Consider the following 72089-nt stretch of genomic DNA (forward strand, 5'->3'; position numbering starts at 1 on the left):
AAGGCTCACCCCCAGGGGCAGCCTGTCAGATTATGTGACCCTGAATTAACCTGCTCTGCCTTAAGTGAGCTCTGCGCCCCACAGCAGTTAGATACTAGGACAAACTGACTACCTGCAAGGGAAGCTAAGCACCAAAGCGGGTTTCTTCCTGCCGATGTGAAATCCCCATTGCTGCTGGGTTCTCAGACCCAGATGCCCAAACACCTGTCAGGCAGGGCCACTCCTGCCTTAGTGCAGGGGGTGGGACTGCAGCACCTCTGAAGGCCCCTTTCAGCCCCACGTTTCTGGGAGTAGATGCCTCTCCAGGAAACGCTTTGGGTGCACAAGCTGGAAACACACCGGGCTGTTATGCGGTGCCTTTCATCCTACAGAGCCTAGTAAAGCTCAGCTGCAAAGCTATCTATAGATTCTGGAGTCATTACACTTGCTGCAGAAACTCAGGCACCTTTGCTATGAAAGGCAGTGGCTGTTTAACAGCTCCTAACAACTTTACAAATCTATCAGGGACACAAAGGGAAGAGGAGTACTTTGCCCTGTGGTAATTTCAAGGGGAATTTAGAGGCACAGGAGGATGTATTAGGGGCGAAGTTACAATATATCTGAGACTCTGAAATTAAATAATAGGATCTAGAGATGTGAATGACCATGCCCTGCCATAGCAGATCTCTCTGTTACTGCAAAAAAGGCCATGACACCTTTAATAAGACAAGCAGGCAGGTATACTTGGAAAACGATGTTTGTGTGGGCAACCTGCCCATGGATTCAACTCTGATATGGCTGGAAAAGTGCCATGAGTAGAATCACCTAGGCTACATCTACACTGGCAAGATTTTGCACAAATACACTTTAATGCAAGCGGTTTTGCTTTAGAGTATTTGCGCAAGAGAGCATCTACACTGGCATGTGCTTTTGTGCAAAAGCATCCGTGCCAGTGGAGATGCTCTCTTGCGCAAGAAAGCTCTGATGGCCATTTTAACCATCAGGCTTTCTTGTGCAAGAAATTCATGTTGCCTGTCTATACTGGCCTCTTGCGCAAGATCACTTGTGCAAGAGGGCTTATTCCTGAGCGGAAGCATCATTGTTCTTGCGCAAAAAGCCCTGATTTCTTACATTAGAACGTCAGGGTTCTTGCGCAAGAACTCGTGGCCAGTGTAGACAGGCAGCAAGTTTTTGCGCAAAAGTGGCTGCTTTTGCGCAAAATCTTGCCACTGTAGACACAGCCCTATAATACTGAATGGGGCATCTAGATAAACAGATCATGCTTGTCAAACCTCTAGGGAAAGAGATTCCACCCCCTCCCTAGGGAACCCATCCCAGTGCTTCACCACTCTCCTAGGGAAATAGTTTCATATTGTGAAGTCCTGCCAGGGTGGGCAGGAATGGGGTCCCTAGCTTCTGTTTGGGAATGGGCAACACAGGGTGGATCACTGATTCTCTGCTCTGTTCTGCTCATTCCCTCTGGGACACCTGGCATTGGCCACTGTCAGCAGACAGGACACTGGGCTAGATGGACCTTCGGTCTGACCCAGTCTGGCCGATTTTATGTTCTTATGTGCAGCTGCCATCTACCTTAACGTCAGTATACCCAGGTTATCCTCATTAGTCAGATTAAGGGAAGGCTCTTCCGGCAAGAGGGGAACATTCACCGCATGAAGAAGATCGTGCCCAGGTTTATAAGCCCCCCAAACAGGTCTAACAAGGGACTAACGCGACGCATAGCTCTTGTGCTGAGAAAACTATGGTGAGGTCTAAAATTCCCCTTGTCAAAGACATGCCAAGCATTTCTCCTCCGCTCAGCACGCGCACAAAGGGAAAAGGCAAGAACTCTCATAATGTGACTGTTGTTTTATCAGCTGGGAATAATTAGAAATGTTCAGAATTTGGCAAGGGATAAAAGTTTCTCAAAATAAATGTTTACATATACAAAAAGGGCTCGTGTCACTTATGTACTGCCTTATGTTTGCTCCAGTTTGGTGTTCTACTGGCTCTACCCTGTTCAATGCCTATAAAGCAATATTTTTAAGAACACAGAAGCAACGATTAATTATGTGATTTGTTTGTTCCTTTCTCTGCAGGTTCCTGGGCTTAATTTAGGAAGAGTTTTTTCATCTTAAATATCTGAACCAAATGCCAAAAGTCTGGGTGAAACATTCTTTTCGCGCAGTTCTGAACATAACTGGGATTAGAAAGAAACCCATTGGTTTTATTATGCCAGACAGCAAGATTAAAAGTGACTGAACAGGTTTAAAAGCCATGACTGTCTAATAAAAAAGAAAACCCTCCGCCATCTCTTCTGTGTTTGCTGTTGCATTTATTTTTAGCAATTCTCTAATTCAAATACTGTAAAAATGTGTATCCAAATCAGAGGCTGGTTACATTATGTCAGAATGCCCTCTTGCAGTTAGAAGCCAAAGATCTGGGGATGTGTCTCTTGGGGCTCCACTGCGGTACGTTTAGCATACAACCGAGGAACAGAATAGCACATTTGTAAAGTTATTATAACTGCCACTTTTTTTTTATTGTGGTAACTCTGAGCTATGACCAATATCCAACATTCATTTTGCTTAAAAGTTGAAGTCAGTCAGCACAAGGGATTCACTGAAGTAAAATCCCCCCCAAATGACTTTTTCAGATCTGCATAGTTGATGCACATCCGTGATTGATTGACCTCCAAACTCTGTGGCAGGAAATCTATCCCCTTGTCAATCAGCACAGCCCAATTTCTGGTTTAAAAGGACTAAAACAGATGGATCCAATGAATGGCAGAACAGTGAAATGAAGTTAGGAACGTAACTTCAATTTTTCATTGTAATCTATACCAAAATGTCACGGTGCCCATTTTCAGCATTTACATACAATGCCACATGGTTAAAGTGGAAGTAATGGTTAATTATAAACCTTTCAGGAGCTGGCTAAGGAATTTTAATGTTATTTACCCTACATTTCATTAGATTAGCTTGCACTGGATCCCAACTAGAACTGAACAGAACTATCTGATTAAGAAACATGAGAAAGTTCAACATCTACCTGTGCTGTGTGTTCTGAACAGAATCTGCTCAGCCAGAACTGCATGGAATCTGGTTTTCTACAGACCATTTCTTGCTTCAGTTCTGTCAGCCAATGTTGCTAATTACTGAGTGGAGCTAGGCAATGATGCAAAACTCTTCACCAATTAGTTATCCATGTCTTTGAACCTCTCAATATGTCCACGTTTGTTGATTGTGTCTAATTTAGGTGCACAGAAGCAGGTTGGTGTTTGTGGATTTTTGAAAAACTGCCAGTGGAGAATGATGGTGCATACCCACCAGCCACCTGTTCTAGAGGATAAAGCACAGATCTGAGCAACACTGCTTCTTGTGGTCCATTCTCTGACACTGCCTGGCTGTCACATTTTGCATAATAAATATTGGGCCAATTGCAACTCTGATGGGTATTGAAATAAGCTGCGGTTCTCCCATGATAATTACAGAAAATTACTGTCCATAGGTTAGCCTAAGCCTGCACGAGCGAGGCCATGCATCAGTGAAAAGCAGTATCATTTTAATGAAATGTATTTAAAAGCCAGCTATATGATGGACAGAGGGCTGAGTCTTACATCTTTTGAGCGTTCCCCATTACTACATTGTTGTTTACAAATTTCTACCCCATTACTTTGTGTAGATGAAATTTCACCTCTTTGTCAGTACAAGACCTACCCATCACCTAAGTTCTATTCTGAGTGCTTCGTTGGTAGCTGGGAATTGTGCTAGCTCTCTGCACCAGACCGTTTTTTCCTTAAGGTAAGACAAGGAACAACTCACTAGCGAGAGATTTCACTTGACTTCACCTAACTTCCTGTAAAAAAACATTGATCTGCAACACCGGGGAGAAAAGAATATTAAAACATGCTTTTCTTGTTATTTCAAAACAAAGTTTTGCTAATACAGAGGGTGTGCTCACCTGGCCACTGTGCAAAAATCTATGTATTTTGGAGGAGCAGAGAGAAGCAGCACAGAAGACAATCGTCTGTTTACAGAATGTTATTCCAACCCCCAACAATAACCCCCAAATGACCAAAAAAAAAAAATCAATAAAATAAAGAGAAGGGACTTTCTAGGTGTTGCTCTTATGCTGTTTTTGGTTGCTTTTCACTGCCTCACTCTTTATAGTCCATTAAAGCAAATATTGCACACTGACAACAAACGGTTACAGTTCTGTAAATGAAGCTTGTTTACCAAAAGGGTTTGCAACATTTCAAAGGGCAAGATAATGTGAAACCTTTCCTCAAAGGACCCTAACTCACAGAATCACATTCTGCTCTCTGCTAGGCTGTGTCCAGACTCCATGCCTCCGTCGACGGAGGCATGTAGATTAGCCAGATCGGAAGAGGGAAATGAAGCTGCGATTAAAATAATCGCGGCTTCATTTAAATTTAAATGGCTGCCCCGATCTGCCGATCAGCTGTTTGTCGGCAGATCGGGAGAGTCTGGACGCGATGCCCCGACAAAGAAGCCTTTCTTCATCGACACAGGTAAGCCTGGTTTCACGAGGCTTACCTGTGTCGATGAAGAAAGGCTTCTTTGTCGGGGCATCGCGTCCAGACTCTCCCGATCTGCCGACAAACAGCTGATCGGCAGATCGGGGCAGCCATTTAAATTTAAATGAAGCCGCGATTATTTTAATCGCGGCTTCATTTCCCTCTTCCGATCTGGCTAATCTACATGCCTCCGTCGACGGAGGCATGGAGTCTGGACACAGCCCTACTGAGCCCAAAATGGAGGGAAGGCTGGATTTAAAAGCAATATTTTGTATTGGGTAGGAAAAAACCCATTATGTCTGTAATTCCTTCTTTCTCATGAGGAAAGAGGTAAAAGCTCAAATGAAAATGTGAAGCATTAATTTTCCTTGATTTAGTGGAATTCCAACTCTGTTTGTTTATACTGACTCAATGTTTCCTAATTTAAACTCGGGGCATTTGCAATTTCAGGTTTATTTGCAACTGTTAAGTCCCTAATATGTTGGCTTGGACATTTTTGCAGAAATATGCTGACCATTATTTTCATTATAATTAGTGCTGCAAAACAATTTTTGTGCCTGTCAGCTTCACTTTTAATATTTGATAATCAATTGCTCTATAAATCTCCCATTATAACAATGCAGCAGAGGAACACTGTGCCAGTGAAGAATGTGTGTGTGTAATGATTCTGAAATGCAAGTGGTAGAGTTAACATTTTCTTGTAATTTTTGTATGCCAGAAAATAACTTGGACTGATGACAATTCTGTATATAATGTTTAGAAAATATTAACTAAAATCTCCTGGTGACATCATAGTGTGGGGCCCTGCCACAAGTGATCCATGCCCATTTGCAAATTCAATACAATCAACTAGGACTGAATAAGGATTTTAACTGCACTACAAAGACAATTTCCTCTCTTTTGATATTCACATCTACACCCCAAATGCTGTGTGTTAGCCACTTCTACCCTAACTTGATTCGCCTCATTAACACAATGTATATACCTCGCCTCTATAACTTCTGCTCCAATTCATCTGATGAAGTGGGGTTTACCCGCAAAAGTTCATGCCCTAATAAATCTGATAGTCTCTCAGGTGCCACAGAACTTCTGTCAGCCCCATAGGAACAATGGTTTGACTGGTTTTGATGAAAAGATTAATAATATTAATTGTATCTGGCACTTTTCCTGCAGGTTATCCCCAGGCTCTCTAGAAACATTCATTCACATTCACAATCTTTCCTGCAGATAGGTCAGTGTTAGCCTGATTGGCCAGAGAGGGCAATTGTAGCCCAGAAGTGTCTTGCCAAAGGGTGCACAGTGAGTCAGTGGCAGAGTTGAGACTGGAACCCTGTGAGGGCTGATTCCCGCTTCCCTCTCGTAACTGCCAGCTATACAATGAGACTGAAACCAATGTCTTGATAGGCAAAAAGGCATCACTTGTTCCCTTTGATGGGAGGGTCTAGAATACAATGGAGAAGCTCATGGCCAGCTAAAATGCCACCAAGCCTGTTTTCTACCAGAGCAACTCATTGGCTTATATCCCATCCTTCCTCTGTGTCCTGTATGGACAAACTGCAGCACTTGCATTGTCACCAATGTCCATGCAGCCAGACACCGAACAATTCTGCTGCTTCGCAGTCATCATGGGAGGAGAGGGGGCCCCTCTTTCAGAGAAACGAGTTTCCCGGAGGTTCCCCCCCCCACAGCGCTGATCTCTACAACGTATGGATAAAAAGTCCCTGTCACGCGGCACGTGAAAGTTTCATCCTCTCTCTAATCAACGGGACAAGCAGAATAATACCACTCTCTGATCCACCACTAATCAAAGAAACCCACAGGCTCCATTCCCCGTGAGCAGTGTGAAATCACTCTCTGCACTTCTAGGAACTTTCCTTCTACTCACCGTCACGTATCGGATCTGGCTGGAACTGTGACCACGGCGGGAGGGGGCAGAAAGCACCTTTCAACAATGGTTCCGCGCTCCGACAGGCCTGCAGCGTGGCTCAGCAACATACGATCATGCCATTGAAGAGTCCCTCTCCGGGCATACTCACCGCTCTTGGCACTCCCTCCCGCCCGCTTGGGGATTAGCTCCTACAGGGGCAGCCCCCTGTTCTGGTGGTCTCGCCACTCAGCTCTGCAACTCCAGGGGCTCCTGCCTTGGCCCTTGGCCCTGCGGCCAGGTCACTCTGCACGTCTCCCATTCCAGGGGCAAACTGTCCCAGGCAATCTGCTCTCCAATGCCAGGTCTGCGCCCCTTCTCCAGGGGCGGGGGTCCTGGACCCGCCCTCTGCTCTAGGTTCCAGCTCAGCAGATGAGACGTCCGCGGTCCTGCCTTGCTGCTTTGCCCCCCTCCCGGTTCATCAGCCCCCTGTCAGGGAGTGATTGGCAGCCCCTTCTTAGCCAGCTTCCTGACTTGATGGGCCCTGCCTGTTCTTTCCCAGCTGGTGCAGCCTGGGCAGTTAATTGGGCCCCTTATTCCCCTCCAGGCCCTGTGCAATGTGAGCTCCTCATTATAAGCAGACAGGGAGGGATTTAGGGGCAAGCGACCACCTGGGGTGCCACGCTTGGGGGGTGTTGGGTGTGGGCTGCTGTTCTTGTGAGTGACAAACGGGAAAATGAACGTTTCGGGTATTGTGTACGTGGCTTCACTGGACACTAACCTGCTGGAATGTTCTGGAATTTCATGGAACCTTCTCGCCTTTCTGAGAACTATGTTTTCGATTGTTCTCAGCCATGCCCTCTGCGTTTCAGTCCATCTGAAAAGGAAAAAGTTTCCATAGGCTTAGAGGAAACATTCTATATTGCTTGTATATGGCATGAATAAATACAGATTCACAGATCCTGGTGTGCAAATTTATCATCTTGTCTGGCCGGGGGCAACTCACGCTTGCAAATCGTGTATTGAAGACACTGGAAAGTTTAACAAATGGTGGAGGGGGTGCCATTTGGTCTGCACGCTCCTATGAGGGAGCTGAATTATGTTTGGCGTGAGAACCATAATCTGGAATCCCCCAGTTGTTGTGAATCTGAATTTTCCTCACAGAAGGCTGCACTAATTTATTTTGTATCTGGTACTGAAAAGGATAAAATTTTAGTCTTAAAAACAAGGCACAGGTTCAGCATAGTCAAATAAGAAAAAACAACCTCTCCGAAACCCGACTGTGGAGTTCACATGATCGTCATGACACAACTATGTATGTGGGTCAGGGAACGGGTAGGAGAGGCACTATCTATGGCTGACAGAGGCCCACACAACTTAAATCAACAGAAGAAAGAATTTAGTGGAGCAAAAGTGATGCACAGGTTGTACTGGGCTTTTGCACGGTTGGGGCACTGGGGAGGAGCTGTGGAAAATTTAGCATGGAGTAGAGGGTGTCATTGGGGGCAGTATGTAAGCTAGTCAGCAGAACCCTGCAAATCCACGGATATCCACTTTCTATGCATGCGTATCAGCATCCGCGGATTTGGATGTGACTATCCGCAGCTCATTTTGGTAGCTACAGCTGCGGATGTGGATACAGATTTTGTATCCGTGCTGGGCTCTACTAGTCAGGCGTCTGTATACTGAGCAAAACGCAATGCATTCACAACGTCAGTCTTGGGACACAGCAATTTAAGGAAAGCACACAAAGGGATAAGGCCAATGCAACTGTAATCAATACAAACATTCTGTGAATGAGACAAGAGAGAAGAGAATCCAGCAGTGACAAGCCAGGAGTGAGCCCGGGAAGGAATAATTGCAAAAATGCTGCAATTACTGCCTGCAACACGGCAAGCAACAGACAAGATAATCAATGCTATGGAACTGTCACAAAACTACACACCCTTTTGCAGCAAACAGAAGAGGGAGTCTAAACAAACACAGGCCTTCCACACAATATGTTAAGGAAACAGGGCTTAGGGCAAATGCTCCAGAGCTCTTTGGGCGAGATTAAATACCAGGCCAATGACCCTGCTGGCTGGGGGCAGCCGGGAGAAGAACATTTGAATCTGGGAAGTTTTGCAGGGCTCTTGCTAAATAGGCTATTTCATGCTCTTTCCATGGCCTTGACTTACAACCCGGTGCTCTTAGCTGTCGTAGAAGCAGAGCAGCAATTTCTTTCAAAGGCGAACCTTCATTTGCAGAACATGGGCTTCTGGTTAGCGAGAAAAAAATATTTTTTTTTTTAATTCATTCCGGAAACAATGTTTTAAAAACAAAAAGGGGGGAAAATCCTGGAGATGTGGAAGGTTTGTGAAAGTCAGCAGAGAGCGGAATGAAATCCCAACCCCAATCCTAAAGCTTGTTCTGTGCCTGCTCAGAGCTGCCCTGACGTGGATGAGACACAGATAGGCCGGGCAGGGGCTAGGGACACCATCGTCTGCCACTCCGCTTGCTGCAGCATGCCCTGCATTCGAGCTGCTGGCGGGGCATTCTTCTTGATGCTGGAGCTCAACCCTCGCCCCCTTATCTGCTGGAGGCCAGATTTTCAGGGGTGCTGGAACAATTTGTGCAGTGGGAGTGCTGACCGCCAAGTTGTTCAGGGGCGGGGAATCTTTTTCGGGTTGGGGGCTGCTGACCCACAGTCGGGGGCTGCACACAAATGAGAAACAAAAAAAATCCACCCCCCCCCCAACGTGCACTGATATGCTCCCAACTGAGAAGGAGGAAAAAGACACTCCACACAGTCCCCTCGCTCCCCAGTCTAGTGGGGCCCAGGGGAGTATATTTTGTGTGCTCCATCCCTGCGGGGAGGTGACGGAGAGGGGGCTGGAGCACCAGCATGGCCTCCTCAGTGCTGGGAGGGTGGAGCCCAGAGCCTCGGGGGCCGGCTCCTGGCAAGCTGGGGGCTGCATCTAGCCCTAGGACCTTAGGTTCTCCTTCCCTGCTGCAAACCCTGTAGTCCCAGCATCTATGCCAGCTTTCTGGGCACCCTGGAGACTCACTGTCGCTTTCTCAGGAGGTTGGGGAACACGCGGGCAGCCCTGTAGGGTTTTGTACACTCACAGGGGACTGGCGCGCTGGAAACTGGAATTAAATACGTGTGGGGAAGCCCGCCTTATAAAGGCACTGACTGCCCAAGCTACAGTGTTCTTCCTGCTCCATCCGTTGCTCACTCCCCAGGATCAGAGTTGCATCCTGGAGCTCCGTGCTGGGGATTTACTATGCTGCTTGTGCTTCTGGCAGGCGGAGTGATGTGCAGAGCGATGTACAGGAGGCAGGGTAGTTCTGCCCCACTTCATGCCTCCGAATATTTGCAAAGGTCAAAATAGGATGTAAGCAGGCCCCCCCCCGCATCTGCAATGTCACCGTCCAAGGTGATGCATGGGCTTCAGGGTCCGGCACTACTTCTCCACAGTTAAATCCCTGTAGATTATGCTCAGGTTTTTATTCCCGAGCAGTTAACACTGTAGAGGCTCTTTCCTCCATGGAGATAAAAGCCGATTATCAAGAGGTCCCAGTGCTTCTGTGAGCAACGTTCTTGGTGGCAGATAACGAGGCAAATAGGAAATAAAGTGCAACAAGAGCTTTCAATGGGTATTGAAGTCAGTGGAGTTAGGACAATTGACGCTAGTTTGTATAAAAACGATGACTTGGTAACCACAAGTATAATTAAAACAGGAATCTTTCAGCAAAGCAACTGTCGCTATTGCTGAACACAAGGGAAGTCCCCTCTGACAGGTGTAAAATAGCTTCCGCCGGGTAAAAGCCATAAATACTTTCCTGCCGAAGTATCCCCCACCCGTCCCAGTTTCTCTTAACCTCTTGATGGCTTAAACGGGGACAGGCACGACTGTAAAATGATCTGTGGCGATACATTCATTCGTGTTTGCCCAGGGGTTTTATCCTCGGATGGTGGGTGCCCATCTAGTTAAAGCTCTACCTTTGTGAATTACAGAAATGAGCATTCATTGCACACAACTCAGACTATGTGTGCAAAGTCCTGATTTGTGTGCACACACTGAGGACTGTCTGTGAACATAAGAACATAAGAACGGACAGTCTGGGTCAGACCAAAGGTCCATCTAGCCCAGATGCCTCAGAGGAAGGGACACAACAGGTCACATTATCCCTCTCCCATCACCCATTTCCAAAAAAAAGGGTGCATGAATATTTTCATCCAGACTTTTTTAAAGTGCGGGATAGTTTTTACTATTGCCTTTGTAAGCAAAACTCAGGCAAGGCTTTACTAAAAGCCCTTTTCAGGAGCTCTCAGACCCAGTGTTCAGCATGTGAAAAAAATCACATGAACAAACAATTATAGCCAGAGAGAAGATCCCTGAAAGAATAAAGTCTCATTCCAATGACCAAATAATCTTAGCACTCTGTGGACAGGGAATTCAAAGCTTTTCCTATGAAACTCTGATGAGATGAAGGAAAAGAACCAAAGTCTTTTAAATGTACTGTAAATCTGGATGCATTCCAGCTCTTAGCACACTATCTTAAAATGCACGCATTTAAATGATCTTTGAGGCTTGAGTAGGTGGAATATTTACTATAGACCGTGTGGCTCTGCTGTTCCAGTCGGAGTTTACAATAGGCTGTTTAAAATTCAAAGCTCATACTTCTGTTTCAAAGTTGATCTTCCCAGGGAAGTGTCTGTTTGAGCACAAGTTCCTAAGCAAAATAAACTTCTTATGTAGGATCTGTGCCTTTGCCTCAAACTAAACCTCCTTTGAAGACTCACATGACCTGACAAAGATTGATAGCAATTTGTATGCAGATGTGTTTATTCAAACTGAAGTTATTTTAGTCCTGGGAGAATTGTGCAATTGTTGCATTTAGAGCCATAACAAAATTGCAGAATTCCCCCAGGACTGTTATTCATGCAACTGCATTGTAATAAGATGAAAAACTCAAGGTAACTTTCCCAGTTGGCAGCCTTTCCATCAGCAACAAATCCTGACCAGACGTTGCAGGCAAGGATTAGTCCTGCTTTTCTGAAGGTCTGTGCACATCACCTAAAAACAGAACTGGCTTTGCACCCCTAAACAGAGCAGAAAGTCTTACTGGGGATTCTGGTCTTTGCTTAATGATCCGCAGGGCCGACAACCTTGCTGGGGGCGGGAGGCTGGTTCTGTGCTCTGGAAGAGGTGGGCTTGAAGGCAGAAGGGGAGGGGCCCAGACTGTGGGGCCCTCCCCCCCAGCCTTTACAGCTGTGTGGAACAGTGCTATGGCATGTTCGTGGCAATTCAGAGGGGTCCAGGGCCAGTAGCAGTGGCCGGGAGCTCTGGGCTCTTTTGAATCTCTGGGTCACAGGGCAACTACTTTTTGCCCCTCGTTGGTGGGTCTGTTAATGAGAATCCCTGTGCACCAGGCTGGTGGGAAGAGGGGCTGCCAGATACATGTTCTGGCACAATGTGATTGCCGCGGTTTGGTTTTTAAGCTGGTGCCCACCCGGGGAGGAGGAGATATGTTTGGATCCCATGACAGATGACGCCCACACTAAAGCATTCTCAGTGGAGCATGGTTAAATGATGAAAATTTGGGCTGCGTTGCAAGATCTGAATGACAGATCTATAGAGAAATGAAGGCCTGGTCCCACCTTACTCCGGCTGACATTTTCTCCTTTGCTATTCTAACCACTTCCATATCTATCTCCTTCCTCTCTAATTAAGTGCAAAGTACCAATCAGCATGGGAGATGCCGCATTCATTCCCTGCATGGCGTTGTGCTGCGTTGAACATGGAAAGGTCAAGGTGCTATTCACAGAACTCCAATCACCGCAGATAAAGTGAGGGCTTCCCAGGAAATTAACAGCTCGGCCCCTTTGGAGGTAGGTACGGGTTTAAAGCGGTTCAGACAGCCGCAAAAGAGCAGGGAAGGGTGGTCAGAGAATTATCAGATTGGAAAGGCACTCGTTTCTGATCACATGACAACACACACCTGCGTCGCTCCCAAATGAAGTAGCAACCCCTGTCTGTAGCCGACAGCCACGGGGGAGTGGAGCTTGTTAACAAAATTCAGTGGCTAGGCAATAAAGACCACGAACGCTCCGCTCCCATAAGAATCAGACGTGAAACTGTATTCCTGTATTTCCCCTAGAGCCGGCCCATCTCAGAGAAGATCCATCTCAGAGGCTAACCTCCTCTCTCTCTCTCCGCCTCATGGTCTTCCTTTCTACCTCTCCAAAGCAGGAACCACATGGACACTGGAGTGCCTAGCCTGGAGGGACCCTGTTCTCAGCCGGGACTGCCGTTAAGATTGGCAGTGGGTGCCGATCAGGGCGGTGCTTTGCGACGACGTCCTCCCCCTGAGAATTAGCCTGACATGGCAGTTGGTCGAAAAGGTCTCCGTGGGAACAACTGAAAGGGAGGACGGGGGGAAACAAAGGGGAAAGGAAACCAAAACGACGAGACTCATTGCTTTCAAGGCCAGAGGGGCCCACTGTGGTCCTCCAGTCAGACCTCCTGCGTCCCTTAACGGCTGTTGGAGCTACTGCATCTCTTTTAGCAGGCCGGCCGGCATTTCTTTCATTTTGAATCACTATAGAAAAATCCACTAAAAAGTCCAAACAGTGAAATTATTCCACTTCATTCAAAACTTCCCCCAGAAAACAATGCCTGCTTTTGACGGTGGTGGGGTGGTTGTGCCGCACTGGCAAGGCAATGGTGTAAACAGCCATAGGAGAGGGCTGGGATTGGGAGCCAATTAGAACAGGGCTAGAGACAGCCAATCAGGGACCAGCTAGGCCCTATAAGAAGGGCTCCTGGACAAAAGGCGCTCACTCTCACTCTGCTTCAGAGTGAGATGGACCTAGTTGCCTGCTAGCAGGGGTACCCTGACTAGAGCTATGGAAAGGCAAGGCAGCCAGGCCTGAATAAACTCTGGGCTGAGGCCCAGCGACAGGGATCCAGAGTGGTATTAGGGCTGCCAAACCCCTTCCTCGGGCACATGTCAGGTGGACAGGACAGGGCCCTCCCTTGCTTACCGTATGAGCCACCAGCAGCAGGGGTTCGGCCACTAGAGGCAAGTGGAGAACTCTGATAACAGGGTGGAGATACCATTATGGAAAGAAGAGGAGATCACACCACAGTGGGGAGAGAACTCACATCTGGTGTGTCTAGACTACAGGGTTTTGTCAACAAAAGTGGACTTTTGTCGACAAAACTACACCTGCATCTACACTACCGCTGAGTTCTGTCGACACAATGTCGGCAGAACTCGTCAGTTTCGTCAACGGCGGTAAACCTCATTCTACGAGGAATAACGCCTTTTGTCGACAGAGTTCTGTTGACAGAAGGCGTTATTGTGTCGACACTGTCCTTTGCATCTACACTCTCATGTCGACAAAGCAAGCCTCTGTCGACAAAAGCCTGTAGTCTAGACGTACCCCCTAGAGAGGAAACATCAAAGCACTGTGACTGGTCCTGGAGAAAGCCGAATGTAGGGATGGGTGGGTGAAGAAGAAGTTATTCAGGGTCGTGGCAGTGAAAGGGCACAGAGCTATTCAAATTCATCACACTGCAATGGCAGCATGCCTGAAATTTGATTGTGCTTGAGGTACGGCATTTGTAGGGAGCCTGAAGGCTCTGGAAAATGACCTGAGCCTGTTGCCTTCTCCTGCCACGGCCGCCAATAACAATGCACACTCACTAATCATTTCCAGAGCAGCTTGCTCAGGAGAAGTGGATAATGTTAAGTAGCCACTTGGATACACACGCCGTATCTCAAGTGCACAGCAGCAGATGCCCATGACCTGAAAAGTCACCAGGAACTATTGCAGAGAAAGAAGTTTGTCAATCATATTTTAATCAGGCAGCCCTGAGAAATCGTTGGATAAAACAAAAGGGAACCTATGAAAAAAATAAATGAAAAATGGATGAGATGTAATGGAAGAAAAGCTGAGATAAAGTGCTGTCTGGAGAGAAGGGTGAGAAAAAATGCTCCACAAAATAAATTGAGAAACATGAGAAGACGAGGAAATCTCATTTATCTCTCCTGTGTTTCTCTTTCAGTGACTGAGCAATAACAGAGGAATCAAAGGACTGTTCTGAAATCCCCTCTCTTGTTCGGGATTCACAAGCAGAGCATCCGTTGTGGAGGAAAGCTTGCCTGAAACAATGGGATATGGCAGCCTCAAATCATGTGTCAGCTCAGATACCTCCTCAGCCTGAGTTTGGGCAGCAGAATGAAGCTGGGGGGGGGGGAGGACTGCTCTGAATTTGGGCGGAGGAAGCATTTCAGATAATATCACTAACGGGAGAGGTGTCTGACTCCTTGGTCAGAGGAATGACAAGCTTCTGGGAAACAAACGTTGCCAACCGAGTTCCAGACCCAGCAACAATTCGATACAGGCTAGCTTACAACATTTGCCACAACTCAGTGTCACGTTCAGTACTGTGGCAGTAATTGTTCGTACTATTGCCGTACTGCCTTGGGCCCCCACTGCACACACACGTAGGAAATAGAACCCTAGAATGCTAGAACTGGAAGGGACCTCGAGAGGACACCAGGTCCAGTCCCCTGCCCTCGCAGCAGGACCAAGCCCCGTCTATCATCCCTGCTATATGGAGATGCCTATCCAATCTGCTCCTAAAGATCTCCAGTGGTGGAGATTCCACAACCTCCCTAACCTGCCCCAAACTTTGCATTCTAAAAAATATTAGAGCACTCAATAGCCAGGTCTCTGCTTCCTGCCTAGATCTGAACTCTTCTGGCATAAACAAAGCCACCCGCCGGGTTTTTTCAAGAGCTGTAACTTGCTTGCGGTATTACTGATGGCCCCCCAAAAATTAGTGCTTTCCACAAGCCTCTGAATCTGGTTGCAATAACTAAGTATCTGATCCTCCACTCTCCTAGAAGCACTGCTGTCTGGCCCCTTCATCGTGACTCCTGGTCCGGCCAGCCAGGGGAGTAACTCTCGGAAGGCTCAGAGGGTGTTTGCATTAATGTTGGTTTGGAAATCAATAGAGCATGGGTTCCCGAACTGGGGGGAGTGAAGAAATTCCAGGGGGGGGGGTGCCGAGGCGACCCAGCTCCCCTGTCTTCAATCCCCCCACCAAGTTTTGCTGCTATTTTTGTTTTTTGGCCCCGGTCAGTCCCCCCCCCCCTTTTTTTTGCTCAACAAGATTTGCTGCTATTTAAGGGGAGGGGGGCGTGAGGGTTTCTCAACAATCAAAAAGGGGGCGTGATGCTAAAAAGTTTGGGAACCCCTGCAATAGAGGGAAGCATTAAACCAAATGTTAACAGCTTGGGCCTACCAGGAAGGGCTCTCTCGTTATGTATCTGTAATATTGATGCTAACATAATGGACTCCAGTGAAGCACCAGAAGATGCCATGTGATTAGCCATGTTAGCAAAGGGAATAGCCAGCACCCCAAAAGATGTCCTCTCTGACATGATGGAATCTCTTCAGGCCATGGCTAGCAGGTGGGGGAGGTGTCACTAGCGTCCAGGGCCTTCTCTAGCTATAATGGTGCAGGGGAACGCTTCACAGCTTCGGTCTTACAGCTCAGTGTCAGAGGTGATGCCCGTTCAATTTATCAAACTGTTTCCTCGGCTGCCCTGAAAAACCAACGACCCCGATGAGTGTGATTTCTCCTAGAAGTGACAGGCCTTGTAATGTATTCTGAAGGGATCAATATTTATTGATCCAGCAGGACTGACTACTCCGACGGTGGCTTGCCTGACACAGACATGTTGTTAGGGGATTTGCTAGCATGGACTTAAGATTTATCTTCCTGTTGAAAAGTCAGCCCATGGAGGGAACCAGTCTCTAATCTGTCTCTCACTTATGGCTATTCTTGGTCCATGCTCACTGATGTCTGCACCCTGCACAGAACTAACTTAAATCTGCAAAACAGTGGTCCTTCGCAGAGATGCTCCACATTTTTCAAGCAAAATGCATTCCCTTCCAAAAATGCAGCTGCTCAAAGTGAACATGTTTTGCAAAAGTTGCTCCATTTGACATTTTCCATTTTTTCCCCCAGTGAAAACAAGAATTTGAATTAATTTTTTATTTCGCTTCTAATTCAACTTTTGGTGATGGTTTGGTTTTCAACGATCAAAATAACCTGACAGTCAGTTCTTTTAGTTTTGAAAGTTGTCATAGGAAAGAAAATCAAAGTTTTCCACAAAACCTGTTGAATACAATCTTTTTGGTCAACATTTTTTCACAAAAATAACACTGGTTATTTTGCACTCTGCACAGAGGTCATCTTCAACCGGAGAGACTGCAAGGACTGGGATTCTATCCCAAATGCCTTGCCCGGCTCGCATGTCTCTTTGTCCCTATGTGCATAGCTACAGCTAGGGGTCTTTTCTCAAGAATTGACTAATGGGACTATTATTTCTGAGTCTCCCATTAGTAACATACAACAGCAGTCATTTCATCAGTAAGCCCCGTTGTCTGCAATGAAACAAACACAAAATTACCCTTGACAAAACCATTGCTGTTTAGACGTTGCTATAACTAATTTTTTTCCTTTTTTTTGTGCAAAATGAACCGTTTCCAACCAAAACATTCCTTCTGGTTTTACTTCAAGTGTGACATAAGAACAATCCATCTTTTGCTTTCTCATGGGTACTTGGAAACATGATCTTCTACTATTTGCCAACCTGTGAACAGGGTGGTCCAGCCACACCCCGCCCCACAGAAACCATAGAGAGGTCCTCCAGGCCAGCAAGAGTGGCAGTGGAGGACCCGGCCAAAAAGGGATCAGGAAGGCTACAAAGGGAGCTGCATAACAGTGCACCAGTCAGTACTGGGCAAGAATTCAAGGAGAGCAGACTGTGAGGCTGGCTGAGGAAGATGTCTCCAGGAAAGGAAACCCTGGAGACACCCCTCTCCAAGTGGAGAAAGAAACTGAGGGGAAACCAGCTGCATGAGTGAGCTTGAGGCTGATGGACATTATGAGACTATGTGTAAAGCCCTGAGATAAGGGTGAGGAATCTGTCTATCTCCGGGAGCAGAAGCCCTGGAGGCACCACTTGCTCCTGAGTGGGGAAACAAACTGAGAGCCAAGAGGGTGCCGCAATGGGCCCCTGTCAGATAGTCATCCCGGAAGGGGTTTGAATTGCACACAGGAGTATGACTCAGCTGGACGGCTGAGAAATGAAAAAGGCTGGAAAACAGAGAGAGAGCAGGCAAACACACTTGGCCAGATGGGGGCACTTGTGGGAGGCGCGTGCCGTCCCGTTACACATCCCCAGACTTAAGCTCATAATACGAAAATCACACCTGCCACAGGGTGAAGAATTTTCAGTTGCCAATTCCGGTTGGGCGATCTGCAACATCGAAGATGTGCCGCTGAGGCACTGGGGCTGCAGACGGTCTGAGCCGGTAGCTAGAGTGAGAGTCCGGGGCCAGGTCTGGATGCGAGGACACCAGGAGCTGAGGTAGGCCAAAGGCCGACTCAGGCCAGCCAACGGAGGGGCGGGGTCTCAGGCAGAAGGGGCAGGGCTGAGGCCCTGAGTACTGCTCAGGCACACATCCCCTCTCAGTGCTGTCCAGAGCGTGCCCCCGGAGTCTGCAGCATACCACGTTGGGCTTTGGTGGCCTTTTAAAGGGCCCGGTGGCCAGGAGTCCCAGGTCCCTTTAAATCACCCCACCTGTTGCCCCCTTTGCCCCCACCTGTCAGCAGGCCTGGACTGCCTAGGAATCAGGGTGAAGAGATGCGCAGGTAACCAGGCGATCAGAGTCAGGGGGCGGGGTTGCAGCGAAGACAGTTCTAATCAGGGAAAAGCCCCGTGACAACAGACGACTTCCTGGTCCCCTGCTTGGTTTAAATAGCAAGCAGCAGCCTGGGAGTTCTGCCAGCCAGAGCTCAGGGCTGGAGTTTTCTGCCAACGCTGAGCTTCAGGTTCTGAGGACTGTTAACAGGTGTCCCAGGGCTGTGTGGCCCAAGCAATGAACATGCTTTTACATGACTGACGGTTAGAGATCCCCTCTCCATTGGCTCTGAGGCAGGTGCACGAAAAAGAAAAAAACTTGGTGATGTTTAGCACCTATATTGTAATTATAATTATTCATCCTCTGCAGTGCCCCCAGCGCTGTCTAGATCAGGAGCTCGTTTTGCTGGGTGCTGTACAAACTCTTGATAAAGGTAGTCCCTGCTCCAGGAGTTTGTACGTAAGAGTTGTTAGAAGTAGCTCTGAGATCTGTGAAGCTACTGGGAGTGAAGCAACCTCTTTATTCCCAACAGACCTAGTGCTGCCCCAATGGAAGGCCATGGGGGTTTGGCCACCGGCTGCAATGGAAATAGGAGAATGGCCATCGTCACTTCTGTCACTTTGGTTCAAAATCACTGTTGCTTTACCTGCAGCATGGAGCCCTCTTCCCCATGGAGCCCTTTCTAATCTAGGAACCGCCGCAGAGCACCAGGAAGGCTCTGCCCTGAACAATTCCAGGGACATGTCCAGCTTTTCTAACGTTGTCAGAGAGTCTCACCTGACATGAGCAGATCCGAGGTATAAAATGCCAGAGGAACATTGTTCTTCCACTTCATCAGCTCTTTAAGCAAATTAAACCTTTCAGAAGAAGTTAAGGGAGGCAAAGCTCTGAGGAAAGTTCAGGGCAGCATAATAAACTTAAATGAGGCCAGGAAGCAAATCACCCATTGCACAGACAGAAGCTAGCAGGCATTTCATGCACCATAGGAGCATGGCTCCATCCAGGGGACTGGGGGGCTTCTCCAAATGCCTCACGTGAAGTGCAAGCTCTTGGGATGGATTTAGAGCTCTGCAAAGCAAAAATCAGCCAACATTTTCTCCTAGAATTCAGAATTCATAGGTCTGGCAGGAAAATCCCATGGGGGAAAGAACTAATAAGAAATTAGTGTTATCCGAAGCTTGTTCTATTGCTGGATTTCTAACCTGCTTCTGGTTTGCCATTTTATTGCAGCTGATATTCTGGGAATCTTACATTTTTCCCGTTAGTAGGAGGTTGGCTATTGTGAAAGATAGCAATTGATTCTGGGGCATGTGTGATAGAATACGAAGGGGTAAAGCACTTGCTCATGGTTCCTTTCAATTTGAACAGGTTTTGCCAGGCTTCTGGGTGTTTAAAAAGCAATTTGAAGAGAGTCCCCCAAACTGCTTAATGATATACGCGATGCAGGTTGTAAAACTTTACGGGCTCAGAGGAAAGTGCGGAAGATTTACACACCCGCTGATTAACTCCTGCAGCACACATGGCAGCAAGACATCACTAGGGCACTACAGCTCCCTGGAAAATTCAGACCTCCAGTCATTTCCAGTTTGCTTCCATTTATTTTACTCATTAAGTGGAACAAAAATTACTGTGTCTGTAATCTAATGTGGTTGCTCCCAGTAGCTAATGCTTTCTGACTGCTTATTTATTATTACAATTTCTCAACCTTCTTCTAAGGACAAAATAAGTGGCTGATTTGGGGACTGAATTCTCCAAGGCTGCCTGTACAAAGTCTGTGGATGCAGCTTACCTTGGAAATACAATTATTACATGTGGAACGGAATATATTCAGAGCTTATAAAAACAGATGAGCTCTTTCGGGCCACCAAATGGGTCCACTTCCCTCTGCAAAGGCTAACGTAGCTCAAGATTGTCAGACAAAAGCCGCACTTCGTTTTCCCTTCTACTCACAGACACTCTGGAAAAGGGCCAGAAGGGGCCAGACTAGCATTCCTGTGCTAATAGAATGTGAAAATTTGATCCGAGTAGAAATTTTCCATCACGTCGTATTAGTCTTTGCTCCCCTTGATGTGGTCTGAAAAGTGCTCATCACGATTACACTTCAGACATGTTCAAGGAAGCCAGAGCTGATACGACAGTAATGCAGCGTAATCAACAGAGCAAAACTGCTAATGGCACAGGAGTTTGCTAATGGGGTATGCCTGCTTGAGGAAAGGCATGGAGAGGTTTTATGGACTCTTCTGTGCCTGCTACCTCAGCTAATGGCGCTGGCATAACAAGGTTTTTGTCCATTTCACAGGTACAGTGAAGCTGTTAGGGCAGTAAAACTGCCTCCTGTGCTAGCTTCTCGGTTGTTCCTGGGCTGGTGAAGGATTCTCTTTCGCAGTCTATTTCCCAGTGACTAGTCCAGTCCGGGTTGAATTGTGGGTGTTTTGATTGGTGTATAGTGTAAAATACAGACAAGGACTTTGAAACCCGGGCTTGTGCTACCGAGTGGGTCCTAATGCTGGCCTCAGACGGGTCCTGGCTGCACTTCAAGCACACACAACGTGGCACTGAAGTCAAGAGGCCAACTCCACAAGTAAGTGCATCACAGCACAGACAAAGGGTTCCCTAGCTGGTCTCACATTTGTACTGTGTTTTGTTTTCCCTTCCCAAAATACACCTTTACCTCCATCCCACCTGGAGTCTGCTCTGGCTCTGCCCAGGAAAGATTTGATGGCCAACTGCTAAACTCTGGTACGGAGAAACTGGGCCATCACATGAGCCATTATAGTCATAACTACTGTTAAAGGAGTTACAGGGGATGACAAATGCAAATGTTTCTGTGTCATCCATTACAGGAACAGCCTTGGAAATGATTATTCCTGTGTTCATTCAGGAAGTAAAAAATGCCTTGAATCTGTACGTGTAAAAGGGATTATTGTGTTAGGGCTCTGAACGCACTAATCCCCACATTGCTATCTAGCCTGCTGTTCTTTGGTAGAGAATAATCAGCATTAATTCTTTAAAGTCGTCTCCCCTCTCCCTTCTCTTACTCCAATAAATGTCACAAAATCATTTATTAGTCAGAGGCGACAGGCTGTAGACTCTAATTTGATTTCCCTATGTGCACGCTGCTGATGTCTCTGGGTGGACGGCGTAATTTTTGCCACTTATTTTTAGAAAATGACATTGCTCTAAATGCCAACAAAGGGGGGTTAAAATCCCCTTCCGACTGTCTCTGACAATAACAGCAAGAGAAGATGTTACGCCTGAGCTTCCGCCTGATCCTTTTTAGCAGTTAATAGCGCTGCGGTGGACTGGGAGCGCCTGTCTGCCGGGTGAGCACATTGCAAGACACATTAGCTCTCCATCCTTCACGCCTTGCAATGATCCCAGGGCTGGATGGATCAGCTGTTTTTATTTCCAATCTCTCTGGAGACTTGCCGTCCTGACTGAGGCTCCGGCGCAATGTTCAAAGGGCCGAGGAAGAGAGCTGTGTGGGAGGCGGTAACGGATTAGAGGTGGACGAATCTTAAGATGTTCAAAGCTCTAGCTGCCCGTAAGCCCTGACAGGCCTGGATACTGAGCCAAACGTGATAGCCAGACACATCAGAGTTGTCTTTCCATCCCAGTCAGGTTCCTCCAGACCAGGCCCGCTGACGGGAGGAGCGGCGTACCTAAGGGGGAGACAAAGGAGGCAGTTGCCCCAGGGCCCAGCAATTGAGAAGGACCCCAGGGCTCCTGGCTGCTCCTCCGGCTACTACAGGAGTGGCAGCGACCGAGCGTGGGGCCCTTTAAATGGCGGCCGGATCACCGTGCGACTCTCAGGACTGGCGGGGGGGCCAGTGCGGTGTCCTCCGGGTGGCGCTAAGAGCTGGCTGCCTCAGCCCCGACCTTTTCTGGAGCGCGGAGCTGCTACCCCCTCACCCCACCTTGCCCAGGGGCTTGGCAGGTCTGTCACCCCCCCCCCCCCCGACCGTCCAGAGCAGAACCACTGGGGAAGGAGGCTCCTGGCCTAACAAGTCGCCACGGTAACACTCTGCAATGGGGCGGGCAGCTAATCTCACACGGGGTCAAGCAACGCTTCCATGCCTTTATATCGGGGGGGACGGGACCTAATGCACAGAGGCCAGATGTGGCCCCCGGCATGTCTGGACCTGGCCCTTAAGGCTCAGGGTCCCCCTCCCCAGCATTAGGGAGCTAGCACTGTCATTCCTGCCCCATCCCCCACTGTCCCACCATGGGGCTGGAGCACATAAAACCTACTAGGCTGGACCCTCCTAGTGAGCGAGAGGAATGGGGGGAGCGTCTTTCTCCTTCCCAGTCGGGGGCCACGTCAGTGAGCGTTTGGTTGGCTGGTTTTCTGCTTCTCACTTGTGTGCGTCCCCCGACTGATTTTTCTGAAATTGGTCCAGGAAAAGATATTAGTATTACCTCCCCCACCTTGGCTCTTCCAGCTTTCCAGCTTGCTGGTAACTTTGGGTTATCAAAACCAGAAATGAGGGCTGCCATGCAGGAGAAGGGAGTTACCAATGATACACGGACATCAAACTGAGTCCATCACCATCTCCATGACATTCCCCTGAAATCCAGGGTACATTGCTTCCTAGTATTTAGGTTATTTTCATAATATTTATATAAATACTATAAATACTCTTATGTTTCCTAAGATGAGAGCTCTCAGTTGTCCCTTCTAGGATTCCGAATCGGGCTGTTTTATATTTTCCTCTGTGCAATAGGGAATTGTTACCGATGATATTTGCCTTTAACTAAGAGTCATGCATGGCACAATGTCCAATATGGCAGGAATTTAATTTAAAACCTTGTATCAACAAACCACATAGGAACCTACATCTCTGTGCATTTCTTTTCATCCTCCAAGCTCCAGTAGTTTTATTTAAATTAATATTTTTAGCTCGTCCCAATATACTGCCAACTAGGGGAAAAAATAGGGATTTTGTAGCCTTGTTTAACTCTACTTTAATAGCAGTAGTCTGATTCAGCATGAAAGAGCTAGTAAACTCCAGCACAGTTTAAATTGACTTAACAAGGTTCTAAGGTGCTTTTAACCTTTTGGAGATGGATACACTAGGATAGAGTGATATAAACTCTTTGGAGTCTCGTAGTTTTTTCTCTCTCAGGATTCAGTAGGTTTCATGATGACACTGCAAATCCTTTAGTTTTAGTATCTTCTACCTGAACATTTTGTGTTAACACTATAAGTCCTGTGTTCTCAGTCCCAGAAATCTTCACTGTGCATTTGCAGTGCAGAAATCCTCTGCTGTCAACAACAACAAAGGTTTACTTGGAAATTGATCTCGGTGGTATAAAGCCTTCAGTTGGAGGTGGAAGGGGGGAATCAATTTTGAAACTTGCCTCCAAAATATGCTGCTAAATTGCTTTCCATCTCCTCTTCCTGAGTGACATGCTCCTTTGGCTTTTGTTCAGAAGTTTATATTGCAAACTAGAAATAATATAGTCCTGAACGAGAATGGATCTAAAGGCCCACAACTGAACACATTTTACACACGGGACCTAGAACAAGACAACTCTTATTTCAATGGAAAACTAAATAGTACCAACCCCAACCCCACCAAAAATAAGACAAATAATTCCCAACCTTAAAATCTCTTGATGCTTCTACAGCCTGCAGTGTTTTCAGTTACTTGGTTATGACTTTTGGAAGACTACACTTACATGCATTTGATATAACACATGCCAGTCCCTCAGTGTTGCCTGTCTGGTATGGTAAGATTCTGATCTCTCACGCTTGCCTTTAAATGAGACAGGAATATGTTTTTAAAAAATATATATGTAATTAAGGGGCCCAGTTCCTTCTCTATAATGGACTTAAGGTTCTGACATTCCTACAAAAAGAAGTAGCTGACATTAATCATTTTCTAAAATGGAAACAGACTGTATCAGTCAAGAGATGAAGAGAAATGGAAAATGGCAAGTGAAAATAGGACTCTTTAAAGCCTTTCAGAGGCCAGATCTACACTAAAGGGGAAAGTCGATGTAAGATATGCAATTCCAGCTATGTTCATTACGTAGCTAGAGTCGAAGTATCTTAAATCGTGTTTTGGCACCTCCCACACAGTGGGAGGTCAATGGGAGCACACTCTCCCATCAACTTCCCTTACTCCTCGTGAGGAGCAGGACTACCAGCGCAGACGGGGGTGGCCTCTCAGTTCGAATGAGCGTGTCTTCACTCGACCTGCTAATTTGAAACCCAGAAGATCGACTGCGGCAGCTTTTATCTTCTCTGTAGTGTAGACAAGCCCAGAGAGAGCAAAGGATGGTCAAAGACGGTTCCTTCCTGTGAGGAATGTTACTTGTCATCACCTTTATCTGTTGTGTACATAAATCTTCCTCCTCTTGGGTGATACTGGTGGTACCAAGGATGAGTTCTGTGTATTTCCAAGAAAAATGCAAGCTTTGACTCAAACCCCTACCTAAAATTTACGTACATGTATGATTCTAGGAGAACTAAAATAAAGCCCTGGCTACCTTTGATAGTATTTTGGGGGATATCCAAGAGCATACGGGGCAAAGTCAAGTAAGAAAGCAACATACAAAGTCTGTTTCTCATCTCTGTTTGACCCATTTCAGCTAAAAGAGTAGGGCCTTCCTCTTCTAATTTATTTATCACAATGGTAAATACTATTGTTGGTGGCACAGCTCCAGGGAAAGAAGTTATTAACTGCGGTCATTGCAGAGCGAAATGTAATTAGCAATGCATTTCAAACAAGGAGCCCTTTCAGGTGTGAATGGAACCCCAAGAGATATAAAAGAGGCAGACCCAGAGTTCTGAATATTTGAACTTGTGCAACATGCTTTTTTTCCCTTCTTGAGTCACCTTATTCACATTCTATTTACTGTTGGAAGATCTAATCCAAACCTGCTTTTGTTCTGAAATTTTCTAGCTGGGGTCACTATGTGGCTCTGAATGCTTTTGTGGTTTAGCTATATTATTTTTCATCTGCATTAAATGTATTTGCCCTTTAGGGCTTTTACAGGATTAGTGAGAGAGCTTTCCCCCCTTTCTCTGGTGGCTTTTTCCCTGAGCCTCATTAGCATTCAGAAATGTACTCTTTAGGCTTCTGTTTTCAAGGTTAAAACATTCTGATGGCAAGTAGGGTTCCTGGTCTAAAGTTTTCCTTTGAAGTCTTTTTACAAGTCATTGGGGAAGTAACTAGGCAGCAAAGCAGTGCCTGGAATACTGACACTGGCACTTAGCTCATGAACTAATGCCCAGTGAAATTTTGCAGGGATTTCTGGAAAGACATTTAGCTAATGCTACAGAACTTTAATTCAGAGAGAGAGAGAATGAAACCATCAAATAATGAAACACCACGTCAATTACTCATTAACAGTTTGTTTTCAAAACTTTACCTGTTCAATCAGTTAATACTCGTGAAGTATCTGATGTACATTACATTAAGCCATTTTTTTCAGTTTCTTTCTATTGTGCACGGAGAGTGCATGATATATATTGTAAAACTGAAAAACTAATTGGAATCCTTCGCAGGGGAAGGAAACTAAGTAATTACCATTCAGAACAAATCTTCGCGGCATTTTCTATCACATAGGCAGTTCAGTTAAAGTATATTTCAATAATCAATAACAATGCGATTCAATAACCAATGGTAGAGCTCAGAGTCAACAAGCTACCCTTCCAGTGTGATCAAAACAAGTGACAGTGCCTCCTTGAATATAGCTAGGTCACAAATGAATACATAGCTCCACCTAACTAGACCCCCTCTTTCCAGAGCAGGCATAGGGAACCATTTTTGGGTCAGGGACTGCTGATCCAAAGAAAAATTAGTTGCGGGCCACACAAGAATGAGAAGTGCAACCCCCCCACCTTACTGATGTGGTTCCCAACTGAGAAGGAGAAAGTCTCTCCTCACACTCTCCTGGCATACCAGAGCCTGGGGGCCCAGGCGAATGCATTTGGGAGGGGGAAAGTCCCAAGCCTCGGGGCCGGATCCAGACAGGTTGGGGGGCCAGATGTAGCCCCTAGGCCGTAGGTTCCCCACCCCCGCTCTAAAGGCCGGGGTAACAAGGTAACTCTCAGTACCAGGTACATGTAGCACTTTAAAGACTAACAAAAAGACTAACTTTAAAGTGCTACATTGTCCTGCATTTTGCTTCAGCTACCCCAGACTAACACGGCTACATTTCTATCACTATTTCTACCAGGTACAGGCAGTCCCCGGGTTACGTACAAGATAGGGACTGTAGGTTTGTTCTTAAGTTGAATCTGTATGTAAGTCGGAACTGGTACATATTGTAGGGGAAACTCTAGCCAAACATTTCTCCAGAGAAATGTTCTCTCGTTATTTTTCACTTTTTTGGGAGGGGGGGGCAGTTTGTGCAGAGAGAGGTGAAGCAGTGGTGCACTGGTAGCAACAGGGAGGAAGCCTTGTTTAAAAAGCCATGAATGAGCCTGGTGGCACTGAGTGCATCATGCCAAGTCATGGGATCGTAAGGCTTTGTGGGAGGAGACATAACTCCTTCCCCTAGGTTTTGGGCTAGTAGAGGCTCTACAAAAGGGTGGGGAGCCTAAGGCCCAGAGTCCAGATGTGATCCCCGGCTTGCCTGGATCTGATCCCCTGGGCTCAGGGCTCCCCTCTCCCCCAGCACTAGGGAGCTTGTGCTGGCACTCCAGCCCCTGCTGCACCCCACCCGACATATTTCTGTGGGTCAGTAGCCCATGACCCAAAAAAAGTTCCTCCACTCCTGCACTACAGGTTCACATGCTGCATGCCTCTTATGGGTGACTGCAGAGAATGCTGTTGGTGGCACCTCCTGTCACACAGCAAGTGGTCTGTCACTTATCCAAATAAGGCGAATTTATTTAATATATTTTAAAAGATTATAGAAGCCAGTATTTTTATAGGAACTTTTTGCCTAGAAGGACCCTAAAACATTTTACAAATTTAGTAAACTAATCTAGGGTGCTGTGCAAACTATAAATTTTCTTGGACTGAAGATCTTGTAGCAACACTTCACACCAGGGTAGGAGAGGAAAAGCCGCTCCGCGTCTCCCTGGTCTGCTGGGGGGGGCGCAGCTAGTGCGGGGTGCCTCCCCCACTGTTGCTGCTTCCGGCGGCGTGGGGGGCGCTTCTCCCCAGCAGACCAGGGAGATGCGGAGCGGCTTTTCTCGCCGCGGAGGACGTGAGCGGCGGGACCGCAGCACGTCTCGGTGGTCCCTCCACCCGCGTCCTCCACGGCGAGAAAAGCCGCTCCGCGTCTCCCTGGTCTGCTGGGGGGGGGGGGGTGCTAGCTCCGTGTCTCCCATGTCTGCTGGGGGGAAGCGCCCGCCACGCCGCCAGAGGCAGCGACAGTGGGGGAGGCACCCCGCACTAGCTGGGCCCCCCCCCCCGTTCATAACTAGGGGTCCGACTTAAGTTGGATTGACCTAACCCGGGGACTGCCTGTACTTTGAGACCTGTCACAGGAGCTTTGTGTGAAATGACACAATTCGCCACAAAGGTCTGGCCTCTTTTCAATTGCTCGTTAGATTCAAAGGCAGCATGGCGTGCTCTTCGTCTGTGTCACCGAGCGCTCCCAAACGCTCCATCAGTGGGGGATACGTGTCCTCACCATGCCTGGTGCCACTGCTGGGGCTGCTCCAAAGATCTGTGGAGTTGCAGGATTGAGCCAGATATGAGAACTGCCTAGTGTGACACCATTAACCCTGGCCTCTCTGGCTAGCACCATGGCCCCAGGAGCCTGTGAATGCCTGAGGGTATGTCTACACTACCACCCTAGTTCGAACTAGGGTGGTTAATGTAGTCATTCGAAGTTGCAAACGAAGCCCGGGATTTAAATATCCTGGGCTTCATTTGCATCTTGCCGGGCGCCGCCATTTTTAAATCCCCGTTAGTGCGGACTCTGTGCCCGCGGCTACACTCGGCACGGAGTAGGTAGTTCGAATTAGGCTAATTCGAACTACCATTACTCCTCGTGGAACGAGGTGTACCGGTAGTTCAAATTAGAAAGCCTAATTCGAACTACCTACTGCGTGCCGCATGTAGCCACAGGCACGGAGTCCACACTAACGGGGATTTAAAAATGGCGGCGCCCGGCAAGATGCAAATGAAGCCCAGGATATTTAAATCCCGGGCTTCGTTTGCAACTTCGAATGACTACATTAACCACCCTAGTTCGAACTAGGGTGGTAGCGTAGACATACCCTGATTGATTTGGGGTCTGCAGTTTCTCAGTCGAGGCCCTGGTGAACAAAGAGAGACTATATTTAAGGCGGCTTGCTTTGAGCAGGGTTCATCACTGTTTGCAAAGAACTGGCTGCTCAGAGAGAAAACAGGAGGGACTCTGCCTAACCTGAAATGCTGACAAGGTCTTGGACTCCCAGGGGCTTGAGGTCAGGCTGGGTGCTGTGCTTCTCGGGATGTGAGTTACTTTGCACAGCGATGCACCTCTCTAGCGCTTGTATGAGTCAAGACTTCCACTAAAAATTCCTTTGCTAACCCATAATTCCTCTTCTGCCATCTTCTCCCGGCAGCGGTTAAACTAGGATCTGAAGAGAAACCAGAGTGAGTCCAGCCTGGGGGGTGTGTGTGTAAAGGGGGAGCTCAGGAGGTCTGAGACACTGGTTCCAGTGTTGGGGTGGGGTGTCATACAGCTGGATTGTGACCTATGGCAGGGCTTAATCAAAAAATCTGAGCCTGGAAACGTGTTCAAGAGCTAACAACGTGCCCTGAGCTAACAACAGTGACTAGACTCAGTCTAGAATCAGTTGGCTTAATACTACATGACTCAAAACAGTGGTACCAATCAGTGTCCCTGTAAGCTGAGCGCTTGTGCAGCCACCCAAGAGAGTTCAAATGCCACCCAGCTGATTAGCATAAGGCATTATGTTAACAAAAGCACCCACAGTTGCCCACAGCTGGCAGCATGGGTTTCTATTGCTGGTGCACAACTGCAAATGCCTTGGTGCACATACCAACATTTATTCTGCACACGGATGGAAAAAATGAAAGGGAACACTGGTACCAATGTTCATGGAGCCTTGAACTGAATGAAAGGCTGGGATACCAGATTAGTGCCCTCCTAGACCGGGGCTGGTTCGCTACGGTCTGTGATGTCAGGATAAAAGCTCTAAGGTGCTAGATGTTTGGTTTGTAGCAGGAGATCCTTGTAAGGAAACAGCCTGCTGGAAAATTGAGGCTAGAATTGCTGAGCACTGTTAGCCACTGTGCTGCAAAATGTTGGTCCTTGCTTTGTGCTTGCCTTCTGCGGAAGGGTGACTGTCCCCCAGTATGGTTAGAAGTAGGAGAATCTATTAGCGACCAGCACAGACTGATTGTCACATCATAAGATCTGCTGACATGGGACCACAGAAGGAAACCTGCCCGTGTCTAGGCAATTTTAGACAAACCACCCCAACTGCCACCTTTATAATGCCAAATAGTAACCTACTGCCACTCACCTGGGGTTAATATTCCAGGTAGGAAATACAGATCCTTGGCTATGTCTACACTGCAGGCTTCTTGCGCAAGAAGCTTTTCGTGGAAGAGATCTTCCGCAACAACTTCTTGTGCAAGAGAATGTCCACACTGCAAAAGTGCATTGAAAAAGTGATGTGCTTTTGTGCAAAAGAGTGTCCACACTTCATAGCTATCCACAGAATGGCCACCAGGGCACCTGTGCTTTTTCCTCTTTCCTGTTTTTGCACAAAAAAACCCTGTTGCCCATCCACACACACCTTTTTGTGCAAGAACTCTTGTGCAAAACAGATTTATGCCTCGTAGAAGGAGGAATACCTACACTGGAAAAACCCCTCTGTTCTTTCATTTTACTTGTGCAAAAACGTGCTTGAGGAGTGGATGCAGTTTTTGCGCAAAAACTCTGTAGTGTAGACCTAGCCTATGTGTCTCAACTCTTCACTGACTGTGCTAATTGTCAGTGCCCCACATCAACAAATGGTGGGAGTGTTAGCTGTATTGTGAATGATAGAGCAGCAGTCGTTTTCTTAACAAAATATCACAGTTTCCTCCCTCCCTTCAGCAGAAATATCAAGAGAGTGGCTGGGAATCTCTATAAAGATTATCGATGGGACAACTTTCCTGGCAGATCAATCATTCATCGGTTTGAGTTAATGAGAAAGAACCCAGGACCCACAGGAGTGGATGGCAGATTGATGCAGGCGCCTGCAATTTAATTCTGCAAGGATGCATTTTCGTAAGTAGAACTGATGCTCGTTATCATTATAGGAGCACACAGAGGCAGGCAAGACCCCAGCCACGAAGGGCTGTTGAGGCTCTTATCTGGGCTTCCCCTCACCCTAATGTCTGAGTGTCTCTCCCCCATGTCGTGCTGCCCTGCCGTGACACATGGCCCCAGGCTGATGCACGTTCCCCCAAATCCCTGCAGACCTTTGGTCTATTCTCCCTCTCGCACTGGCGTTCGATCCACATCCACAGCTACATAGGTGCTGGGGCCCACGGAGCTTCATTCTCTTCTCTCGCTGGTGCAAGCCAGAGTCAGGCTGGTGTGAATGAGAAGAGAACAGAGCAGCAGCTAGTGATGTGGCAGTGGCTAAGGGTCACACGGGAGAGCTTCTGTGCAGGTAGCAGCGGGAGGGAAAACAAGGGAGAAAAGTCCTTTTAGCCACATGGATTGATAGCCGACTATATTTACTACTAAGCAGATCTTTAGTTTTCATACAGCCTTCATAGTCCCATTAAAAATTAAAGGGATTTGCGCTCCTAATTCCCTTAAGAGCTTTGGAAAATCCCACAGTAAAATACGAAATCATTGTTTCACCTTATTTTTCTTCTGCATAGCATATTACAGTGGGCCTGTGCTTCATGAAGTAACTACCACGGAGGCAGCATGTCTCTGGCGATGTATCATTTTATGACTATGCCTGCACTGAGTCTGGTGGTAGAGCATGCATGAGGAATTTTAATTCCTGAATTAAAGTGAGGATCCCAGCAGATTAGATCGGGATTGAAATCGCTGTTGTGCTTTCTGTTAGACAATTGGATTTTCTATAGCCGGGAAGGCTGACTATTTAAAATGCTTTTGATCAATTTTTTTTCAGCTGTTATTTGCTGAAATTAAGTGAGTTTTGATTGGAAAATAAGCTTAACCAACTGCTTTATTAGTCAGCGGAAATTGCTTTGGCTAATTGACAGAGGAAATATTGGAAGAGAAATCAAGACCTGGAAAATGTTACTTAACAGAAGTAGTTCAGCTCCCCTTAATCATGTTAGAATACAATTTTGAGGAGCTATTGAATGTGGGGATGTTATGGGCTCTTTTTCAAGGCAAAATAGTCAAAATTTTTCCTACTAGAGGAAAGTAATTGCATTAGATTTATTGAAATAAAGATGATTTATCCGAGTTTGTGCCTGGGAATATGAGTTCTAGAGAAGAAGAAACAAACTTGATTATTTCATTCACTTTCTTATAAAATTAAAGTTTTATTACTTGAAGATGGAGAAGGGAGAAAAACATTGCACTTTGTTCCCAACAAACTAATGCCTCTGAGTGCCTCTCAGCAAATTCTTCACATACTGAGCATCCTGCTGATGAAAGAAACTTTGCTTAGGTAGAGAGACACACACCTTGGCAGCATGCACTTTTCCCAGCTTAATTTGGCAGGCATATTGACGGCTCTCTGGGAGAGACTATCTGTGCAGTGCATTGTGAAAATTCATTGCTGTCTCACAGCTCCTTTTAAAAAACCTTTGAATATAGAAATAGCCTTTGTGCTAGATTGCCATGCAAAATGCCAATGGGTAACTCAGCATTGTTGTGTATAGCACACTCATGAGTTTGTTACTTGCTAAGTCTGCTAGCGAGGAGCTCTGCTTTCATATCCGACTTCTATGCCCTTGAATTTTCACCACTGAGTGCAAGGACTGACAGTTTTCTACTATTTGAGGAGGGCTCATGTGCATAATTTGTTTTGCCGCAGGCTCTCACATTACTGTGTTCTTAACATCGCTTTCCCCGCTTCTCTTTGTGAGTGTCTTTCCAATAGCCAGCTAGGGCCAAAGTGTGTGTGTGTCTTTCACCCAGGGGCCCCCTGTGAAGAGTGGGGAAATGAACAGTCTTTTAAAGAAGTACTTTTCTAAACTTCCCTAAGAAGCGTGGAACCAGTTCCATTCCTTGCCCCATTTCCTGCCTTCGGAAACTGGCAGCTGCTGCATCCTCTGAAGCCAAGAAGAAAGATGGTTTCATGGCTAAGGCACATGAGGAGACATGTGTTCAGTTCCTGGCTCTGGCACAGATTTCTCCTGTGGCTGTGGGCAAATTGGGATTTTTTAAGGTAATTAAGTGCCTGATGATGCCCAGTCTACTCATTGGGGGTTACATATCCAGGGGAGGTTTCAAAAGCACCTAGGTGTCTGTCTTCATCTTTAAAAATCTGCCCCATGGAACTAGCGTCTGATGCCAATACTTCCCAAATCCTGGGGGCGGAGAGGGAGAGAAAGAAACCAGTAATGAACGTGAAGCCAGTGCCACAGCCAACCCCATGGGAAAGCCCCTAAACAAACCCACTTTTAAAGATTTATTCAAGAATGTTTAACAAGTTTACAAATTCTTTGCCGTGTAAATGTCAGAAACCAAACAATCATGACAACGGCGAGCTTTTGTTTAAAGAGGCATTATGCAGGAATAGAGTCGTCAGCTCTTTCCATGTAACAGAATGCTGCCATGTCACAGAGTGAGCCGCATTACACAATCCATGTCGTTTCTAGTGACTTGATTAATCGCGTGAAGTCTCTATACCGTGTGCACATATTTAACAGACTGTGTACAGCCCTACTGGGCCAGCCCCATAGTCCATGCACCCCAAGTCCTACCTTCCAAAGGCAATATGCAGAACAGGATCATCAAGGGATCCATCCCCGGCCGTCCTGTCCCAGCATTTGGCGGGCAGAGACTTAGGTCCAAAAGAATTGGACGGTTGTACTGGTGATTTTGCAGGTGATTGTACTTTACTTGACTGCTGAATGAAAGCTATCAAATATCTAAGTACCTATCGGGCCTTTCACTGAGTAGCTGATCAAGCATGTGTATTCCATGGCTCTTCCAAGTTCCAAGAGAAGGAAGCAGAAAGCGCAAGGGCATCTTTGGCAGGGACCTTTGAGGAAGTCAGGGAGGCCCCTTTTCACCAAGCAGGGGATGGAGACAGCTGATCATCAGCCGCTCACTTGTCTCACTGCTGCAAGCACCGTGCTGCAGTTCCCTGGAGTGGCTCAGCAGGTCTCTTGCAACACAGCAACTTCCTCCCTTCCAGTCAATAAGCATCCCAGATGCTAATAGCAGCAGAGCTGATTTGCGGCGCTTCCAAAAAATTTAATTAAGGCTGTAACACTCTTCGAACGCACTGGATTTCCAATCTCCCTGGGCTGCGGATTTGTAGCCCAGCTGCAAGCAGCACTTCCAATCATCTATCAGTGGAAGCTCTGATGGCTCGACCACCAATTTGCCTCCCTTCCAGCAAGGCTGATTAAGGCAGTAATACTGCCACTGGGCAGCAGGATCACAGCTTCCCGGGACAGATGGGGAGGATGCATTCCAAATGCAGCAATTAAAGGCAGGATGCAAAGGGCAGAGCCATCCCCTCTTGAACAATGGGGGTTACACCAGTGAAGTGACCGTCAGGACCCCGACTTTTGTGAATCCTCCAAAAACTCAGCCAGGCCAGGGAAGGAGAGGGAGAACATGTTGTGCTCTGTGATTTCCTGGCCAAAGCGCACAGTGATGTGAGCACTAAACCAACAGGCGATGTTAGTGCAAAAACACCAGGCCTCGAGCATCTCCGTTTGCTGGATGTGGCTAACAAGCCATGCCAGTGGGTTTCCTGATGAAGCCAGAACTTGACAGAGCTGTGAACCAGGACGCCCTCGCCTACTTCCATCTCTGATGCAGATGCAAGGAGTATCACAAACATGCCTCTCTCAGGCGGCCACCCAGACACGGTTCTCAATCAGTGCAGACACAGCCCAGAATGTGAAGTGGCCATCCCCAAGCACTTCCCACCAATAGGAACATATCCGTTTCTGGGGCACAACCAGGCGACTAGCCCCTGTACCTAACTGGGAGCTATTGACTACTTAAGACGGGCTCTGGGGTTCATGGGCATCTTTCCATGGACTTCCCTGGGCTTTGGTGCATGACAGCTAGTCATTCGATTAACAGATCACTCTTCCACGGTGCCTGTCCTACACACCAGGACTTGTATTGTGCCCGTTTACAATTTCTTTGCACCAGACTATCGGCCGCGCTTTCCGCTGCGGAGAAAGGTTTATGGGGCACCACGCTGCTGGCAGCTGCTCCATTCACCACCTCTTCAGAGGTGTCCTGTGATCTGCGCTCCTCCGCCTGCAAAAGGGGCCTGCTTCTCCGAGAGCAGGAGCGCAGCATTTTCTGAAAATCGGCCCCTTTGGCGGGGCCTCCAGCTGGAAATCCAAACGCCCTCATGACTTTACAAAGCGCAGGCCTTTCTACCCACTGCCTGCTCACCGGGATGAGCTGTAGGGCCCCCAGGTGGGGTCTTTAAGAGGGAGGTATGTCCACCTCAGACATCTCCCCCACTTGCTCTTCGCACCATGACTAGCATGACACATGCTGGATGCACGACAGATGCCCTCGGTCGGGCTGACATTACACAGCAACGTTCACTGCACGTCACCTAATTAAATATGCCCCCCACCCCAATCACCTGCAGCTTCTGTCTCCCTCTTGCCACCAGCCCTGGCAGCTGAGTGCTGCTCGGAGCCAGGAGGTCGGACTGGCACACTGCCCCACAACATTTTTCTCCCTGGCGCGGGAATAATTGACGTCTGAGCATTCCTTCCTGGAGGCTGCGAGAGGAAGGCAGCGCGAGGCTGGGTGATGTAAATGTCCCCTCCCTGACAAAGTGCCTGAAACGGCTCCCCCCTGGATTTCCTTTAAACAACGGCTGAATGAGGAGGGGAATGGGCCTTTCATGTCATGGGTCTTCTGCACAGGCCACACAGCCTCCTCCACAGGCCACGCACAGGCCTCCACGTGGCCCGGCCCAGCTCAGAATGAAGCCTGAAGCCATCATCCCTTCACTTCTCCTCCCACCCCCAGGTGTGACCGGCCCCCGCAGAGGGATGGAGTCACTCTCTCCACGCCTGCAGGGGCGGGACAGGAGTCCTGCCCAGCCTGCCTCTTTCCAGTCCTGCTGGGAGCGAGCAGCCGGAGGGGAAATGCCCCCTGCGCAATACGGCCTGCTCGCTTCCCGGAAACAATCCCTGCTTCTGGCCGTGGCGAGACTCCCTGGCACGTGCCGGGGGCTGGGACCCCACTTGAAAACAGCTGTGGGGGCAGCACTTGCAAGTCGTGGCTTGAGCTGGGCGCAGCCTTTCCCATCTGTCCCCCGTGTCTGTCTACCAGGTGGCTGTTTGCCGTGGGCCGTGTGGAGACACCCACTAGACAAGGAGAGGGCTACGCCGGGTGGGGGGCTGGGAGCAGTGGGAAGGGCCGGCGTTGGAAGGAGAGACACAAAAATCCGTGGCCAAGTGTTGACTTTCAGAGAGGATGGCTTGTTCTGCCAGCACTTGGAATGGGCCAGGCTTCCCGGCTCAGTGCTCCATCATGCTGACAGCTCCTAAAAAACTGCCCTGGCCAGCTGCTTTGCATGATTGTTAGGCTCTCAGGCTCCAAATAGTGTCATCAATCCAGGCTTGTCAAGCCTTGTTGTCCCTGATAATGGTCAAAACAAAAGTAAATCTAGGCAGCAGCTGGGAAAAAAATTCCTCTGTGAGCTCTAGGAATGCACTTCTCTCCAAGCAATTAACTCTCCTAGTCAGGCTGGTCTGCCCGGAGCTAGGCCCTGGGAAATAACCCGGTCAGCTGGTCTGCAGCGGTAAATATCTTCATCCTCCTGGGACTTTGCAGAAGAGCTCCATAGTGCAGAAGAAAGGGCACAGTGCGGCACCCATTGTGCAGACAAGGAACAGAGGCACAGAGATTAAGTGACTTACTCAAGGGCATCTGGGGAGTCTGCGACACAGCCAGAAATGGAATCCAGATCTCATGACTTCCTGTCTGATGCCTTAACCCCATGCCCACCTGTCTTCTTCTCAGACCCGTATGCTTAATGCAACCACAGCAAACCGTCGTATTAGGCTCAGTTATCACTGCCTAAGATTAAGTTACTTGAAAGGACTTTTTAAAAACTGCTTGAGCTGTAACTTTGCCTGCCCGTTGCCCTGTTAGGTTCATTTGTGTGTCAAGTTCAGAAAGAAGGAGCAAGTTCCATGCAGGATATTGCCAGCTGTAGGGTCTGTGCCAGAGATCAAATTAAATTTTAATCCTATTTTCCTGTGTTCTGCATTATACCCTGGAGAAATAATGAAACTGGTCTCCATTATATCATGCCAAGGGATGTCTGGCCCTCTGTGCTGATTGAAGGCTCCCAGTTAATGGTTGCAATGTGCTGCAGAGATTTGGAGAGGTGCTGCAAAGATTGCAGCTGCCCATCCCTTTCTCTCAATAAGGCTTCCAAATCGATTTCTGGGTGACCCGTGTGGTGCTCACTGGGTCTCCTTGTCTCAGGTCCTCGCATGTCAGAATGGAAGGGCTGGAAGGAGAGGCTGGAACAACCTCTCATTCTTTTGTCCCAGGCTGGGAAATAGACGTGTGGATTATAAACGAAGGTCTTTCAAATTCCCTCACCGGCAAAATCTCTAGACACCTGGTAAGTCGCGGGGCTCAGTTAATGAATCCGCATCACCAGATAATTTCTGTATTTCAAAGGATGTTCTCGAGAGGCTCCCTCATCTGGGCAGCTGGCTTATGGTATGTAGCCGGCCACATCCCACTGCACATCGGGAAAAATAACCCCAACTATAGGTACAGTATGATGGGGGCTAATTTGGCTACGACAAATCAGGAAAGAGATCTTGGAGTTATCATGGACAGTTCTCTGAAAACTTCCACACAGTGTGCAGCGGCGGTCAAAAAGGCAAATAGGATGCTAGGAATTATCAAGAAAGGGAAAAAAAATAAGACACAGAATATCTTACTGCCCTAGTATAAAACTATGGTACGCCCACAGCTTGAATACTGTGTACAGATGTGGTCTCCTCACCTCAAAAAAGATTTTGGCCTTGGAAAGGGTTCAGAAAAGGGCAACTAAAATGATTAGGGGTTTGGAACGGGTCCCATATGAGGAGAGTTTAAAGCAACTGGGACTTTTCAGTTTAGAAAAGAGGAGACTGAGGGGGGATATGATAGAGGTCTATAAAATCATGAGTGGTGTGGAGAGGGCCGATAAAGAAAAGTTATTTATTAGTTCCCATAATAGAAGAACTAGAGGACACCAAATGAAATTAATGGGTAGCAGGTTTAAAACATAAAAGAAAGTTCTTCACACAGCGCATAGTCAACCTGTGGAACTCCTTGCCAGAGGAGGCTGTGAAGGCTAGGACTATAACAGAGTTTAAAGAGAAGCTAGATAATTTCATGGAGGTTAGGTCCATAAAAGGCTATTAGCCAGGGGATAAAATGGTGTCCCTGGCCTCTGTTTGTCAGAGGCTGGAGAGGGATGGCAGGAGACAAATCGCTTGATCATTGTCTTTGGTCCACCCTCTCTGGGGCACCTGGTGCTGGCCACTGTCAGCAGATAGGACACTGGGCTAGATGGACCTTTGGTCTGACCAAGTACGGCCGTTCATATGTTCTTATGACCTGTCACAGCTGCTCTGCGTGCTCAGGTTCCCGTGTGCAGTGAGGAGCTGGCATAGTGCAACACGATTCTGTGTTACTGGGACTTAGTTCATGCAGCTCTTTGAATGAAAGTGCACGGAAACATCGTGAATTCTAAATGGCACGCCAGTCGTAACTGTGTCGGTAGTTTCTTTCTCACTTCAACACTCGGCTGTCATTCAAAAGGATAAACACAACACGTCTGAAAAGCTGAATGTCAACATTTGGCTTTACTGAGCGTCTACCTCTGGTTATTTTAGTTTAATGCGCACATCACCCTTAAATCTGTTGCAGCCTGGTAAACTGTGCTGTGCCACCTACAGAATCATCTCCGCTCATGTTGTGTGGTCTGGCCCTGATGTTTTTCTGGGGTGAGTTATTAGCTGGGTGATAAATACAGTTTGTCATTTTCGACATCATGAACATTTAGCGCAAGTGCTAATTAGACCAGATTCATTGCTGCTGCAGCTACAAGTGTCAATAAAACCTTGCGGTTGTTGCACGGAGCACTCAGCGCACAGCTGTGCCCCCACAAATCTGGAACAGAGTAACAGATGGCAGGTACTGTGGCACTATTCGCTAGGAATGCTGGGTTTCCGCTCACCTCTGAAATTAAGGAGGTTGGAGGAAAATGTTCAGCTAGTGCAGATATTGTCATCCTGTGACTGGGCGTGTTTTGCTTTAGAGCCTTCTATTAACTTTTGCTCTTGGGAGCAGAGGTTCCGGATACTAGCATGACGTCAGGTGTGCCATTAATGATTATTTAGACAAGCAAGTCTGAAAGGTGCAGACTGGTGCTAGAACCGAAGAGGCGCATGTAAATGGAAAGAGCAGAGAATAGCTTGCTTAGCAGGGCTACTTCCATTCACCTGCCTGTGCCCCGTATTTTAATTGTATCGTTGTCCGTCCTCTTGACCCAACTAGAGCCCGGGTGAGAGCCAATGCCTAGAGACATTGGGTTTGTTTCTGCTAATCCCAGGACTAGGCCTTGCAGGCTCTGCTGCTATAGGTTCCTGTGTGTTGTGGCTTTCACAGAGAGCTTCGGTACTGAGAGTAGCACTTAGGCACATGTGTAACTTTAAACAGGAGAGTGGTTTCATTTACTTCACCAGTGCAGTGAGCACCTGTCTGAATTAGAGTCATGTTTCTGGTTTCTAGTTCTGTGTGTGTAGTGCAGTGATAACTACACTTCAGCTCCTCTGGGTGCGGGGAGGCTTAACTCACCTTTGCAACGTGCTCTGACGTGCTCAGGTGAACTGGTGCTACAGAGGAATGGAGTAATGTCGTACCCAGGCATGGCATTGTGCAGTCACAATGGGAGGGAGCCCCCAAGCATAACAGGGAAGAGTTTGGAATCATCGACAACCCCCTCCCACAACAGCGCACCACAAACCCCCACCCCCCATGCACACAGCGTGCTGCAGCCCTCTCTGCCGTGAAGCGAGTTCAGGTGCGGAAACAATGGCATCTTCAGTAGGAGGGACGGAGGATAAATTTGGCAAAGCTAGAAAGGCTGATTGCGCTTTAATTAATGCTTAGGAGTGAAGTGAAATTAAAAGCAGCGGCAGAGGCAAGCAAGGCAAAATTGTGTCTGCATCAGCTGCAGTGCATTCTGGGAAGCCTTCCAACCCTGACCTTCCCAGACCCTTCACTACAGCTCAGAAGAATGGGGTTTGGCCCCCAGCTCTTCTACAGATGTTCTGCAGCTCAGTTCAGCTCTAGAGCTGCAAGGAGTTTAAGCAGGTGAGTATTCCCTTTGAAGGGAAGATTGTGCGTAAGTACGTGGATGAGTTGGAGCCTGAATCTCTGTATTTTAGTCCCTTATTTGTAAAGCAGGTATAATAACCCTACCTTTCTCGCACCGCCGTCTGTCTTGTCCGGACTGCAAAGGCTCTTTCTATTTATCCCTACAACTCTGTGGTGATGTCTAGGCACTGCCATAATCCACACAAAAAGCCGATAGCACGTTGTCCAAACCAAGGTTGCCTGAGTGCCTGACGGCAAGGCATGCCACTGTGTCACTTGGGTTTCACAGGACCCTTTCAGAGTTGTGGGTACTTGCTGCCTGTTTTGTATGCTTCTCACTGCACTTCTCAGCTGTCCCTGGGGCCATGCCAGCGAGGGTAGGCATAGTGGCACTGCTACAACTTAAAACTACACCTCTGTGGAGTAGCTGCTGCTCAGAGGTTTGTCATGAGAATGGGGGCGTTCCATTTTGTGTGTGCTGGTTCCAGTCCAGCCCATGTTATCAGCGAGTGAAAAACACCTTGAGTGAATATTGCTGCAAAACAATAGCTGTTTGGTTCTGTGGGTGGAAAACCAGGATGACTCCCTTTCCTATTAGACAAGTAGCTGAATCATAGCAAAGTTCTATAATATTCATAAATCTATCCTGAGGCTCTTGAACATACCTTCCCCTAAGCTTAAATCAACATTCCCAGCTCTGAGTTCCTCAGCATTGCTACTTTTATTTTCTTAAAGACTCGGCTTTGTAGATCTGCCCATGCTGGGTTCTCTCCTTATATTAGCTGACATTTCATTGATGCTTTCTGACCTTAAGCGGAGGATTAGTTTTTTAATCAGCAAATTATGATCTCCGTTGAGCTCACCTCTTCAGTAAATGTCACCAGCAGAGATTTCCTTTCCGTGGCTGATTAAGGCAGGGTTAACGGTGTTTATCTGTTAATTCATTTACAGGGAGGACAGCGTCCTCATAGATCTGCCTCCTGAAAAAATGAAATTATTCACAACAGTTACCAGCATTTGACATTCAGAGGCTCCCTGCCTGGCCTGTCAACCTAACAAAGACCCGTTGAGTGATTGGGATTTGCACAGATGTTAGGGTCCGAAGGGACCATTTGATCAGCTCGTTTTCCATCTAGCATAAAACGGGCCAGGGAGTTTCACACAGCTGCCCGCATATTGAGCGCAACTGGAGAGGCATTTGCTGTTAATAGCCTGCCTGTCTGATGTGAATGGCAGTATCACCACTGATTTGAACAGAGCTGGGATTTCACCCAGGCAGATTTGACACAGACTATGATCCTGGGTTTTTTTGGGGAAGGATAAGAATTTAGTAGATAGATGGAGTCTGTTTTTGCTGGCCCATGAAGAGGGCCTCTGCCGTGTGGGTATGGGACATCACGTCTGAGAGGCCTCTCTCTGTGTCTCATTGAGTTCGGCTTAGCATATGCTCCTCAGTATAATTCAATGTCTGGGAGGCAAGCTGAGAATTTTAAAGCGATGCTCCAGCAAGAAGCCAGCATGACTGTGACCTCAGCAAAGATGCCCACGGAGAGTTCAGACAGTTAACACAGGCCCGGGCCCTACATAGGTCACACACGGGCCTTATTTTAGGTGTAAGCAGGCTTTTAGCTCTCCCGCTGCAGAAGAGGAATTTCACCTGTGATGAAAGAAAAAAATCAAAACTCCTCACAGAAACTTCATTGCAGCTCATTCCCAGGAGCTTAGGGGATTTGCTACATGGTTGTGGGGGCTGGGGGAGTTCTTTAATGTCACTTTTTTGACACGTTGGGAATATTATTTTCTTTGGTGTTTTTAAGCTTTATAGCTAGTGTAGTTAGGAAGCCGGGGCTTGACACGCTGCATAAACACTGGACAATGATATAAAAAATGGATGCGACTCAAAAGCATATGTAGGAAAGTTTAGCCAGGAACACATTTGTACAGCAAGGTTATAAACCTCGGGCGGAGGAAGTATTTCAACACCATTCCCAGGTCAATCCCCTTTACAAATGGGGGCTAGAAGTCACAGCTGACTTGGAGCAATGGACACAAGCGGTCACGCTGTGCTGGAAGAACCGTGCTGGGTGAGATGGGTGGAGAGGTGCTGTGTTAACAGGCCTTCCTGCAGGGGAGCCTTTTGCTTTGAGACAGCGGTGTGCCCTATCAATTATGGGTGAACGAACCCTCCAGCACCACTGAAAACCAGCCGACACTGATAACCAACACAGAGACCCTGCAAGAGCAACCATGCTAGACTGCTGTGAAGCCACAGGCATGGGGTCTCATGGGATAAGGAGATGACTCAACCTCCTGCTCTGGAGAGAGAGACATAGCCAGCCCAAAACAAAATGGGATGTGTAAGGCCCTTGGGCAGGGGTGAGAAACCCGGGGCTCTGTTCTCAACTCTGCAAGTGGGGGCTCAAAGCACTCTGGAGGATCAGATTGGGGTGAATGTGACAAACCGGAGAATTGGTCTGAAATCTACAGATGCAAGGCAGTAGAAACGAGCACAGCACAGGAGGAGCAAAACTGCAAAGGGACCCCTACAAAACGGGGGATGACTGGCTTGGTGGCTGTCCTGCTGCAAGAGATTGGGGGCCTTGGAGTGAGAGTGGGTGGCAAAACAGCTAATATCATTCTGGTGAGAGTGCAGGAGTGATGTACAGAGGAGGTACCTGTCCAGTTCTGGCTGGAGGAAGGATGTGAGCACGTTGGAGAGAGGCCAGAGCAGAACAACACAAATGATCCAAGGTTTTACAAAACCTGACCTGGGAGGGGAGGTTAAAAACGCTGCCTGTGGGTAGTCTGGAGACAAGAAGACTGAAGGAGAAAGCTGGTAACCGTCTCTTGGCATGGGTGGCAAGGAGGGAAGGTGGAGCCTCGCAGCAGGCATGGTCCCACCCACATTGTGTCCCCAGAGCTCACGTTGGTGGTGCCGCTCTGCTCCAGGGGTGTTTGGGCATACCCCTGCCAGAGATGGTCTAGGGTCATGGGAGGTGTTTAAGAACAGGTTGGCATATTTTTAAATACATATGTTCCTAATAGCTGTGTAGGATGGGCAGGGAAAGTCCTGCCTCTTGGACTGTGCTGGAGATTTGCTGTTGGTTTTGTCTGTGTTGTATTTTTGTTTTAAATAACCGCTATAAATATATAGGCTACGAGGAATTCGGAAGAAAGAAAATCAAGTGACGCTAAAGAAAAAAGTATTAAAAACAATTTGAAAAGAATCATTAGGATCCATTAGCCTCAAAGACGCTGCTTGTTTTCTCTCCCAAGCTGTTGAAAATTTTGGCCATCTTCTCTAAATCTGTCCAGAAGTGTATTTCTTGAGATCATCTGTAGAAGCAATTCAGCTCCCAGGCAGTATCCCCAGCTGACAAAGATTCAATTCAGTGCATGCTTTAACTTATAATATTCCTTGTAGAGTGATGAACTCCTAGCAGAAAGCAGGGTGATTTCTTCTTGTAATCTCATTTGGGCCAAAAATGACAAATGCAGCGGCTAATCTAATTGTGTATTGAATTGCCTTTCTGCAGCGCTGGCCCAGAAATCAATGCATGGGAATGTGCGCTCGGCATGCACCCAGAGTTATGTACACCCCAAAATAAACCTGTGTCTCCTTTTCAGTCAGTTGCAAAACAGTACGAGAGGTCCATCCAGGTGGCTCACTGATAGGCCGGTCAGCTGAAATAGATGCAATTTAAAATGGGAATGTTTCTGTTCCAGCGAGAGCCAAAATAAAAGGTCATGTTGGGGGCAAGAAGGAAGTGTTGACAGCAGCACTGTGCGTGGGAACAGGTGCGGGGCTTGCATGGAGGAAAATACTTGGAGAAGCTGATGGAGAGTGATTCAAGGCGTGGGGTACAGGTAAAGGAACTAGGAGGCTCAGAGTCCCTTCCACAAGGGAGAGTTTTTCAAAGGTACTTGCCGCCCCGTTCAGACCTCTGCATGGCTCCTTTGAAAGCAGTGCTGAACCAAAGAATTTGCCAGACCATGGGAGGTCAATATTGTCTAGCAGCATTACCAACACTTCCACTGCTTACTGGGCTCTTAGAAGACATTGAGGGGTAAATTAGAACTAAAGAACAGCCCAGAACACTGAGAGCCAGCACTAGTGGCTGCAAACTAACTTTATGGGACCGCGGGAAACTTGGCCACGCGGGAAACTGTGATAAATGGACATCCGGCTAACTCACATCATGCCAGACCACAGATGTCACTGGACCAGAGAATGCCAGACTAGAGAGGTTCAACCTGCAGTTACAGATTTATGGAAAGCAAATAGGAAAGGAGGGTTGAATCAAAATCCCCTTTCAAATTGACAGAATATTAGTGGAACTGTTTCCTCCAATCTTTGTGCTTCTCCATCCCTCTCTAAGATGGAAACACTTTCTTTTTGACCTCTTTCCAATTTAATTTGCAGGACATTTGTGTTATTATTGATTTGCCTGATGTCTTGCTCACCTGCCGTCCGGTCTGTGCATTAATTTTGGTGCGAGGAGCTATGCAGCTAAATCCAATAATAATAATGATATACTAAATTCACATGTTTCCTGTTGAGTCGGCAGCTCACTGGACGGCCTACTTTTTCATGTTGGCAGTGGGCCCGTCTCTGCCGTGTGATATTTCACTCTGTGCTTGCCTTTTAACGCACCGGGGTACTCACCCTGCCAGACGGCTCTGAGGGTAGGCTGGGAATGGGCTGCGGACTTGGAGCAGCCACACGTGCCATCTACAAGCCATCGATCCCAGCCCGTCACTGTCCCTCCTCACATGGAGCAGTTCAGGGGTACCCATGGCTTCATCCTCCCGCCGCCCCTCGGAGTGCTCTTCTCCCCATTTTACAGAGGCCCAGAGGTTTGGGTGTGGCTATGCTCAGGGTCACATCACATGCCTGAATTAGGAGCCTGAATCTCATTTGCAAAAGGAAGTTAGGCCCTTAGGAATCTAGACATTCTATTGCTAGCCAATGGGATTTAAGTGTCTACCTGGCTTAATTGCTTTAGAAAATTAGGCTCCTCAGTCAGTCAGGAATTGCAGTGCTGATCACAGCCACACCAGAATGCCTTTAAAAATCTGAGCCTAAGTGACTTGGGCAAGGCATGCAGGGAAGCAAACACAACCCGCGAGTGCCAATGCAGTGCCCAGTTCCCTTGATCAGTCTGCTCACGCTCTTGCTAATGGGGAACGGGACAGGCGTTTCAGTCCATTTCTGAGCAGGCAGGAGTCCACCGCACAGAGCTCAGCTGCTGGGCAATGTTGAACTGGGAACGCCAGCTGTGCCCAGGACCGAAGGGGTGATGGAGCCAGACCTCTCGCTTATTGTGGGGGGAGCCCTCCAGCACAGACCTGCAGCACCTTGTTGGTGGAGGAATGGCTGTGGGCCTCTGCTCCTTTGCAAGTAGCATTTGCAATCTGAACAACGGGAGGAATTCGGTCTGCAGGGCTCTCAATCCAATGCCACTCACCAGCAACGAATCGATTCTTAAAAAAAACCCCAACCCCCCCTGCTTTGCAGCAGCTTTGCTATGTTGCTTTGCTTCTTCACTAGGGGCTAAGCAGCACTGCCATGCAAAAAGGAGCCGACAGAGCAGGCATTATTCAGACAGACAAAGGAACAACGTGAAGATGATGTTCATAAAAGCTCTCCAAGTCCATGCTCAAAGGAGGACCATAACCCTACGGCTGACTCAGGTAATGCTGCCAAGACTCCAGGCCGCTTGAGACACAGACAATGCTGTCAGAAGAGACAGTGTGGGGAAGAACACTGTGGGGTGGCTGTTGCTGAGGGTGTGCACAGCTGATATAAGCTTGGGCAACGTACTTTTGTCGCGTAGACATGGACGAAGAACTCCCCCTGAATAGAGACTAGTGTTAAGTTATGAAAATAGCAAATTAAAACCTACGGTGGCTGGAGAATTTGCTTGCTGTCCTGGGAGATGTCTTCTGGGCGCACCACAAAGAAGGAATTATCCCCCACTAGCCTCCCACATGCTGCACGTTCTTCAGAAATCCTCTCTCCCAGGCCATGACTCAGGGCCCATGGACACCCTACTCACTCGTATATGACTCGTTCTTTTCTGCCGCGAAGGTCAGTCCCTCCCCGTCAATGCCAAAACATTCCTGTTCGTTTCGGTAGCTTTGACAGCGGCTGCTCAATTCCAAAGCCAAAACCTGAGCTAGCAACTAGTATCCGTGCCAGAAAGGAAGATTACACCCTTCTGCTGGCTCCAATGCGAGAGCCCGCTCTTGGTTAATTATATGTCTGCAGATTACATAACACAGACGTGTTTATTCGCAGCTTAGCGAGGGATTTAAAAAAATGCAAAAGAGAGAAGAGCCAATGTAAAAGCTGGAAAGAGAATGAAATAGAAATACAAAAGATTTAATTACAAATGACATTATTTGCATTCTCGGCAGCTTAATTCAATTTTATTTCTTCTCGCTTTAATCTTTGGGCCTAATTCAGTGCAACATAGTCAAAACAGACTATGAAATCTTTGCAAGCTTTATTGGGATGTGAGGAGGTGCAAAGGGACCTGTGGGGACAACCAGAGTGGTGTTGGCTGCTTTTGAATTAAGCCCAAAGCACCGTTTTCAAATGGGGTGAATATGTTTTTTCTTGATCATGGAGGTTTAAATCTGAAAGGAAGATGATACATGCCCAAAATTCTCCCTTTGTGCCAGTGTGGATTGTGATAGTTTTGATGGTATTTTTTGACATTTAATCAAGGAAGGGATGGCAGGGGTGTTTTAAATGGTCAGGGGAAAAAAATGGCATTGTGCTTGCCCTGAAAAAAATCTCATTTACATATTACACAGTGCTAACAACTCCAAGTTGTGCTAATGATGCTAGGAGAGAAATGCGCTCGGTGTACCAGAGGGGGCTTGCAATGCATTTGGGGTTTGCATGAATTTTAATTAAATTATTAAGCAAAATAATGGTGCAAATCTCTGGGAAAATAATGCGTGTGGCATTCGGCCCCCCCCTACAAAAGTTCAAATTGTGTTCACAAAGGGCTTCCCACTACAATGAGGTATTAATTAGTCTGAAACAAATTAAGTGATCCAAAGAGCTAAAGTGACAAACTGTGGGTAATGTTTCCAGTGGGAAATAATACACTTGACAACTAAAATAGTTTTTGCAGATCTACCTATTCCGACATAAGGAGCGTGTCTCCCCCATTGGGCCTTGAAAGCCGATTGCCTCGTGCCTTTTAAAATGCGCAGCATGGTATGGAACCCTGAAACAGAATTAATGATCATACAGACACAAACGATTACCATCACCGTTACTATGGCTCCTGTCAATCACAAAAAGCCATATAACACACAGTTGCTGTCACCAAGCAGTCATGGCAGTTGTTTCTGGGAGTGGGAGAAGGAAGGCTTGTGGATAAGACACTGGACTGGGATTCAGTTTCTGCCTGTGCCACAGACTGCCTGTGGGATGTTGGAGCAATCACGCCATCTCGCCATGCCTCCGTTCCCATGGTGCATCAGGCATACCAATCCTTCCCTGTTCCGCCTGGATGCTGAAACCAGTGTTCTCTGTTAGCTGTACACGTAGGCAGTCACCCTGGAGAAATTCAAATGCCCCCCAGCTGATTAGCATAGTGCCCACAGCTGGCAGTATATGTTTTCTATTGATGGTGCACATTCACACATGCTTTGGTGCACAGAACAAAATTCATTCCATGCATGGATGGAAAAAAAATGAGTCGGAACGTTGTCTGAAAGAATTGCTCCACTGTGGGGGAAGCTCAGCTATCAAGGCCACGTAAGCAGGTTGATGGAGAGACATTTAGTTTGTCCTTTTCCTCTTCCTTATCACAACAACTGTGGTCTATCATTAGTTACTGTAACTTGATGTGCTTTTACAATTCAGTGATGATTTATTTACCTTATTTTACCCAGACTATTAAAATAACCGAAGAGCGTGGCAACAAAGTATCAAGTAGTGGTGGCTTCAGTCAAAATATTATAATTACTCTCCTCCAGGAAGGGAGGACCATGGCAAACCTCCTTGCTTTGCTCTCATTACTTTGCACCCAGCCCAGCGGGGCCCTGGTTAATCGGTTACCTGGTAAGCATCACCAGTTAACCCTTTACATCCCTAACAGCAGGCCTGGCTCTCCTCCTGGAGAGAGGCTGTGAGAAAGAATGAGCTACGTGCCACAACTGTCAGCCTTAGTGCTGACTGCGGCAGGAGAGCTCTCGGACACTATGATGGTGGGGGCGGGGGTGGGAGACGAACCTAGCCAGAGCAGAACTGAGCTCTGTGTTGCAAACTCTTTCTGGGACAGAGAACTGCCAACCCTTTGCGCCGGGGTCTGTAGTCATGCTGTCACTTGCAAAGCCGGTCTTCCTCTCGTGATAAAATTTGTCTCATCCACTGCGATAGGAGTTCTGAATTCTGAATCTGGCATGGCTACTTGGAAGGCAGGTTCCTTCAAAACTTCACATAAGCTCTAAGCATCTTCCATATGTGACAAATGACTCAGAAAAATTCAGGAGCCCTGGGGTGATTAGGTCACAGAACATTAAGTTTCATTGTGCAGTCTAATGCCACAACACATGAGGCAATTGGCTGTGATGGATCACCTGGGGAAGGGGTCATGTTGGCTAGAGAAACAGCCACTCTCCATAAAAAGACCATGAATCTTTGGGGCTGGAGAGGAGGTGGGTGGCCGTTGGTAATCATTTAGTTCCAGTGTTGCATGCTGAGTCTTTTCACCAGTTCTTCCCATCCGTGCTGTCCGGGACAAGAGGGGGCTTTGGTGTGACGGGGAAGAATACACAGAAAGGGTGTCTTAGGTGTGAGGAAAGTAGTTACAAAAACTGCTGCCCAGGCTAAGTTCCTAAAAGAAAACCAGAACTGCTCCTCAGGGACGCTGAGCCCTGGTCTACACTGGGGAGTTATTTCGAAATCACAGGGCGAGCATCCGTACTTGGGTTACCCTCCGAGTTCATCTCCACCTGGCTGGAACTTTAGCGTTTGTTTATTTCCTTCACTAAGAAAGTTGCTTGCTTTGCTTTCAACATCCTATTTAAAATCCTTCCAGGCTGCTTTTTATCACTGTAAGGACATTGCTCATAATTTTTCATACCTGGCTGCCCTGCTGCAACGACTGCTCTGTGAGTCACACTGTTGATTTCCCCAAATTGGATGATTACAATTCAGAGCTTCACGGGCTGCTCAGGAACGATTCTATCCTGAGTGCCAGCGGTACAGCATGCTGCCGTATTGGTGTTAAAAGTAGCCTCGCTGTAATCCCTGTTCTGGTTAATCTTCATTGGCTTCCTGTTGGCCAGTGGACTGAACTATGCCACCCCACGTTGTTCGCATTGTTTTCCAGGCAAGATTCTTTCTTATCGACAAGAGAAATTTGAAATTCACAAGCTCAGGGTACAGGTTAAACTCTTTGGGCCTGGCTGGTGCTGAACCAGAGAATTTGCCAAACCACGGGAGGTCAATATTGTCTAGCAGCATCCCCAACACTTCCACAGCTTGCTGGGCTCTTAGAAGACATTTTGGGGTACATTAGAGCTAAACAACGGCACAGAACATGGGGAGCCAGGACTGGTGGCTGCAAACAAACTTCCTGGGACTGCAGGAAAATTGGCCACACCTAAAATCACGCCGGACCATGGGTGTGGCCGGACCAATGAGAGCCAGGATAGAGCGGTTCGACCTGGCTGTGTCTTTCAGTCTCTTGTCCCATCTTGGCTCAAATCAGAGTCGCGGAGCCTGGGCATTTCCAAGGGCCAAATTCTATTCTTATTTGCAATGGGAAAAAGGGGCTGATGTATGCGGGCACTTCATTGCTGATGGGCAGCAGCACTTGCTCTTCCATCCTGGGCTCCTCACCCAGCTCTGCTCATGCCCGGGATCCTGGACCACCCCACTGGTACCTATCCTTGTTCTTGTTCCTGCGCCTAGCTCTGCTGGGGCACTGGTGTCTTGCATTGCTTCAAGGCCTCTCCGAAGCACAGAGTGGGAGGAAAGAAAAAAAAAAAAAAAGAACAGAGCCAAGTGAAAACTGGTTTAGCACCAACACCTCAGCCCCACCTCCCCATCCCATTTTAAAAGTGATACTTTAAAAAATTCATTACGCTTCATGCTTAATGGGAGGCAGTTTCTGTAGACCATGAAATTCCATTTTGTGGGTATTGAAAGCAGTTTTATATTCTGGGGGGAGGAAGGCAAATATACACCCAGACAAGATCCAAACTTGCCCACTTCAACTGGAGGATCCGGATGGCATGTCTTTATTTTCACCACCAAACCAGCATGTGGCTAAGGGGCAGCTTGGGTATGCAGCCCATAAACTTCTACAACCCCACTTGCATCTCATATATCTGTTGCTCTGAAGACAGATCTTAGATTTCCAACATCTTGCAGCTTCTCTGACACCTGCCAAAGGTATTAAACACCATCCCTGGTTTTGTGAGAGCCAGCCAGACCCTGAAATGTTATGTGAATGGTGTACATGTCGGTCAGAGAAAATAGGCCAGGAATGTTTGCTCTGGAGGAATAAAAACTATATTTTCCTTTCCAACTCACTGTAGGGTAGTGGATTACCCCTTCATCATTGGTAATTAATAGCAAAAATTACTCTGCAATTCCTCACTTTTATTGCCTTCCTAAACCGAGCAATTTCTGCTGGCGAATCCCATTGGCGAGATCCGTGCCATGCTCTCCCATAGGTGAAAGGTGGCCTAGTGTTCACTCTGTGAAGAACCGTTAAAAGAGACACTTGAAGAGTCAATCCACCAATGGCTTTACTCCGGTTGCTTTATCAGTATTGATTCCATTCATAATTATTTATCTTAATCCTGGGTGCTGGGAAGCAGCCCAGTTAGACCCTTAAATAAACATCTTGCTCCGTTTTTTGCCTGGCCGATCACCCCTCAGGTTCTCTCGCGAGTGACATTGCTTGGCAGTTGGGTGCCTGCGGTAGCAGAGATGGCGTCCCCTGATGATCCCGGGGGAGCCGAGGTAAAGGTCGGCACAAGCAGCCTGGTGCTAGCGCGGTGAGGGGATGGGTTGCATGGAGTTTTAATGGGGAGGAGGTTGCTGCCGGTGTGGTGAAAGCTACTCCCAGGCAGCCAGGGTGTTCGTAGAGAGCAAGGCTAGAAGGCGTGGCGTGACGTGGGTTGTCGTTTCCAACCCAGTCCTCCCACAGGGAGCACCCCACCCCCTGCTTCTTCTGGGTCCTCCTGCCTCCACAGCGGCCTGCCCAGCGGGGTCTCCCCTGCCTCACCACACTCTACAGACCATGCTGGAATGGAAGGCCAGGGCTGCCTGGAACACAGCTGCCGACCCTAACCCCTCTTCATACCCTTGGCCCTGGCCCAAAGCCTGCAGGCCGCAGTTCAGTCCTTCCCATGCTGGGCTTGGCCCGTCCCACACAAGATGCTCAGGCTGGGAATCTGCCCCACATAGAACCAGAAGCCTCGTCTCAGCCTGCCCGCAGCCAGCAGCGTGCCACCGGCTCCCGTGGACGCTGGCTCGGGGCCTAGAAATAAATAGCCATGGCGCCCCTCAGCTCACCCACACGGATGGGAAACACTCGCAAACCTGCCTCGCCACCGGCCCCCTCGGTCCCAGGATGGCAGGAGCAGGCACTTCCCCCACCCCACAGGGGGATCCCCCAGGGGCCACATGGCTAAGCCGGGACATCTGTGGGCCACAAGGACCATCATGCAGTGTCCCCCATGGCTGCACAGGGGCCCCTCGTCCTCCTGCCGCATGGTGGTGTCACTCAGCTGGCAGCAGCACTGGCAGGGATCGGTGCTGGCATTCTCTTTCCCTGCAGGGCCTTCTCTCTGCCCGACGTCTCCACCTGCACCGTACGGGCTGGGCACAGTCGGGAGCGCTAGCTCAGAGGAGAGAGAAATGTGCAGTGGAGCGGGGGAGCGATGCAGTCAGCCTATGCAGGGCTGGAGAACAGGTCCCTCCTGTTAGAGTCGTGCTCCACCGCTGGAAAATAGGGGTCAGCAAACTGCACAGTGGTGGCGCTGGGCACAGACACCGCAAAACTGGCTTCCTAGCAGCTGCCCCGGAAGGCATGAGTCTTTGATGGAAGTGATTCTGCTAAACGGGCTGAGCAGTCAGCCAGTCAACAGCTGCTGGCTGGCCGGCAGACCGCCCCTCGCACCATTGGCAAGTGTGGCCCCGTGGGTCCTCGCCACAGCTCCTTCACCAGCAAAAGTCAAATGCAGGAGGGGGTCAGGAAACCTCAGAGGAAAACAGGGGAACGCTGCGAGCCAGAAGGGGGCACTGCGCAGTGTCTCCAGTAAACGGGCCTCAGCTGTGTCCCGCCGGAGTTTTGCCAACGGCTTGAGAGCGGCTTGAGAGTTACTTTCCTTTCTGAAAAAATGTCCGTGCAAATGTATTTTTCTTCAAGAAATTTGTTTGCAAGGTCAGACATCCCAAAATTTGTCAGTTTGCAGAAATGGGTGAGGGGAGGGCGGGCTTTATTATAAGCAAAAGCAAAAATTCTCGGTTAAAATAGTTAAAAAAGGGGGGGACCCATTAGTCAAAAGTCATTTTCCAATAAAAAATTGTGTTCACATTTTTTTTCAAACCAGCTCTCCTAGACCTCCACAGCAGCAGGGTCAGACCATCAGAATAGACCTGCGAGACGTTGCCTTAACCCTCTGCATTTTCTAGTATAAAAAACCCGCAGGAGAGCCACTCAAAGGCACTCTCGGCATCACTGAGCTCTGCTGTCCGCTAAAAGTGCATGTGGTTCAGCTCCTCTGAGAAACATTCCTACTGGGAACGGCGAGATGCTAAATTAGAACTTTTCAGCAGCGCAGGCTGTTTTGTGAAACATTGTGGCAGTTTCAGGATCGTTTCCATGCTCGGAGCAGTGCATTTAGAATAAAACATCAGCAGTTTGCTCCAGACAATTGATGTGTTTTACGTATGTGCTATTTTACCATTATCATAGGGCCTCCAGCCCGTCCATTGTCCGAGGTAAATGACACAAGGGAGTTCCTGCCCCTGGACACTTACAGTCACTTTGAAGATTGTGTTTTAACAATGAAAAATGACTTTAATGTAGGAGGAGGCAGAGGAAACTCAGTGCAGCATGTGTGACAATGTTCCTGGACCTCTCATCCAAAACCAGGGGGTCCTGCTGTGAGGCAGGGACTAGTGAAAGGGAACCTTGGTTTCTTTCAATCCAGACTATTACATAGACTGTCAGTAATCTCAGGCCTTGTCTACACTGGTATGTTTTGTCATCAAAACCTGCCATTTGGCGACAAAACAGTGAGAGCCTTTACACTACAATGTGACTTTTGTCGGGAAAAACACCCAGTTTTGGTGACTAAAATCTTCCAGTCCTGTGAGACACTTTAGTCTTTTCCCCCTCCTTTTATTATTGACAAAGAGCCAGTGTGGATTCTGCTACTTGTTTTGTCCAGAGAACTGGCTTCTGCCAATATCCCACCATGCTTGCCCCGATGGCTGTGCTCAGTGTTCTGTGAGCTCTGCTGCCTTGCAGGCCTGCGCCCCTCCCCCCTTTCAAAGCTCCAGGAAGTGTCTGACAGCTGAGTAAACTGCTCTGTTTGGGGAACAAAGAACAAATCATTGGAGTGCTCCTGTTCTGCCCTGCTAGGGACACAGCAGCAGGCGGCTGCTGCAGGGGGAGGGCTGGAGAGGCTGCCGTGCTGCTTTGACATTCCTTAGTACGGAGAGCTCACAGAGCTATGAGGGAATCCCAGGAAGCACCGGGATCAGCTCTGCCTTCCCACCACACTGTGCTGTGGGATGCTTCCCCACAATGCTTTGCTCTATTGACAGAGCGCTACCAACATGGCCAGGAAATGTCGGCAATGGGAGGCAGAAAAACCGGTCTGACCAGTGGTCATTTTTGGCAACACTTCCCTCCCCAGTGAAGCCAGGGCCTCCGGCGCCTCACAGCAGACTGACTGACACGTGCCAGGAAGCTTCCTCTTCTCACTCCACAGCCACTCCGCAACCCGGAGAGCCCGCGGGGAGCTCTCCTCCTCCTCCGCAGCGTGGGGCACTGCTCCCCAGGCAGGCCTCTGTGTTCGCCTGCAGCCCTGGCAAGAGCTCTTGGCCCTGCAGAGGCCGGAGGGCGCTTTACCATTGCCATCAGAGGACTGGGAGCTCACCCCCTTGTCATCAAGGCCCCTGCATTCTAGGGACCGCCAGTGTAGGTCAGGCCAGACCGGAAGGGCCAGAGCTCCAGGTACAAACAGCAGCAAGATGCTGCAGCCCAACTAGGCAGGGAAAGACTCAGCCGTGCCCATCCCCCTTCCCTGCCTTGCATAGGCAGCTGTGCACATCTGGCATGCAGCGTGGCGGTGCCGATGAGCAGGGTCCCCCGGGGCATGGGGGTTGCTGAGCTTGCTTGGGAGGGTAGTTGGAATTCCAGCCGGCTTGACGCTGACAGAGCGGCGGAGGGAAAGGGCCAGAGCGCGCGGCGCTAGGTCTTTCCATGTCTATCCGCAACACACTTTTTCTCCTGCTCCTCCTCCTCCCTGCCCATTCCTCTTTCTAAAGTGTTAGAACATGCAGCGCCGCTCCAGAGCAAAGCAAACGGGTTGCCAAGGATGCGCACAGAGCAGTGGCAAGGGGCCGCTGGGGGCCTCAGCAGGGGGAATGATCTGAGTGAGCGAGGAAGGAGAGCACAGCTTGGCCGCTCGTGTTCCTCTGCCTCTGCCGCCGCCTGTTCAGACACGTCCCTGCCCTCTGCACCCGTCCAGCATCACGCCGTGTGCGGCTGTTTTTAATGGAGCTTTAGACCCAAAGCAGGAACATCTTCTTCCCGCTGTATTGTGCACATCTCTGAAAGCGGCCTCAGGGTGACCCAGTTTCTGAAAGGCAGAACTCTGGGCAGCAGAGGTGTGAAACACGGCACTGAACTCTCTCTCTCTCGCGCGCGCGCACCCCTGTCCCCCCCACACACACTCCTCTCCTTGTTGCGACTGAGATGTTGGCATTAGGCAGGCAGCCACTCGGCTCTGTATGGGGAATTTTTGCCCTGCTCTCTTTGAGCATGACCACTCTTCCTGAAGGCATCATTGCTCTAGAGAGGGGTGGGAAGCCTATGGCCTGGGGGCTGGATGCAGCCCCCAGCTTGGTTGGATCCCGCCCTCAAGGCTCAGGGCTTCCCCCGAGCACTGGCACTCCAGCCCCCTCATCATTCCTCCGAGCTCACATTTACTAGCCAGCCCCCCCGGCTCTGGTGGGTGGGAGAATGTGGAGCGTGTCTTTCTCCTTCTCAGCAGGGAGGGTTTGGGATTTTTTTGCTTCTCACTTGTGTGCAGCCCCCATACTGATTTTTCTGGGGATCAGTGGCCCTTGACCCAAAAAAGTTTCTGCTCTTGAGGGTGGAGCAAATGCATCCCATTGTATCTCTGGCTAGTGCGTCCAGATGCCAGCCCTGTCTGATGGAAAAACACAGCCCTTGGTGAATGGAGTGCGGCATCCAGCATGCAGTGGGCACGTCTGGTGCAAGGGAACCAGTGCGAGAGAGCAGGTCTCAGCCTGAGAAATCAGCCAGAGCTGAGCCTGCCAGCAAGGCGGCTGTGTACTTCAACTTCTAGTGCACGCCTGAAAATGCACCATCACAGCTGCCACCGAAGGCAGCGTTCCCAAAGGCACCTCTGTCAAAGAAAATATTGCCCTGAGACCCACACGCTCAGTTCACTCCCATGACTCACAAGGACACATTCACAAATCCTTCTTCCCTTTGTGACATTGCAGTTCCGGTCATACAAACACCTCCGGTTCCCCTCCATATTTCCACCAAAATGTCCTTCTGTTTTAACTTCTAATGGCTTTCCTAAAGCCATAACCTGCTTTGTCTGTTGTTTAATAGGAAATCAATAGTGTTGTAATACAATGAAATTAACATTGATTTATCTCATCGTAACCGGCAGTTAAACCAATAAGGTATTAGTCAATATGTTCACTCTGGGAGGTCCAGCCTGCTTCTCCCCGCCTGGTGTATTTCTCTTCACTACTAATTAATTACCAAATCTGGCAGGAGGTTTTCAGAAGAGATTAGACAGAAATACTGCTTGCAGCAGTTTTTTGAATTAATGCAAAAACAGAACCCATCCAACTAAGAGGCACTTACGTGCATGCACCCAGTAAGTGCTGGCTTACAGGTTTTGGCACTCGGCAGAGTGAGTGTGCACACGTGTGAGTGCATGCCACAGGGAATGGGGGGGGGGGTCGCAAAAGAAATGCAGTTTATGCGCTTTCAACATTTGTTCCCATTTCAGGAGCCCTGAATGCTGGGTGCTGTATTGTCACCTTGGTCTGAGAGGCACGAAGCAGCCCTGGATTGAATCCAGACGCTACGAGAAGGCAACTATGGTGAAGGCAAATATGGTGAACTCCATATTTTTAGTGCTGGGAGGAAGATGCCAGTCCCAGCGAGGGATCCAGCAGTGCCGCTTTCTTTTGCATTTCCATACAGATGAAATCTGGCACTCGGTCCCCTGGTAACTTCTTGTTTGCACTGCACCATGCAGGGCACTTTTTGCTTTGGCCTGTAAACGTGCGAGTGCGGGTGCAAGGGCCTCACGGGGCAAAGGCACCTGGTTGCCAACGTGTGATTGGGGAGGGGTAATGCTGGTGATCCCATGCTGGAGGCGGGGGCTACAACTCTGGCACCGTGTGAAGCTCCCTCGCCAGGTGCGTTTCCACGCTGTCGCGTACCGAGCCTTCGGCACACTGGGATGGGTCGCGGGACCAGGCAGAAGCCAGGAGGGAACTAGTTGCGTTCCTGGAGGGCAGCTCGTACATTCCCTCTATACAGAGTTTCCATCAGCCTGCTTTCCAGGGGGGCTGCTCCCCTCAACCCATCTCCGGGTGCTGGCCTTTCCCCTCCCCCAGCCCACAATGAGGGACGGTCAGAGCTCTGCTCCCAGCACACGGCGGGGCACTACCTGCCTAAGGCTGGGAAGGAAGGAAGGTATCGGCAGGACTTGTGTGTTCCTGGCCAGTTATTAAAACAAACGCAGCCCCGGAGTCAAAGGGCTGGTAAGAGGGAAGAACTGGTGATTCCCAGGTGATTCTCAAGCAGGGTTTGACTCACTGGCACAGCGCCTCCTGCTGGTTTCCATGGGAATTAGCTCTTCCCGCCCTGGAGCACCCCCTGTTGACGGGTGTCTCGTGCTCAGTTATCTGTCTCCTACGCTACTTCGGGCCCCATGTCTCTTCCAGCCCACGGCATCCTTTCCTCAGGATACTTCCCTGTGGCACTGCCCCCACACGCTGTGGTCTTCCTCTCTCAAGGAACCCCAGCCCACTATACCCACCCGGCTTCAGTGACCCTACTGCCGGTTGTCATCTAGCCCCGCCTCAGGGCAAACGGCAGTCTGACATGGCCACTTATCAGTGGCAAGGGGACAGACCTGTTGCTTTAGTACCTCAGGCCTTGAGTGCAAGGCCCCAGCCTGGAAGTTTGCCTGGCTAGAGATCCCCAGCTCCACCTGCCTTCCCACAGCCCTGCTCTGTCTCAGGTACCCTCTGTTGCTTCCCTGGCAACCAGGTCCCTCCTGCTGTACAGCTGGAAGAAGAGTGAGCGCCTCTCAGCCCTTGCAGCCTTTTATAGGGCCCAGCCTGGTCCTCATTGGCTGACTGCTCCCCGCCCTAATTGGCCAGGGTTGGGCAAGCCCCCTCTGGCTCGCCTGTAACCCTCGCTCTGTTGGAGTGGGCTACAGAATCAGAGACTCCCGCCGCATGAATAACAATCGAGAAGATGAACTGACCCGTCTTCATATTGCAGGGGCCAGTTTGGGTTTGAGACCCAGGATATGTCTAGACTACAGGGTTTTGTCGACAAAACTATACCTGCGTCTACACTGCCGCCGAGTTCTGTCGACATAACATTGACAGAACTCGGCAGGTTTGTCGATGGCGGTAAACCGCATTGTACGAGGAATAACACCTTTTGTTGACAGAGTTCTGTCAACAGAAGGCGTTATTGAATCGACACTGTCCTTTGCATCTACACTCTCATGTCGACAAAGTGGCTTGCTTTGTCGACAGAACTGGCTGTCGTCTAGATGCTCTTTGTCAACAGAAGCCTGTAGTCTAGACGTACCCCCAGAACGCTCGATTTCTTTGGCTCTACAAAAATAACATGAACGTGTGACTCACAGCTCGCATGCACCCAGCCTCAGGAAGGGCCAGGCTTCAGCAGCAGACAGGAGACCACAATGCATGAATGATTTTGAGCAGTTCCATCCTCATCGGCGTATTAATTGGCATTGACGATCCTCTCTCATAAGCGAGCCTGAGAGGCCAGCAGACAGAGAGAGCAGCAAGATTGCAATCAGGAACTTCTACTGGAAATAGTTCCTGGGAGATCCACCACGGTAACATTGTTAACACATGAAAAATAACTAAACCAGCCAGGCCAAGGAAGGAGGATGTGATGAAAGCGGAGTCATTGGCTATGTCTGAGCAATCAGAGCTGATTGCCAGCAGGGGATAACAGATGATTCCAGCGCAGCCGGTTTTTGAAAGCAGCAGCAGGGGGTACTCGGGAATGTCAGTGAGTCAATGCAGGAAGGAAGTGTGGAATGGAAGGCGGAGAGTCGATGGCCTTTGGCTAAAGGCCTTTGCAGGTTCTACAGTGACGTGCCCCATTTAAGGTCCCAATCCTGAGCCTGGAGCCATACGAGCAGGACTTTGAAGCTTCATGGGGCTCCCTGGACATCCCTGGGTGTTATTGCAGGATCAGGGGTTGCCTGTGGGGTCAGGGGCTGCATTGCCTTCACGCCCTCGTCTCTAACCACTCCTGCCAGCTAGCTTGCAGCTCCAGCTTCACTTAGTCTCATGATGGTGGCGTGTTCCTCTGGGTTTGCTTCAGGACTCTTCATTCTATTTCATTCTATGCTCAGCCATTTGTTGCACTATTCAGATCTTATGGTCAGAACTATCATTCACAGGCAGATGATGTGCAGATAGGTGAATTATATTCAGAGGCTCTTCATCTTTATGTCTCCCATTGTCGGAGTAATATCTCCAAATGGGTCTGTGCTAATCTTTTCATATTAAACAGACATGACAGACTACTCATTTGGGACCCTGTGGCTTGCCGTCCTGTTGTCTGAATCTCTGCCTTTCAAGATGAACTCACACTGCATGGCTCCTTTTTCGGTGGTACCTGATTCGTGAGTCTTCTTTCACTCATTTACTGCTGCATTTACATATTGGCTCTTGGGATATAACAACTCTAGATGAGGACGAGAATTAGAATTTGGGAAATCTGGCTGCTATATTTTCCTTTTATATCTACCTACCTATCAGAAGTGAGAGCAGAAAACAGAACACCCCAGGGGAGTGGTATAAATCTGGAATAAAGCCATTGGTTTAATTGGAGTTGCATTGATTCAGATCCAGATTACACAGATTCACAATCCCAAAACCAGCATTTGTCCGGGTGCCCTTCGTGTTCCATATTGACTTTGCTGAATCGCTGCAGCAAGAATTAAATGATGCATGGAAAGGAGCCCTGCTGTCCTAGCACACAGAGGGAATATGGACACTAGCGATGCTGTGCTGTGTAATGCGCTGTTCACCTCCTGCGCCTCCAGAATCGCCTCCTCTCCTCCCCCCGAGATGGCTCAGAAACCACCCTGCAACAACAAACCAAGCAGGGCAGCAAACAGCTAGTGGTGCGGGAAAGACAGTGAGAGAAAAGGAAACCTGCAGCTCCCAGCGAGCCAATATGTGGGATTTCACACCAATTACCAAGTGTATTTGGCAAATGTCAAGGTTTTTATAATCTGCTACAGGTAAGTTAATTAAGAGCCCAAATAGCCCGTTAAGGTGGGCCTGATTTCTCTGCCACCTCATGGTCTTGTCCTGCCCAATTAGCTTTCCACCTGGAATCATAAGATATCAGAGATCATCACTACTCTTCTAGAGCACCTCCTGTAATCACTGACCACAGGTGGCTCCAAAAACAAACCAAAGGGTAAACCCCATGGATTTCTGACCATGGGACCAGAAATGTTGTCTCTCACTTGGAGTGCTGGGGAAGCAGTTTCTCATGAATATTTTAATAAGAAAGTGATTAACTTTGAAACGGGAGGGAATACTCCTCCGAGAGAGGAATACTCTTGGCTGCAGCTTATGCGAGATCTACAATAATTCTGTTGTATTAATATAATTACCAGGCAATCCATTTCAATAACATAATCACAGGCCCATATTTCATTCCTCAATTACTGCACTGATTAGAGTCATTTCTAAATCATGACCTCCTCAAAGAACCCATTGCAAAAATGATTTTTAAGCAGAGAACAATCCGATAATTACTCACGCCATGTTAAGCTAATTAGCCCGGTGCTAACAGAGCAGAAAGGCTTTGGGCTTGTTGGACATTCGCTAGTAGTAAGATGGTCCTATTCATTGTATTCTTTATATAAAACTTTCACTCTCTTTCAAATGTTAAAAGTGAAAGTACAAAGGCATCACCAACAAATTGTTAGTAAAAAGTACCATTTTCCATCTATCTGAGTTGAAACAAGTTTATGGTATTTATTCAAAACCCTTAAGGTTGTCCAGAAAGAGTCCCCATAAAGCTCTAACAAGATTTTGATGCTTCTTTTAGTCTTTGTTCTGAATGTCTCTCCTGTGGTGTTTGTTTCATGTCTGTTCTTTGATGTTAATGACATTGATTGTAAGTAAAACAAAGACTGGAAGAAATTATCTTAATCTGACAATGGGCAATAATAAATAATATTCATCTCGGAACAACACAGGTATATTTTCAGGCCCCGATTCCACAACCATGTGCATGAGCACTGTCTTGCCGATGTCAGGAGAATGTAGCCATGTGTTTGCAGGATTGAGGATCCGTTAGCCTTCTGGGGCAGCTAAGCCATTGGAGCCCAAACAACTACAAGTGGAGTGCTAACAACTCCAAAAGGAACAGCACTGTTCGTGCAGCTTCTGACATCAACTATGTCTACACTGCGGCGTATCCCAGAAAAACTCTGCCACGTCCAAGGAATGCGTTTGCTCTTCTGCTTTTTTTTGCGGAAGAGCAAACGCACTCTTTCGGGGAGCCCGGTATACCTCATTCACCGAGGGATAAGGGCTCTGTCGAAAGAGGAGGCTTTTCCGCCATTTGGCCCCATCTACACTGGGCCAAATGGCAGACAAGCCTCTTCCAGAAAAGCAATCGGAAAAAGCTACACAAATTGTGGAGTGCAATTTGTGTTGGACCATCTTTGCACAATTTTATGGACCCAATAATGTCCAGAAAAATGTTTTTACACGCTTACTTTTAATTTTCCCCTAATAAATGTAGCTGGAATATTTTTGCTTTAGCAATGGCCATTTCTTTAGTATCTTTCTTGGTGCTATGAGCAGAATGAATGATAAGAGTCATCCTGCAACCTTTGCTTGAGGTGCAATTGTACTTTTTCCCATCTTTAAACTTATTATTACACTGTAACGTTACTTTGCTCTCCCTGGTTGCAAGGGGAGGTAGGGAGAGAAGAAAGGCAGCTGCCTATAGATTCCTAAAGAGGATATTTTTCCAGGCCTTGATTTACCTGTATGCCTGTCTGCTTTCATGGAGGGCTCTCTCACATCACAATGCTGAGCTTTGAAAAACGTAGACAAGTAATTACGCGTTAGGGTTAGGGTTAGACTCAGCGTTGTTACACCAGGGCCCAGCAAAAATCTTGTTTCGCAGCCTGATAGCTGAAGTTTTCCAGACAAAATTTGGAAAAACCCTTTGATTTCTGGTGTCTTATCTAAGTCTACCAACCTTTTGCGCCGACCTCTCTCTTTGTTATCCAGCCAGTGTGGAAATAGTTAACAGCGCATTAGCCTGCAGTTCTCAGCGCTGTCACAGCTCAGATGTCTGCGAGCCTTCACAATATTCCATTCTCCAGAGCCACACCAGGGGCAGTCCGTCTCAGGGTTCTAAATTCGAACAAATTACATTTCCAACTGTCCAGGAGAGCTCGACAATAGGCAATGAATGAATTCCACTCGCTTCAGCGCTGGAATTAAATAGCAGAAATATGATTGTTTGCTATAAGAAAGCGGTTCAGAGAAAGTTGCATATTATACATTATCATGTTATACATGATGGTTTTGCACTGCAGTCCTCAGAGATTGTAATGAATAAAATCTTGACAACGTTCTTTCCTGCATTAATCATTTTAAGCTGATCCTACAGGATACAAGGGCAAATTAAATTCTATTTGCAATTTCATGCATGACGCACAGGAGCGGACGATGCCTGAGCTAGCAGTTTTTCAGTAAGACAAGCGTGTAAGTTGCAATTATGCAGTTACTTTCTCCCATGTGCCAGCACTCTTATTACTGACAAATTTGTAAATGAAAATGTATGAATGGTATTAAATTCACCTTCAAGGATGGAGCAAATTAATATGAATAACTCTTAAGCCTGTATTTGAAGAAAAACACCACTTTTAATGTTTAAGATGACAAATGGAAACCCCGCGCTTCCCCAGAGTTACTTTCATAGACTGATTTTCCTTCGTGACTGTACCCTGCCAAAACATATGACTTCATGTTTCACAGTATCGGCCGCAAGCAGAGAATCTGCAGATGCAGCCACTGTCTTGGGACAGCCACACTGCCTGATATATCATGGTCCCCTGGAGTAGATGCTTTCCATTCACAGGTGTGAACAGTGCAGTCTTTGGCCAGCCCATGGGGAGATGAACCTTGTGGCTACCTATCTGCACAATTGACAAAGGAACTGATAACTTTCAGAAGCAAAGCACCCAACCCTGGTTATTCAGGTGCAAGTTGTCCAGTAAGAGAAGAGGTAGCAAAGTAGGGACATTTGAAACTAGTACAGGCTGGATTCTTCAGCACTTTAATATGCGGAAAACTCAGTTAACTGGCATCTGTCATAGATGCCAATGCAATTCTCCCCTTCAGTTAACTGGAAAAATGCCAATACCCATCTGGCATCATTTTTGGACATTTTCTGGTGCTTGGGGAAGACAAGTTTGTTCGTGTTGTATTTTGTGTATAATATTGTTAGCACAGAACACTAGAACTGGAAGGGACCTCAAGAGATCATCAAGTCCAGTTCCCTGCCCTCGTGGCAGGACCAAGGGTATGTCTACAGTACCCCGCTAGTTCGAACTAGCGGGGGTAATGTAGTCATCCGCACTTGCAAATGAAGCCCGGGATTTGAATTTCCTGGGTTTCATTTGCACGAAGCCGGCCAGCGCCATTTTTAAATGCCGGCTGGTTCGAACCCCGTGCCGCGCGGCTACACGTGGCACGGACTAGCTAGTTCGGATTAGGCTTCTAATCCGAACTAGCTGTATGCCTCGTGGAATGAGGTGTACAGCTAGTTCGGATTAGGAAACCTAATCCGAACTAGCTAGTCCGTGCCGTGTGTAGCCGCGCGGCACAGGGTCCGAACTAGCCGGCATTTAAAAATGGCGCCGGCCGGCTTCGTGCAAATGAAGCCCGGGAAATTCAAATCCCGGGCTTCATTTGCAAGTGCGGATGACTACATTACCCTTGCTAGTTCGAACTAGGGGGGTAGTGTAGACATACCCAAAGTGTCATCTAGATCTTCCCTGACAGGTGTCTGTCCAACCTGCTCTTAAATATCTCCAGAGAGGGAGATTCCACAGCCTCCCTGGGCAATTTATTCCAGTGTTTAACCTCCCCGACAGGAAGTTTTTCCTGATGTCCAACCTAAACCTCCCTTGCTGCAACTTAAACCCATTGCTTCTTGTCCTTTCATCAGAGGCCAAGGAGAACAGTTTTTCTCTCTCCTTCTTGTAACTCCCTTTTAGATACCTGAAAATCGCTATCATGTCCCCTCCCAGTCTTCTCTCTTCTAAACTAAACAAGCCCAATTCTTTCAGTCTTCCTTCATAGGTCATGTTCTCTAGACCTTTCATCATTCTTGTCGCTCTTCTCTGGACCCTCTCCAATTTCTCCATCTTTCTTGAAATGTGGTGCCCAGAACTGGACACAATACTCCAGCTGAGGCCTAACGAGCGCAGAGTAGAGCGGAAGAATGACTTCTCATGTCTTGCTCACAACACTCCTGTTAATGCATCCCAGAATCATGTTTGCTTTCTTTGCAACAGCATCACACTGCTGACTCATATTTAGCCTGTGGTCCACTATAACCCCTAAATCCCTTTCTGCAGTACTCCCTCCTTGACAGTCGCTTCCCATTCTGTGTGTGTGAAACGGATTGTTCCTTCCTAAGCGGAGCACTTTGCATTTGTCCTTTATCAAAATTTTAACTTCTAAACCTACCCCATTCCCCACTAGCATTCACTATGCCAGGCATCCCGTCACCATCAATCTTCATGGTGAAGACCGATACAAAGAAGTCATTAAGCACCTCTGCCATTTCCAAGTTTCCTGTTGTTGTTTCTCCCTCTTCACTGAGCAATGGGCCTGCTCTGTCCTTGGCCTTCCTCTTGCTTCTTAAGAGGAATGTGCCATCAGAAGTCTGTGGGCAGACCCATTGGGCAAATCCATTGAAATCAGTAGGAGCTTTGCTATTGACGTCAGTGGAGCTGGTATTTTCACCCCTCCTACTGCAGGGGCTGTGCCCAGACTGTGGGGTGCGTTGCCCAGATCTCACGGCAGGATCAGGGCCTTTGGGAGCAGGGCTTCTGGGCTTTTCAAGCATCCCATGTGAGCCAGCTGAGATGCCCTAACGAGATCAGGAGAGCCCGGTCAGATTGTCAGCGCCCCAAGACTCAGCACTTGCCAACAGCTTCTTGCACATAAGTGCCTGCCTGCCACCATAATTCCCAGAGACTTTCCATGAAGCTGTGAGAAAAAGCACGTGGCTGCTGTCCCCAGTGAGTTAACCTGATGGTGACGCCCAGTGAGAAGCAACACGAGACAGATGGCCAGTGGCTTAGTCATCTCACTCAGTGAAGTCAGGTTTCCAGCAGATGCACTTTGATTGTCTCTCAAAGCCAACTTTGTCGCCAGCCTAATTCCCAGCCGCCTGCGCTGCCTTTCAGCTCGGCCCCGGAACATCTCTCTGTGCCCCGCGGAAAGCCTGCTCTCCCGCCGAGATTTACAGTTGCCGTCTGACCTGCTAAGGCAACAATCTGTCACTTCTGCAAGATTAACTCTCTCTCTCTCGGCTGACAGGGGCTCATGCTGCTAATTTGGTGTGATCTACAGCCTGGATGGCTCTTTCCATCCCTGGAGCACGGGGAGAAGGGCGGCATATGGACGCCGGGGATTACACAAAGGGTCTTTCCGAGCTGCGTAGTACAGATGTTTGGTAATGATGCGTCTGTGCCGCACCTCTCACAATCTGCCCTTGCTCTGGCTCTGCTGTCTTTTCCACCGGGCTTTTTGGGAATCTGTGCAGGTCTCTCCTGAGCGAAGGCATCTGGGTATTTTTCAGGCCAAGACCAACACTGAGCCAACACACCGCCCCTTTCTGGACCCTCTGCACTCAGCAAACACGAGTTGCTCATTCCCGGTGGTCTGGGCCCTTCCAGAAGGGGAGCTTCTGGAAAGCACCAGCAATAAATGGGGCCGGGGCTGGCCGAGGAGAGTTGGGGCTGGCTAGCCCTGTGCAGGGGCAAGGAAGCCTCAGGAGTGTGGCCACTCTTGGTGCACCCTGGAGGCGGGTCCCTTGGCAGCTCAGTGAGCTCTGCGAAGGGAAAGCCATGGAATTCATGCCCTTTTCGGTGAATAACGTCGGCACAAGGAAGTGGGCTTGTTCTGGTTATTTTAAAGAAGGCGGGGGACCTCTGGCCCACGGGCTGGATCCAGACACGCTTCCGGCACCCTCCCTTCCGGCAAACGACTCTCCTTAGCCTCCGCGCCATAGCGTGAGAAATGCTGTCGGGGCCGGGATTCTCCAGCAGCGACCGTGAGGGGATGCCACACGATGCGGCGCCAAGGCAGGTTTGGCCATAGCCCGGGGCACTCTCGCTAGAGGGAGGCGCAGCGGAGAGGTGTGGTTGGGTGCCGGGCAGTGAAGGCAAAGGGGCACTGGGAGTCTTTAACGAGCGGCTCTCTTCCCACAGCACCCCAAATACACACCGGCGCGGGGTGCTGGGCTCAGAGGGCAGGAAGAGCTGTGTGGGGTGGGCACTAGGGAGCAGGGGTTCTGGGCGGGGGAGGCTGGGCAGTTGTGGTGGGGCTGTGGGCAGTGGCTGCGGTGGGCAGGGTGTTGTGCATTTGTGGCAGGGCCGGGGGGGTGGTGCTGGGCAAAGCTGTTGGGCTGCGGGTGAGGGGTGGTGTGACATGGGCCCACCCCAAAGGGGAAGGGGCAGGCTGGTAGCATGGGACTGGGCAGGCCATTGGCCATCTGGCAACTGCCTGTTTGTAAATATTGCTGGGCACAGCAGGGCTTCCCTGACCATGCCATGCCCTGCCTGGCCCCTCGCTCCAGGGACCACCCCCCTGCACCATGCTCCATCACCCTGTTTGGCGCCAGGCCCACAGGTTAACCCCCGGCTCGGGGGCCATGGCTGTTGCCGTCAGGCCCTGCCAAAGAAGGTCTCTCCCAGCTGAAACACAGATCCTTTCGTCTCCCTTTCTCTCCCGACCATCCTGAAAGCTACAGATGAAGCGGAGACAGAGCAGCTGCCTTTGAGCCAATTAGAGAAGCTGTGGCAAGCCCCTGGCAGTCTGAGATTGATTCTTGGTCCTCACCGGAAGCGCTATGCATGGGGGTAGCTGCTAAAAACGATAATAGCCACAATAAGAACCCCAGAGCGGAGCGGATTTGCTGGGCGCCAGGAGGGCCCGTGAGGGCTGACACTGTTCTGGTTAAATGAGAGCTGATTTACCTGACAAATCCTCCTTCTTCTCCTTCTTCCAGAGCCTTCCCGACGCTGGGCAATGTGGCAGCCAGGCCACTGACTGGTTAACTGGTTACCGGTAGGCACCCCCCTTACCAGGGGATGCTTACAGGTTAACCGGTCACGTCCCTAGTGCAGGCCGCTGGCAGCCTTCCTTCCCTGTCCTGTGCAAACAGCCCAGCAGCAGAATGCAGGCAGGGAGCTAACACACTGCACCATCTCTGGAGCAGTCTCTGCTGCTGAAGGCCACCTTGGTATCTGAGAAGAGGGTTGTCCAAGCGGGGTGCCTAGCGAATGGCGTTTGCCTATGTGCTGTAAGAGCTGGAGGAAAGGCCCAAGGGAGGAACCTCTCCCCGCCAGATGTATCTTCATCTCCGCTGGGTCTGATGAGGCTTCAGAGGCCTCCCTACGACGCTCATTCACCGTCTTTACATCCTGTGCCAGGCCTGTCTCAGTGGCTCTGTTTGGCTGGGGAGCTGCTCATTACCTTGAGAGATGTCAGTGTTTACCGCCTGCTCCATCACAACCAGCCAGGGCTGGGAACAGGGAGGCAGAGACGTGGGAGGGCTGCAGCTACAGGCAGGTGCTGCCAGCAGCTTTCACAGGCTGCTTGTCACTCGATTAGCGCTGGGTGAATAGTGCAAGATTAGAAATGGAGCATGGTCTCACCTGTGGAAGGGCGCTGCTGCACAGCTGCTGGGTGGGTCTCACGTTCCTCCCTCCAGCCCTCTGTCCACTGCCCCACCCTGCAAGAGTTGGGAAGGGGGGCTCCTGAACCCCAGGGGTTGGGAATCACGGGGGCTGTTTGTGGGGTTCACAGACTCACTGCCCCCCGGGAATCTGAACTCTGGGGTTTCTTTCAAGGGAGAGTCTTAACTTTTGAACCAGCCCTTTTGTTGTTCCTGGGCTGTCTCTGCTCTGCAGTGCGGGCACGAGAAACCGCTCGCCTGGCTTGGTTAGTGGCATTAAGGGGGCTTTCTCTCTGCTCCATCACTCGCCCTCTCGCTGGGTTTGATTTGCATCCTGTCTCCAGCAGCGCTCCACTTGTGGGCCACGTGTGGCTGTTAGCACCCGGCTGTGGCCCTTCGTGGCGGGGTCCAGATTCCCAGCTGCCTGCGAGGAGGCTCCTGGCTGGCCCCATGGGGTGAGGGAGGAAGAGGTTCCACCTCCTGGGGATCTGGGGCACACGCTGGGAGTCTGGGCTGCCAGTGCCTGGTCACACACCCCTGTGGCCCAGGCACACTGCGGGCCACAGTGTGGCTCCCTGGGATAACTCAGCTGAAAACCACTGCTCTCCACCGGCTCTTCCCTCTGCCTGCCTTCCCTCCCTGCTCCCCACCCACCTCTGTGTGGAAGAAGAAACACAATCACCCAGCCCTGCTCTCAGACCCGGCTCTCTGACGTCACTGCGCTTGTGACAAGCGTCACTTCCGGGCTGGATGCAAGGGGAGGAGCGGCTGAGGGGATGTGAGGGGGTCAACGCCCCTGTCTGTCTGACAGCAGTAGCACAGCCATGGCCGAACAAGGACATGGAGGAAAATAATCTGAAAGAGCTGCTGGCTCTCGGCACGTGCAGCCCCGAAAGTCACACTGGCTCTTCCATCGCAAGCTCCTGCCGCATTCGCTCACCCCGGCGTGAGCCCGTGGCCATGCTCCCCGCCGAGAGATGCCTTGTGAGACAGAACCCCTCCCGTCTCCCACCCTCCTGCTCGGGTTGCTAGTGGCACAGGTGGCAATTAGCACGCAACTAATTCTAAGGGAAAAACTACCCATGTGAATAGTCTGCAGAAGGCATTTGGCTCGTTTCTGGGAGAGAATGGTTTCTTGCCATTACAGAAAGGGGATTTGATTAACACAGATGACAGAGCAGCAGCAGGAGAAGGACATAGACAGTGCCACTAGACAATAACTACACGCAGAATATCACTTCGCAGATTCGCCCCTTGGAAATACAGCTGGCAGGTAATACAGTGAGTCAGGTACTTAGTAGTGCTCACAGACTGGTCACGAACATGAGCTAACAGATGCACACACTGTTCACTGAGCCACTGCACTCATCGCCGTGCGAGGGAGGGGTCTCCGCGCAGTCCGGAGTCACAGAATCCTCGAATCCCAGGCCTGGCAGAGCCCTCAGGAGCCATCCAGTCCAGCCCCCTGCCCAAAGCAGGACCAACCCAACTCAATCAACCCAGCCAGGGCTTTGTCCAGCCAGGACTTAAACACCTCCAGGGATGGAGATTCCACCCCCACCCTAGGGAACCCAGCCCAGCGCTTCCCCACCAGCCTAGGGAAATATTTGTTCCTAATATCCAACCTAGACCTCCCCCACTGCAACTTGAGACCATTGCTGCTTGTTCTGCCACCTGCCACCACTGAGAACAGCCTCTCTCCATCCTCTTTGGAACCCCGCTTCAGGAAGCTGAAGGCTGCTCTCAAATCCCCCCTCACTCTTCGCTTCTGCAGACTAAACAGACCCAAGTCCCTCAGTTTGTAAGTCCTGTGCTCCAGCCCCCTAGTCATTTTCATTGCCTCCTACTGGGCTCTCTCCTTCTGTAACGGGGGGCCCCGAACTGGACACAGTACCCCAGATGTGGCCTCCCCAGGGCATGCATGGAATGTGACTGGGAAGTGGCTCTTTACCCTTCGTCCAGGGGAAAGGTCTTGCAAGAGAGGGCCCCCGGGACCCTGACACAAATGTAAATGGACACAAGGCCAGGCGAGCCTCTGGCTTTTTCTGTAATACAGCAGGGTGCACAGACGGGCGCGCTTTAAAAAAGATTACAAAGGGAAAAAAGAGTGAGTTTTTTCTAACCGCCTTTCAGGATTGTTCCGAGGGGGATGCTGCCCTCCCCTCCCCTCCCCTAACCCTCCCTTTCTCCTGACCCGCCTGGCGCCTGGGGACACTGCTACGCCGTCCATTCGCTGGTGTTCTGGCTCGCTCTTGTTATGGCAGGGGCCCCCTCTGGTACGAGCTTCTCTATCCAGCAGAGTTAGCACCCGTGAGTCTGGCTGGGCTCTGAGGCATGTTCCCACCGCGGTGTAGGCATGGCCCTAGCATCCAACACTCAAACATCCCTTGGGAGGACTCTTGTTTTGCAGGGACTGCCACTGAGCTCAGGCGAGGAAACGTCCTTCCGAACGTCTCTCTTCAAAGGCAGCTAAAAGAACCCGACAACAACTTGTTCCTTTAAACACCCTGCAGCCCGGAGCTATGCGTAGGCACAAAGGGCAAAGACAGAGACAAACTGGCATACACGCCAATTGAAAGGATGGGACTCGTCAAGAGCATGGCAGCTCCCGGTGTTTGCCCAAGGGTCCGTCCTTTGTCCCGCTGGGCAGCTGATTGCAGGGGAAGGGCATTCTTGGACCGCTCCGCGCTGGCGAAACCGCGTAAGGCCGGGATTAAAGGCCTCCGGCAGATCTGGTCTGATGAAGCATTAATCGGGTGGCGTGTGCTGCTGTTGCTGCCAGAAGCCACCATGAAAGGTCTGTTGGGCAAGAGGGGGCTGTTGTGATTTCAAAGAACACTAGAGAGTGAGCAGGTCGCCTCTGGCCTGCCGAGGCATGCTGCCTCCGGAGTAGGCGGCTCGGATGCGAATTGTAAACCCTTTCCCGCAGAATGCACAGGCCCCTGCACAGATGGGCTGCGGGGGACTCTCATTCTCGCCAAATCAGATTGCCCTAAAATGGAAATTTCTGGTTTGAATGACGGTGTTTGGGTGGAATAAGGCCAAAAGCCCGGGCCAGGGGCCTTTATCCAAGGTTTACATCCCGCAGCGACCATGATTTAGTACATTTGTATTATTTACTGTTGAACTAAAGGTCACTTCTCTGTGCCCAAATAGCTGTTAAAATTCCATCTGAGGTGGCAACACATACAGCGTTCAATGTGCGTCATTTTCGCCCAGGCATGGAGGAATGTGCCAGCTGTTGACTGGTTCAGTGTGCCTTTGTCAATATGTTAATAGGGCTGTGTCTTCAGGGGAACAGACTTGAGAAGTGAGCACAAATGACACACGTCGCCTTTGCTCTGCTTAGAAGTTAGGGCTCCAACCATGACAAGTGAAATCTACGCAGGGGGCTCCTGGGCCAGATTTACAGTCTGCTCAGCAACATGCATGCACCTCTGGCCACTATGTGGGACCTGAGCTCCGTTGAGAAGCTGGTCCCATGTGCCAGGCAGTGCCAGGCTGCAAAGTGCAGAAGGGAGACCTCTCTCCAGAGGGATGGATTATAAAGTGTTCCCGGGGCTGGGAGGGTGTAGAGAGGAAGGGAGGAGCTAGGAGAGGGCAGCCCTTCCTGAATGGCTGATTCTTGTGGCAAAGAAAGTGTCAATGTAATTGCAAGAATTACTACTTGTAAGACATGAGAAGCCATTCTTCCACTGATGAGGCCTCAGCTGGAGTATTGTGTCCAGTTCTGGGCACCACATTTCAAGAAAGAAGTGGGGAAATTGGTGAAAGTCTGGAGAAGGGGGAAAAAAAGAGTATAGGTCTAGAAAACAAGACCTGCGAGGGAAAATTGAAAAAAAAAAATCTGGAGAGGAGCTGTAAGGCCAGGTCTATTCTACACTTGGATGGCTTAAAGTATGAAACTCCAGCTATGTAAATGATGCAGCTGGAGTCACAGAGGGGTAGCTGGGTTAGTCTATAATTTAAAAGAACAGCCTCCCTCCCCCCGATGAGTGGCCCTGTAGCACATTAGAGACTAACAAAACATGTAGATGGTATCATGAGCTTTTGTAGACACAGCCCACTTCATCAGATGACAGCTGTAGTCAGTAAACCGAGCTTGGTGTTGTCTCCACAGTGGGAGGCCAACAGGAACAAACGGTCCCGTCAGCTTCTCTTACCCCTTGCAAATTGAGGAGTAACAGCATCGACCAGGAATGCCCTCAGCATTTGATTTAGTGAGTCCTCACTAGACTTGCTAAATCAAATGCCAGAAGATCGATCTCCAGTGTGGTAAGTGTGAATTTGGCCTTACAGGAGTAGTAAGGAGGAGTAACAGCAGACACATTAAGCCCTTATGTACTGACTCCACCCTGGACAAGCACTTAACAACACAGAAATTGGGCATGGAGGATGAGTGACAGTGAGAGAACGGAACTTCCCAGATTAAAATTAAATTAATGGAGATTGCCTATCTCCTAGAACTGGAAGGGACTTTGAAAGGTCATCAGGTCCAGTCCCCTGCCTTCACAGCAGGACCAAGCACCATCCCTGACAAATTTTTGCCCCAAATGGCCTCCGCAAGAATTGAACTCAGAACCCTGGGTTTAGCAGGCCAATTCAGGGAGACAGGGGGAACCAGGGGACTCCCGAATTGAGAGCAGGAAGGATAAGACTGGCCACGCAAGAGATGGTATTTAATTATTCATTGCCTTCCTCTGGAGGACTGGTCAACCAAAGCTTCATCGGGTGTGGCAGCGAGATGGCGTTTCCTCTAGGATTCCGCAGAGAATCAGCGAGACCTCTGGGGGTTTGATCTGAAGAGATGGTTTATCTCGCCCCTTGGTACAGCCCCTCCTGCTAGTCACTGAGGCCTCCTTCAGTGAACGTGGAAAAACAGAACATGTCAGTGAGCCCCAAGCAGGCAAAAGTGCAGCCCAGCCCTCTTGTATGTGCAAAGGGGGTTAGAACAGCCTTGCTCAATGTGTTTTCGATGGGAGCAAAACAGAGTTGGCCACGCTTTGAAGAACCCAA

Source organism: Pelodiscus sinensis, chromosome 27 (genome assembly GCF_049634645.1).
Source record: "Pelodiscus sinensis isolate JC-2024 chromosome 27, ASM4963464v1, whole genome shotgun sequence".
NCBI lineage: Eukaryota > Metazoa > Chordata > Testudines > Trionychidae > Pelodiscus > Pelodiscus sinensis.